Source organism: Ruditapes philippinarum, unplaced genomic scaffold (assembly GCF_026571515.1).
Source record: "Ruditapes philippinarum isolate M1 unplaced genomic scaffold, ASM2657151v2 ctg2839_1_1_1_1, whole genome shotgun sequence".
Taxonomy (NCBI): domain Eukaryota; kingdom Metazoa; phylum Mollusca; class Bivalvia; order Venerida; family Veneridae; genus Ruditapes; species Ruditapes philippinarum.
Genome location: NW_026861016.1, coordinates 15,275 through 87,363, shown reverse-complemented (window position 1 = coordinate 87,363; position 72,089 = coordinate 15,275). Strand labels below are relative to the sequence as shown.

Sequence of the window (72,089 nt, the reverse complement as noted above, 5' to 3'; positions counted from 1 at the left end):
CCCAATCAGTTTATCTGTTAAAGTCTGGTAGCAGGTGCTTGTGATGTCATCAGTCAACTTGTCTTTAGTCGTATGACAATAAACAAATAACGTCTACATGGCGTATCCCAAAGATTTGCAAAAATAACCCATATGTCATCGCGTTTTCAAATCTATACATTAGTAATAACAATATACATGTATAGAGGATATTGAATGAGTGTAGGTTCAATACTGAATTTACTTAACGAATCGACTAAAATCATATTATGCGAGTCTTTGGTGAGCAAAATATTTTTTCATTCAACGTGTTCAATAAATTCAGTAATGAATCTACACGAATATGATAATTAATCTATCACATAACTAAAATAAAGACTGTGTAAAGTGAAAAAAAGAATCATTTTTAATTGACGCGCCTATAGTGTAATACTAGAATTTAGCGCGTCTTTACACTGTGTTTACTTAACGTAAATGGCGTCACGTAAAAACATATGCACGGTTGTGCAATACCATTTTTACGGAGTTGCAAAATCGGCATGGGTTCGTGATAAAGTCACTGATCACATAAACCGCGGCACAGGTGTGTAATAAAGCCATTTAATAGAACAGAACAGAACATAATTTTATTTAGGATTTGTACATAGTACATCATCACTGCAATATAAATACACACATTGTAAATATGTCACGTTTCTATTTAACAAACAATAAAGGATTTAATATATAATATTGAATTCCATGTAAAGTTGGAGAATGAACAATTCTGGATTAAAAATTAAGAGGTTATTATCATCACTTGTAATATGATTTCCTAAGCAGAGTATAAACATATTTGATACAACAAATCAATTGAAATTAGAGTATAAATTTGTAACAAATATAGAATTTAAGTGTTAGTACTAACAAAAGTGTTCCTGATTTTAATCGATTCTCTCAGATATTTAGCTAGATTCATTAGTATAATTTTATTATTAGAAGAAATCAGCTCAATAAAAGTTACACATTGATGGTCTTTTGTAATAATATTGTTTCACATATTTTTTCCTTATGTCTACATAGCTGACTGTCTTTCGACTGACAAACGCGCGCACACTTTGCGACAAATATCTCTTACGCTCTGATGTCATTCCCACGGGCGTAATAACCCTTGGACGGGCACATGAACTGAACCGGAATCCGGGTTCTTTCAAGACTTGGATCAAATGTTCCTCGCCTTCAGGTGTTTTTCTCGCCATTACCACTCCCGGTGTGTCCGACTGGAACCGGAAATGCTGAAATTTTCTATCAATAGAAAAATGATAAATATCCGTTACGACAAATGCAACAAACTTATTTCCTAATATGCATCTATAAATAAAAAAATAAAGATTTTTCAGAGCTTATTTAGAATTATTTAAGTTAAAAGAACGGTAGAGCTTGGAAAGCTCTTACATAGCATGACCGTTAACTTGGTCACGCGGCAGAAAAAAATTGTTTAAAGAATTTTATTTACGTTAAAGTGTATTAAGATGGAGGATATATGCGACGAATTCGTCTGCATAATATTTTGTTCCGAACATTTTACATGTATCCTGTTTCATAATACTATAAATGTGGAGGACATTCTATGTGACAACTCTTTCTTTTCAATTTTCATTGTGTAAAGTATTTTATTAGATATTGCTTATAACTTTTTAAGAAACCATTGAGTAAAATCAAAGAGAAAAAAATACTAGTAAACGATTAATAGAAACAACACACTCTTAAATTTTCATGTATAAGATATTTTCTCTTTCTATGGTTCAGGAACGTAGAGTCTGGAATTGTGAGTTAACAACATTTTTATTTGAATGAGATTAAACCTAGTTTACCTTATACCAATAATTGGTTTGAAAAATCTCTCTAGAAAGGGTTTTTCCATTGCCGCCATGACCACTGAGGTAACATACAGCACTGTTGGTTGTAGATGATTTCTCTGTTACATCGGCCAGCTGTTGAAGAGTTTCTACATCATGCCTCCGGAAATTTAATTTTTAGATGTGCAAATCCCGCATCAACTAAACACCTCGCATGTCCTTAAAAGAAAATTTAAATCATTTTTAATATGGAAAAGCCTTACCTATTGGCGATTTAAAAGGAAAAACATAAATAATTATGCTTTTGAACAAAACTACGGTGTTCATGTTACATATATATTTTGTCCTTGGGGGAAAAAACAGATAAGATTGTCAAAATTTGTTTAGATTGCCCCAGTTACTAGAAGTTAAAAAAGAATCTAAGTAATTAAGATTTTCTTGAATCAGTACCTGGTACTTGCATATGCATACTCGATCTTTTCATTCTGTCCTGTCATAACGCGCCACATAAAATATCCAATAGTGTAACGGTTTTATTTTTGCCCTGAAAAATAAGGCATGCTAGTTAAAATATAGTTCAATTAATTTGTATGGAGCAATAGCAATTGAGTTATACACAATAAGTATTTTAATTGTGGAAAAAATAGTAAGACTGATATTTTTAACTATGTACAGACATGCATTTAATTGCATTACTTGTATTGATACTGCAGTACCTAGTGCATATTTATTTTGCAAATACTGCATAAGTACTGTCACACACAAGATATGCTGCCACTTGTACTGGTACTGAATAACTGCTCAAAATTTGGTACTGGTACTGCATTTGGCACTACTTTGGATTTCATTATAAATTGGAAAAGAACATTTTTATAACATATATTGTTCTATTTAATGGAAAGTTTATACTTTTACATTACGGACATTTTGTTGTGACAGTCTGTATGCAAACTAAGTACTGGTATTTCTCCTGATATTACATAAGTTGAAACTGGTTCTGGTATTAATTTTAAAAAGTATATATATCGCAAGTATTAATATAATTTTATATCTGATCGTTAAGATGGTAGTTAAGGTGATATAATTAACCGCATTGTAAATATTATGTTGAAAATAAAAATAATTACCTGGGCAATTATCCGAGTGTATCGACAAGGCAGGGATCTGAACAAGACTGTTTGTACAGCTGATGCATGTCTTTTTTGGTTGTGTCAGACGTCAGATACACTGGTGGGATGTTGTCTAGGCAACGAGGGGCTGCAGGTTGAGGGAGACCTCTTTCTTCTGCATAATTTCGGATGAAATAAACAACGCGTATGACATCATCATACGTAATAGAATGCTTTGGTTTTTTACCTGCGTTGCCATGCTGCCTTGGAGTTACGCCGTGATGACTGACACTGATCACATAAACCGCGGCACAGGTGTGTAATAAAGCCATTTAATAAATACGCTGTCACACTGGTGTAATAACGCTTTGACGTTACGTCAATAATTTTGCGCTATATATAATCATAGCGTTCAAGAGCTATAATGTATTAAGCGTTACACTAAAGGCGTGACAATGAATAATGACTCTATTTAACAGTTTTTCTTATTTTGTATATGTGATAAAGATAATATTATATTCATTTTGATTCAATACTTAATATATTAAACTCATGAATAAAACAATACCATGCATATCATTTTATTCAACTCGTTCAATAAATTAGTATTAAACCTACACTCATACAATATCCTCTGAATATTACATGCAACATTTTTTACTACATGAAGTATATACATATTAAACTTTTTTGTAATTGATTCATTGCTCCCTTGTGAATGGTCATTTGCATTTTTGCCCTTTTCTTTCAGTTATTTATAATTACTAATTTCACAACTGGGTCCAACATGGTTTTTTTGCATGTAAAATTTGTATTTTTTGTAAAATTACCTGAGTGCCTGAAGGCCGCATTGCAAATTTGACATCTAAAGTTCGATTAACCAGTGTGAATTTTCATATGTGAAGTAAGATTAGATTTATAGTGAAAATGTTTATCACATAGATCACATTTAAAAAATTTCAAGCCATTGTGGATAATCATATGTGAATTCAAATTACTTTTTGTAAGAATGTGTTATCTCACTTTTCACATGTATAATTTTTCTCACCGGTGTGAATTAACAAATGCGTTTTAAGTGATTCTTTTCGAGTAAATGTTTTATCACATATTGTACATTGAAAGTCTTTTTGGGCAGTATGAATTGTCAATGCCTTTTAAGACCACACTTTTGCGCGAATTTTTTTCGCATATTTCACACTTATTATTTTATGATTCCTGAGTGAATGTTCATATGCCTTTGAAGATGAACTATTTGAGTGCACATGTCACATTTACGCTTTTTTTGTACCAGTGTGAATGGCCATATGTACTTTGAGAGTACAACCACGGGCAAATGCTTTGTCACATATTTCACACACATAGTTCTTTTCACCAGTATGAATTCGCAAATGTCTTTTAAGATTACTGCTATACGCGAATGAGACATAACAAATTTCACATGTAAAATTCTTTTCTCCTGTATGAATTCTAAAATGATTTTTAAGGTCACGTTTAACATAAAATGATTTTTCACAATTTTCACATTTATTATTTTTCTCACCAGTGTGAATTAAAGTATGATCTTTCAGTTGACTATAACAAGTAAAGGACTTATCACATAGATCACATTTAAAATCTTTCAAGCCAGTGTGGATAATCATATGTGAATTCAAATGACCTTTTTGTAGGAATGTTTTTTCACACTTTTCACATGGATAATTTTTCTCACCGGTGTGAATTAACATATGCATTTTAAGTGATTTTTTCCGAGCAAATGTGTTATTACATATTGTACATTTGAAGTCTTTTTGGCCAGTGTGAATTGTCAAATGCATTTTAAGTCCACACTTTCGAGCGAATGTTTTCTCACATATTTCACACTTATACTTTTTTATTCCTGTGTGAATGTTCATATGCCTTTGAAGATTAACTTTTTTAGTGAATGATTTACTGCATACGTCACACTTATAGCTTTTTGTACCAGTGTGAACGACCATATGTAATTTGAGACCACTTCCACGGGCAAATGCTTTGTCACATATTTCACACACATAGTTCTTTTCACCAGTATGAATTCGCAAATGTTCTTTAAGAGTACTGCTACACGTGAATGAGACATCACAAATTTTACATGTGAAATTCCTCTCTCCTGTATGTATTCTAAAATGATTATTAAGTGCATATTTAAAATAAAATGACTTTTCACAATTTTCACATTTATAATTTTTCTCACCAGTATGAATTCGAGTATGAGCTTTCAGATTACAATAACTAGAGAAGGATTTATCACACACATCACATCTATAGTTTTTCTCACCAGTGTGAATTATCATGTGTGATGTAAGTTGACATAAGAAAGAAAATACTTTATAGCATATTTCACATCTATGTTTCTCCCCTTCGTTATGGCTAGTCATTTTGCGCTGATACTGCTTCCCGGAGATAATCCAAGTATTCCCTTAACTTCTCTGTTTCTCTGCGTTTTTTGTGTTTTTGTTGTTGTTGTTGTTGTTGTTGTTGTTGTTTGTGTTTTTTTTTCACATGGAAGGCATTAACCTGAGTACAAATATAGAATATATTTATTGTTTAAGGATATTGCTTTCCACTTATTATTTAATGGAATGGAATTCAACTGTAATTAACATATTTCTTATCATTTAGCTTCGTTCATATAAACGCTACTTCCATTGTTCTATTCTGTATAATAATATAATTTCTAATGTTTAACATGTTTTCCTTTGTCATATATAATTATCATTTTTAAGGTAGTCTAACTGTAATGTTTTCCCGCCAATAACAATCTAATATCGGCCAGTATGGAAGCAAATCGGTTATTTCCGAAACTCTATTTTTTTTAATCTTGGCCATTTGCTCATTTAAAATCACTCGTCCTTTATCGCTATGTACTAAATTCCGGTCATAAATGGCTAAAAATTATTGAATACCGAAGATTATGATAATAACGTTTACGGAAATGACCGATTTGCTACGATATTGGCCGATATAAGAACTGTTTTGGCAAGAAAGCATTACAGAAATGCTAGTAGTCCGAAAATTTAGCAAAATTAATAATGAGCTTTATGCAAAATTCTCATAAATAATAAATCTCGTTTATCCTGCCAAATTTTTTGCAAAAAAGGCCCATTATGCCTAAGAAATGCTTTTATTCATATTTCTAGAAAAACTTTCTTTTTTTTTTTTTGATATACTTAAATAGGCTCCAAAAAGTTTCTGATAGGCTAATTACCTGAACCATGTTTCATCTGCAGAACTTTTGCAGTTGGTACCGTTTAAGTGATTTAGTATTTTGTATGGAAGTCAAAATACCACTTTGTTTACATTTTACTTCTTTTGTGGCACATTATTTTGCATTTATCACTTATTTCTTGAGGAAACAAGCATCTCACTTGCTCAGAAATCATTTTTAAATGTTAAAAAATTCATGTTTGCTCTTTTTTAAGAAGTAAAAAATTATACATTTCTGAGGCATAATGTACCTTTAAAGGAAATCAACATAAATGCAACTGGATACATATATATATAAATATGATATGATGTAGAACGAGATAAAGAAAACTGAAGCTGATCAATTTTAATAAAATAATTTAGTAAAGTATATTTACTTGATAGTTTGCTTGCATCCCAGGTTATCAATTGAAAATATTTCTTCCAAGATATTTGCGACGCGCACTAAGGTTTCAGCTTGTGACATGTACATAGTGATGTTTCGACTTACTAAGCCTAACCTTTTATACAGTTAGCATGCATTAATTATCGACTCAATTGTTTCCTGTTTAGTAATGAAAAGAGTAAATAATTGTATATAATTAGGGTATATCCATTGTCACCCGGATGTAATCAATTAAGTTGATAATTGAGTTATTTTAATACATTGACATATCCTAAGAGATAAAAAAAATGATAACATCTTTGTTAATTGTATGTAATTTGCAAGTGCAATGAATGTGTTGATCATGGTAGTTTTGATGTAAATATTTTTGTCTGTTATGAAAAGAACAGAAAAATAGCAAACTTACCTTAAAAAATATAGTGTCTAGCGCAACGTATTGTTTAGTATGTTTACTTGCAAAAGGCGTTCCTGAATTAAAGGGCCGTAACTCGTCATGATTGTTTTATTATTATTGTCTTTTCTGAAAACATTTTATGTACTCTCTGTGCAATAACATACAACGTGTAGTCACGTGATTCTTACTAAGAAACAGGGAGAAATAGTTTATGACTAAATAAAATGATAAAATAATATAGTTATCACATATTGTACATTTAAAGTCTTTTTGACCAGTGTGAATTTTCAAATGCCTTTTAAGTCCACACTTTCGAGCGAATGTTTTCTCACATATTTCACACTTATACTTTTTGATTCCTGTGTGAGTGTTCATGTGCGTTTGAAGACCACTTCTTTGAGTGAATGATTTACTGCATACGTCACACTTATAGCTTTTTGTACCAGTGTGAACGACCATATGTAATTTGAGACCACTTCCACGGGTAAATGCTTTATCACATATTTCACACACATAGTTCTTTTCACCAGTATGAATTGACACATAGTTCTTTTCACCAGTATGAATTCGCAAATGACTTTTAAGACTACTGCTATATGTGAATGAGACATCACAAATTTTACATATGAAATTCTTTTCTCCTGTATGAATTCTAAAATGTCTTTTAAGTTCATAATTAAAATAAAATGATTTTTCACAATTTTCACATTTATAATTTTTCTCACCAGTGTGAATTAGAGTATGAGCTTTCAGTTTACTATAACTAGGGAAGGACTTATCACACACATCACATCTATAGTTTTTCTCACCAGTGTGAATTTTCATGTGTGATGTAAGTTGACTTACGAAAAAAAATACTTTATAGCATATTTCACATCTATGTTTCCCTCTTTCCTTATGGCTAGTCATTTTTGCGCTGATACTGCTTCCCGGAAATAATCCAAGTATTCCTTTAACTTCTCTCTGTTTCTCTGCGGTTTTTTTTTTTGTTGTTTTTTTTTTTTTTTGTTTTTTTCACATGGAGGACATTAACCTGGTTTCAAATATAGAATATATTTATTAATTTTAGGATATTGCTTTCCACTTACAATTTAATAGAATGGAATTGAACTGTTTTTAACATATTTCTTATCATTTAGCTTTATTCATATGAACTCTATTTCCATTGTTCAATTCTGTACAACAATTACATAATTACTAATGTTTAACATGTTTTCCTTTGTCATAATATATATTTATCCTTAGTTAAGGTAATCTTACTGTAATGTTTTTCCGCCAAAAATTCTATCCCTTCAAATCGTCCCCGACGGATACAATATGATCACAACCATTATCTCTACAAAATATATAGAATGAACAACAGAACATTTTAGTTATGAAATAAAGTTAAATGTGTTGCAAGCGACTTGGTTGTAGCTGACTGTACATGAAATGAACCAACATATATATGTACAAATAAACCCTCATTTGCAAATAACATAAATTAATTTAATTCGTTTCATAAATTACATGTAAATAACTTCAGTCAAAATACAAGACACATTACTAGAAAAGATGGAACACGTACATCTATTGTCTAAAATCCTTAACAAAACTTATAATAAAAATCTTAATTTACTTCTTCGGACATGTTGACAGTCGGTTAACCAAGCGCTGAATGAATTTGCAACGCTATTGCTGAATTTGGCCCGAATAGCGCCCTCATATGATCCGACGGGAACAAAACCAGGGGAAATAATTTTCTTCTAATGCACTTTGTTTAAACGAAGACAATTTTATATATCTGCCAGTATCGAAGCAAATATGTTATTTCCGAAACGTTGTTTTTTTTTTTCAAAATCTTGGAAATTTGCTTATTTAAAATCACTCGTCCATTAGCGCTTTGTAGTACATACCGGTTAAAAAATGGCTAAATATTATTGGATATCGACGATTGTGAAAAATAACGTTTCGGAAATGGCCGATTTATTACGATATTGGCCGATATTGTTTTGGCGAGAACGTATAACAAGAATGCTAATAGCCGGAAAATTTAGCAAAATTAATAATGAAATTTATATAAAATTCTCATAAATAAATAAATACAAAATTTATATTGCCAAATTATGCCTCAGAAATGTTTTTATTTATATTTCTCAAAAGTTTTTTTTAAAAGGCTCAAAAAAAACTCATTGGCTAAATACTGAACCAATTTTTTTTTTCATCTGCAGCTTTTTTGCAGTTGGTACAGTTAAAGTGATTTAGTATTTTTGAATGGAAGTCAAAATACTACTTTGTTAACATTTTTCTACTTTTGTGACACATTATTTTACTTTTATCGCTAATTTCCTAAGGAAACAAGTATCTTATTTGCTCAGAAATCATTTTTTAAATGTTAAAAAATTCATGTTTGCTCTTTCTTAAGAAGTAAAAATTTATACATTTCTGAGGCATAATGTACCTTTAAAGAAAATCAACATAAATACAAGTGGATACATGTATATAAAAATGTAATATGATGTAGAACGAGATAAAGAATACTGAGCTGATCAATTTTAATAAAGTAATTTATATATATTTACTTGATAGTTTGCTTGTATTCCAGGTTATCAATTGAAAATATTTCTGATATATTTGAGTCAAGATATTTTTGACGCGCAATACTTGAGGCTGCAACTTGTGACAAAGTGATGTTTCGACTTACTAAGCCTATCTTTTTATACATTATATATATAAATATTTGTTCTTAAAAGAAAATCATTATGCATATTTATTTATATTTTTTTGTAAATGAATTTCATCATTTTTCGGCTGCACAAGTATTGCACTCAATCCTTTGCAGATTTTTTCCCCATTTTGAGTGATTTTATTTCATCCTTGTAAAGACATTAAAATTAAATTAAAAAGTTTATCTCATAAAGTATATAAATGCAACACCTATAGCATAATACTATTTAACATTGCATCGAGAGCGCATAAAATATTTTCAGAAAATATAATTATTTACATTCAAACTACCAGGATCAACACATTCATGACACTTGCTAATTACAATCAATTAACAAAGATGTTATCATTTTATCTCTTAGGATGATATGTCAAATTATTAATTAAACACAATTATCAATTATCAACTTAATTGATGACTTCCGAATGTCAGTGAATAGACCCTATTTATATATATTTACTCTTTTCATAACTAAACAGGAAACAATTGAAGAGTCGATAATTAATGCATGCTAACTGTATTAAAAGTTCGGCTTAGTAAGTCGAAATATCACTTTGTAACAAGTTGCAGCATTAAGAAGTGCGCCTCCGAAATATCTTGAATCAAATATATAAGAAATATTTTCAATTTATAACCTGGAATGCAAGTAAACTATCAAGTAAATATACTTTACTAAATTACTTCATTAAAATTGAAGTTCTGCACCATATAACATTTTAATATGCATGTATCCAGTTGTATTTATGTTGATTTTCTTTAAAGGTACATTATGCTTCAGAAATGTATAAATTTTTACTTCTTTAGAAAAAGCAAACATGAATTTTATAACATCTAAATGATGATTTCTGAGCAAGCAATATGCTACATAGCGATAAAGGATGAGTGATTTTAAATAATCCCCTGGCCAAGATTTTGAAAAAATAACGTTCGAGAAATATCCGGTTTGCTACAATATTAGCCGATGTTAGATTTTTTTTGGCGGAAAAACATTACAGTAAGACTACCTAAACTGAGGATAAATATATATGGCAAAGGAAAACATGTTAAACTTTAGTAATTGTGTAACTGTTGTACAGAATAGAACAACCGAGATTATATGAATGAAGCTTACTGATAAAATAATATGTTAATTTAAGTTGAATTCCATTCCATTAAATCGTTAATGGAAATAAATATCCTAAAATTAATAAATATATTCTATATTTGAAATCAGGTTAATGCCATCCATGTGAAAAAAGCACAGAAACAGATAAGTTAAGGATATACTTGGATTAAAAGGTTTATTATCTCCGGGAAGCAGTATCAGCGCAAAATGACTAGCCATAAAGAAGGAGGAAAACATAGATGCGAAATATGCTATAAAGTATTTTCTTTCGTATGTCAACTTACATCACACATGAAAATTCACACCGGTGAGAAAAACTATAGATGTGATGTGTGTGATAAGTCCTTCTCTAGTTATAGTGGTCTGAAAGCTCATGCTCGAATTCACACTGGTGAGAAAAATTATAAATGTGAAAATTGTGAAAAATCATTTTATTTTAATTATGAACTTATAAAACATTTTAGAATTCATACAGGAGAAAAGAATTTCATATGTAAAATTTGTGATGTCTCATTCACATATAGTAGTCAACTTAAAAGACATTTGCGAATTCACACTGGTGAAAAGAACTATGTGTGTAAAATATGTGACAAAGCATTTACCCGTGGAAGTAGTCTCAAAGAACATATGGCCATTCACACTGGTATAAAAAGCTATACGTGTGACGTATGCAGTAAATCATTCACTCACAGAAGAAGTCTTCGAACGCATATGGACATTCACTCAGGCATCAAAAAGTATAAGTGTGAAATATGTGAGAAAACATTCACTCAAAAGTGTGGACTTAAAAGGCATTTGAAAATTCACACTGGCCAAAAAGACTTTCAATGTACAATATGTGATAACACATTTACTAGAAAAGAATCACTTGAAATGCATATGTTAATTCACACTGGTGAGAAAAACTATACATGTGAAAAGTGTGATAAAACATTCTTACAAAAAAGTACTTTGAATTCACACATGATTATCCACACTGGCTTGAAAATTTTTAAATGTGATCTATGTGATAAACATTTTCATTATAAATCTAATCTTACCTCACATATGAAAAGTCACACTGGTTAATCGAACTATAGATGTCAAATTTGCAATGCGACCTTCAGGCACTCGGGTTATTTACAAAGGCACATGCAAAAGAACCAAAGTTGGACACAGTTGTGAAATTAGTAATAAATAACTTAAAGATTGGAGGTAAAATGCAAAGGGAGCAACGAATCAGTCACAAAAAGTTGTATATGTAATAGACTACATGTAGAACAAAATGTTGTTTACCAGAGGCTCACATAACATGATTTAGCCTCCTCGTTCAATAATTTTAGTATTGCACCTACACTTATTCAATATCCTCTATATATTGTATTTACTAATGTATTGATCTGAAAACGCGATGACATTTGGGTTATTTTTTATTTTTGTAAATCTTTGGGACAAGCCATGTAGATGTTATTGTAAATTTTGTTAATCTTTGTTTGTTTATTGTCATACGACTAAAGACAAGTTGACTGATGACATCACAAGCACCTGCTAACAGAATTTAGCAGATATACTGATTGGCAAAAAAGCCAATATCGATATAGATTTTATAGCAGCAGTAATTTTTAATTCTGATAACTTTCTTTATTTGTGGAACAATTTTTGAGAGTCTTATATTATTTGAAAGTTCTTTAAATTCATTTTTGTTTAAAAATAAGTGAATTTTAACTGTATCTTTCATGTGTTGCCATTTGAAGTGATGTATCCGTCCCAAAGGGTAATGATGTTTGCCCAGTTTCCCACATTGAAGTTGCACGGTCGTGCAATACCATTTTTTACGGAGTCGCAAAAGCGCGACGGCGCTATTTAATAATTCACATTCACGCACTCAACTGACAGGTTTAAAATCAAAATACTCGTGGTAATGCCCACAACTTGTATGTCTGTTTAATTTTCAAATACTGTGATGTATGTTTGAATTTTCATTTTATTTACTTGTCATAAAGCATTTGTATATGTGAAAAATATATATGTTTTATGTTATGTTTGTTTATTATCAATATTATGTAAGTAAATATATGGTGTTTGCAAGCAAATTGTTTTGTAAACAATGGACATTGTATTTTGTACAAATCGTAATAAAGTTTTGTTCTGTGTCATTCTGTTTTTATATCGTCTTAAAACTGAAAATATAGATGTTTTTAAAATTTCCTTCACATTTGACGGCATGTATGTATGTATGTATGTATGTATGTATGTATGTATGTTTGTATCTATGTATCCAAGGGGCAGGACGTGAAGTGGTTGCACACTTGGTTCAAGCGAGCGAATTGGTTGCAAACTTGACAAAATGGCGAAAACGGCGTGATTTTTTGAAACGGGTGAACGAATTTTTGCCAGGCAAGTGGGTTTCTTTGTTATTTTGAAGTTCATTAGTATGTCTATTCCATAATGCAATATATATGCCACACTCGGTTAAAGGTTTCAGCACCATAGATTCTGTTTTGGCGAAGTTATTGAAGATATAAACTGATCATGTAGATATTTTGAAATTTGACATGTGACTGTTCTGGCCGGTTTTTCTCCTAATTTATTCGAATTTGTAAGTTTTGAACTGCATTTAACAATAACAAAATATGTTTCTGTCAATGCTGTACAAACGGTTTAGTTCGCAAGTCCGAAGATAACGTTCAATACACAAAAATATCTTGTTCAAGCACATTTTGGTTGCAGACTTATACTTCACGCATTTTTGGTTGCAAACTTTTTCTTATTCTATTGAAATCCAAAGTAAAAGTTTGCAAAAGGAGTGTTGAAGGTTATATCTATTAACCTATTTTCATTGGCAATTATTGCCATTCATGTTCTGTTACTTCTTTTTGTTATAAATGTTATTTATACTTTCTTCTTTTACAACAATTATGCACTTTATGTTTCAAATTACATGGTTCTCTGTTCAATACTATAATCATCAGTAAAAGCCTGCAAACAAAAAAATAGCATATAGAAAAATATTTATTGATACTTCAATTCTAAAATATGTCATCATATGTAAAATGAAAATGAAAACTACATACAAAACAAACGTATGTGAGAGTACTGTTGTATTTAAGTGAATTATTTTCATCATATACATTAGGACATGTGCACACATACGATGTTATGCGGCAAAATTTCCAAAGTTTATCAAAACCACAAGAAATGTTAATTTGTTTCGTATGTAATATTCAGCAGTTGCTTTAGACATAAAGTTGTAAATGTACTTAAAATATTTTTACAAACCAAAAGTTAAAATGACGTACATGCTTGTTTACAATATTTCGGATTTGATGTACATCATGTGTCAATTGGTATTCTAAAGATGATTTTGATTATTAGATCATAATATAAATATAAATGATATACGATTGGTTATTTACATTGACTGATACGTGACAAAACTACTTAAAGTCATTGTTCGAGTTAGGGAATTTGGAGAATGTTTCGATTGGTCAATTATAAGGAACAATTTAAAGAAACATGTGGATAATGCCCTTGTGTCAATGTAAATATAGTTTTTATCTACTATATAATCAAATTTATTTCAAATCTCAAAAAAGAACAATAATGAAAGCTGTTTGTTGCTATTTTTTTTCTTCTTTTCCTTTACAGTTAGTCATGCCAAAAAAAGTCCTTAGACTTTGTAAGAAGAAAAGAGTATATCGAGGAGAAAAAATGATGAAGATAAACACAACTGAACTTCAAATTAGCATATTGTGTTATATATCTATTTGTAAGACCCTGTGTTATATATCTGCACGCATGCACAATTTGTATATATATTTCTTATTAGATGAACGGGTATAATTGCCTTAATATTGCTAATTATTAAAAAAAAAAAAAGATAAGTTATTCCTCGCTAAAAATATGCATGCCACATTATTGACACAAAAGTTTGCAACCAAAAATGCTTGAAGTATAAGTCTGCAACCAAAATGTGCTTGAACAAGATATTTTTGTGTATTGAACGTTATCTTCGGACTTGCGAACTAAACCGTTTGTACAGCATTGACAGAAACATATTTTGTTATTGTTAAATGCAGTTCAAAACTTACAAATTCGAATAAATTAGGAGAAAAACCGGCCAGAACAGTCACATGTCAAATTTTAAATTATCTACATGATCAGTTTATATCTTCAATAACTTCGTCAAAACAGAATCTAGGATGCTGAAACCTTTAACCGAGTGTGGCATATATATTGCATTATGGAAAAGGCATACTAATGAACTTCAAAATAACAAAGAAACCCACTTGCCTGGCAAAAATTCGTTCACCCGTTTCAAAAAATCACGCCGTTTTCGCCATTTTGTCAAGTTTGCAACCAATTCGCTCGCTTGAACCAAGTGTGCAACCACTTCACGTCCTGCCCCTTGGTATCTATGTATGTATGTATGTAAGGGCATTTAAAGCAGATTTCGCTGTCGAGTACGGACGCCGGACATGTCACCAGTCTTGACCTTAAAGGTTGAATTCGTGTAGTTGAAATCATGAACTCATGAAGTTGAAATCATAAACTCACGAAGTTGAAATCGTGAATTCGGGAAGTTGTAATATCCCCACCGGTCTTTCGTAATTAATGTATAAAACTGCTGTAAGTGTGCATCTACTGAAACATTACAGGTAAATTTAGTGTGAATTGAGACCCAAACAAAATCAAACTTCTACAGAAAAAAGGACACAATTTCCAGACAAGTACGAACCAAAGAGCAATTAAAATCATAAATACTAGTTTATGGTGCCATTTAAATTAAATTCAACTGTTTATTGCAGAAAGCAATGTAAATACAATGACTATACCACAATACTATTAAACATTTCATCGAGAGCACGTAGAGTACATAGAATTTGTTACATGCATCTTTATATATACTCATATTCCTCTTTATTAAACTGACAGAACTGGCTTGACTTCCATAACTTTATATGTCACTTTTATTTTGATGTTCGCTGAAGTCTTTTCAGCTAACAGAACTGTTATTTTTACATTTAAACAAGCCCCTGGAAAAAAATAACGAAGCGAGTCGCTTCTAGCTTTTTTAAAAGCTAACCTTGTACCAAGTTAAAATTTAAATTAAATTTGCTTCCTTGAATTTTTTGTGCCATCGGAGGTGTGAATTAACTTGACTCGAACCCATGATCCCTTGGTGGAGTATGCATACTCCTTGATTGATTGCATAAGAAAAATCCAAACAATAAACTGTCAGCTCCTTATTTTAGAATTTGAAAGTTTTATTTGTTTTCTTTGAATTCCTTATCAGTTACAAATTATTTCCTATTTTTTCAATCATTTATTTGTTTTCTTTGAATTCCTTATCAGTTACATTTATTTATCATTTTATTGATAAGCTGTCCGTGCTCTGCCTTGTGCTTTGTCCTGATTTTGTTTGGGGTCCGCCTGTGCTCCTTGCAACTGGTTCTTGTCGCTGGGTCGTGTGGCGGCTGCGAGCATTGAATGTCGCCTTTCCTTGTTGATCTTGTTTAACATATATTAAATGCTTACTTTCAATATGAAAATATCAACAAATTATATTGTATATACAAACAGCAGGAATAAGGTAGGAGCAGTGCCCTTGGGAATACTTAACAAATATAAACAATACATAGAAAGAAGCGAATAAAGACGATGGTGATGTTATGAAGTTATGTTTTATTAACATTATTGAATAAAGCAAAATAAATACAGAGATAATGAGGATCAAACAAGTTTAAGTTTAATGATCAGTAGTTTTACAAAGTTTAAATTTAATTCAATTTGCTTTCTAGAATTTTTATAGAAATTCCACTCGGAGGTGTGAGTTAACTTGACTCGAACCCACGACACTAAGTTGAGTAAGCATAATCCTTTATTTAATTGCATAAGAAAAATCTAAATAGCAATTAAAATCATGAATACTAGCTTATGGTGAAATTAAAATTAAATTCAAATGTTTCTTGCATAAAGCAATGTGAATACAATACCTATAACACAATACAATTTAGCATTTTATCACATGGAACACAGAGAGTTCAGAAAAGACAATAATAATGTACCATTCATGACGAGTTACAGCCCTTTAATACAAGAACGCCATTTGTAGGTAAACATACCCTTACACAATAAACGTTGCACCATAAACTATATGTTTTTAAGGTAAGTTTGTTATTTTTCTGTTGTAAATAATAATGCGAGTATTCCTTTGATGTAATTTTAATGAAATGTATAAATAGTTTCTACTACAATGTTTTAATAGACATTATTTGTAATGCTATATGATCTTTATAACAATCATAGAAATCACTTTGCCTAGTGGGAATTTTGAACAGCCATTTTGGGAATTAAAACATAAGAAATTGGGAATTTTAATGTATATTTTCTATTGGGAACAGTACCTTTTCAGGGTAGTAGTTATACACAGAAAAAAAACTGTATATATAGGCTGTTATCCGTAACGCTACCGGAGAGGATAGTAGAAAGTAAATCGGGTTGCAGGATATTTGTTGGATAATTGTTTTGAGGTAAATAAAACAAAAGCATAGAAAAAACGAGCATAGTATAATAGAATAGATGTGCATCGAGACTTCCGGGGGTTAAAATAGATATACCCTATTTATGTATATTTACTCTTTTCATAACTAAACAGGAAACAATTGAAGAGTCGATAATTAGTGCATGCTAACTGTATAAAAAGTCGGGCTTAGTAAGTCAAAACATCACTATGTAGCGCGCGTCTTAAATATCTTGACTCAAGTATATCAGAAATATTTTTAATTAATAACCTGGAATGCAAGCATACTATCAAGTAAATATAAAGTTTATTAAATTACTTCATTCAAATTTCTCAGCTTCTGTTTTCTTGATCTCGTTCTACACCATATTACATTTTAATATACATGTATCCAGTTGCATTAATGTTGATTTTCTTTATAGGTACATTATGCCTGAGAAATGTATAAATTTTTTCCTCTTTAGAAAGGGCAACATGAATTTCATAATACGAGTAAATCTAAATAATGATTTCTGAGCAAGTAAGATGCTTGTAACTTCAAGTAATTAGCGATAAATGCAAAAAAAAAATGTGTCACAAAAGTAGAAAAATGTTAACAAAGAAAGTATCAAAATACTAAATCAGTCTAACTATACCAATTGAAACAAGGCAGCAGATAAAAAAAATGGTTCAGGTAAATTAGCCAATCAGTAACTTTTTGGAACCTATTAAAGTACACAAAAAAATCCTTCGAGAAATATAAATAAGAGCATTTCTGAGCCATAATGGGCCTTTAATCTTTTTTGTAAACAATTTGGCAAAATAAATGTTTTATTTTATTATTTATGAAAATTATACAAAATTCATTATTTATTTCGGTAAATTCCGACAATTAGCATTCTTAAGGTTGTCTTGCTGAAATGCTATCCCGCCAAAACATTTCTGACATCGGGCAATATCGTAATAAATCGATCATTTCTCGAACGTTATTTTTCACAATCTTCGGTATTCAATAATATTTAGTCGTTTATAACCGGAATGTAGTGCATAGCAATAAAAGATGAGTGATTGTAAATAATGTAATGCCCACGATTTTGTAAATAATAACGTTCCGGAAATACGATATTGGCCGATGTTAGAATTTTTTGGCGGATAGAATACCTTCACTAAGGATAAATATATATGGCAAAGGAAAGAATGTTGAACTTTTGTTATTATGTAACTGTTGTACAGAATAGAACAATCAAAATATGGTTTATATGTAAGAAGATTAATGATAAAAATATGTAAATAACAGTTGAATTCCCTTCCATTAAATTGTAAGTGGAAATCAATTTCCTAAAATTAATAAAAATGTTCTATATTTGAAATCAGGTTATTGCCATCCATGTGAAAAAAGCAGAGAAAACAGAGAAGTTTAAGGAATACTTGGATTAAAAGGTTTACTTATCTCCGGGAAGTCAGCGCAAAATGACTAGTCATTACGAAGGAGGGAAATATAGATGTGAAATATGCTATGAAGTATATTCTTTTCGTAAGTCAACTTACATCACACATGAAAAATCACACTAGTGAGAAAAACAATAGATGTGATATATGTGATAAGTCCTTTACCCGTTATAGTAATCTGAAAGCTCATACTATAATTCACACTGGTGAGAGAAATTATAAATGTGAAAATTGTGAAAAATCATTTTATTCTAAATGTGACCTTAAAAAACATTTTAGAATACATACAGGAGAGAAGAATTTCACTTGTAAAATTTGTGATGTCTCATTCACGTATAGCAGTAATCTTAAAAGACATTTGCAAATTCATACTGGTGAAAAGAACTATGTGTGTGAAATATGTGACAAAGCATTTGCCCGTGGTAGTAGTGTCAAAGAACATATGGTCGTTCACACTGGTACAAAAAAACTATAAGTGTGACGTATGTAGTAAATCATTCACTCAAAGAGGTGGTCTTCAAACGCATATGAACATTCACACAGGAATAAAAAAATTTAAGTGTGAAATATGTGACAAAACATTTACCCGTGGCAGTGGTCTCAAAGTACACATGGCCATACACACTGGTACAAAAAGCCATAAGTGTGACATGTTCAGCAACTCATACACTGAAATAGTTCATCTTCAAAGGCATATGAACATTCACACAGGAATCAAAAAGTATAAGTGTGAAATATGTGAGAAAACATTCGCGCAAAAGTGTGGACTTAAAAGGCATTTGACAATTCACACTGGCCAAAAAGACTTTCAATGTACAATATGTGATAACACATTTACTAGAAAAGAACACCTTAAAACGCATATGTTTTATTCACACTGGTGAGAAAAACTATAAATGTGAAAAGTGTGATAAAACATTCTTACAAAAAGGTACATTGAATTCACATATGATTATCCATACTGGCTTGAAAATGTTTAAATGTGATCTCTGTGATAAGTCCTTTACTCGTTATAGTAATCTGAAAGATCATACTCTAATTCACACTGGTGAGAAAAATTATAAATGTGAATATTGTGAAAAATCATTTTATGTTAAACGTGACCTTAAAACTCATTTTAGAATTCATACAGGAGAAAAGAATTTCCCATGTAAAATTTGTGATGTCTCATTCACGCATAGCAGTACTCTTAAAAGACATTTGCGAATTCATACTGGTGAAAAGAACTATGTGTGTAAAATATGTGACAAAGCATTTGCCCGTTGTTGTACTCTCAAAGTACATATGGCCATTCACACTGGTACAAAAAAGCTATAAGTGTGACATGTGCAGTAACTGATTCACTCAAAACGTTCATCTTCAAAATCATATGAACATTCACTTAGGAATCAAAAAGTATAAGTGTGAAATATGTGAGTAAACATTCACTCAAAAGTGTGGACTTAAAAGGCATTTGACAATTCACACTGGCTAAAAAGACTTGAAATGTACAATATGTGATAACACATTTGCTTGAAAAGAATCACTTCAAAAGCATATGTTAATTCACACTGGTGAGAAAAATTATACATGTGATTTCTGTGATAAACATTTTCATTATAAATCTAAATTTACTTCACATATGGCAATTCACACTGGTAAATCGAACTAATTATTTATTATCGTTTTATTATTTTCTTTCAATTGCATACATGTATTTGTAATTTTTTTTATTCTTTCTTCTTTTTTTATAGGGTTTAATTAAAATTATGATAAGCCATGTATTATGTAAACATATTGCTTTTGTTAAAGGAGAGGACTACTTTGAGCTATTGTAGCTCTCGGTCCAATTCCTTTCTGCTTAAATTGTAAATTATTAACATGAATATTTTATCTGAATAAAAATATGTTTAAACCAAATCGAACTAAATATGTCAAATTTGCAAAGCGACCTTCAGGCACTCGGTTTATTTACAAAGGCACATGCAAAAGAACCAAAGTTGGACACAGTTGTGAAATTAGTAGTAAATAACTTAAAGATTGGAGGTAAAATGCACAGGGAGCAACGAATCAGTCACAAAAAGTTGTATATGTAATAGACTACATATAGAACAAAATGTTGCTTACCAGAGGCTCACATAACATGATTTTAGCCTCCTCGTTCAATAATATAATTTTAGTATTGAACCTGCACTCATTCAATATCCTCTATATTTATATATTGTATTTACTAATGTATTGATCTGAAAACGCGATGACAATTGGGTCATTTTTTATTTTTGCAAATCTTTGGGACAAGCCATGTAGATGTTATTGTAAATTTTGTTAATCTTTGTTTGTTTATTGTCATACAACTAAAGACAAGTTGACTGGTGACATCACAAGCACATGTTAACAGAATTTAGCAGATATACTGATTGGCAAAAAAGCCAATATCGATATAGATTTTATAGCAGCAGTAATTTTTAATTCTGATAACTTTCTTTATTTGTGGAACAATTTTTGAGAGTCTTATATTATTTGAAAGTTCTTTAAATTCATTTTTTTTTAAAAATAAGTGAATTTTTAACTGTATCTTTCATGTGTTTGCCATTTGAAGTGATGTATCCGTCCCAAAGGGTAATGATGTTTGCCCAGTTTCCCACATTGAAGTTGCACGGTCGTGCAATACCATTTTTTACGGAGTCGCAAAAGCGCGACGGCGCTATTTAATAATTACATTCACGCACTCAACTGACAGGTTTAAAATCAAAATACTCGCTCTGGTAATGCCCACAACTTGTATGTCTGTTTAATTTTCAAATACTGTGATGTATGTTTGAATTTTCATTTTATTTACTTGTCATAAAGCATTTGTATATGTGAAAAAAATATATGTTTTATGTTATGTTTGTTTATTATCAATATAATGTAAGTAAATATATGGTGTTTGCAAGCAAATTGTTTTGTAAACAATGGACATTGTATTTTGTACAAATCGTAATAAAGTTTTGTTCTGTGTCATTCTGTTTTTTATATCGTCTTAAAACTGAAAATATAGATGTTTTTAAAATTTCCTTCACATTTGACGGCATGTATGTATGTATGTATGTATGTATGTATGTATGTATGTTTAATAAGGGCATTTAAAGCAGATTTCGCTGTCGAGTACGGACGCCGGACATGTCACCAGTCTTGACCTTAAAGGTTGAATTCGTGTAGTTGAAATCATGAACTCATGAAGTTGAAATCATGAACTCATGAAGTTGAAATCGTGAATTCGGGAAGTTGTAATATCCCCACCGGTCTTTCGTAATTAATGTATAAAACTGCTGTAAGTGTGCATCTATTGAAACATTACAGGTAAATTTAGTGTGAATTGAGACCCAAACAAAATCAAACTTCTACAGAAAAAAGGACACAATTTCCAGATAAGTACGAACCAAAGAGCAATTAAAATCATAGATACTAGCCTCTGGTGCCATTTAAATTAAATTCAACTGTTTATTGCAGAAAGCAATGTAAAATACAATGACTATACCACAATACTATTAAACATTTCATCGAGAGCACGTATAGAGTACATAGAATTTGTTTACATGCATCTTCATATATACTCATATTCCTCTTTGTTAAACTGACAGAACTGGCTTGACTTCCATAACTTTATATGTCACTTTTATTTTTGATGTTCGCTGAAGTCTTTTCAGCTTACAGAACTGTTATTTTACATTTAAACACGCCCCTCGAAAAAAATAACGAAGCGAGGTCGCTACTAGCTTTTTTAAAAGCTAACCTTGTACCAAGTTAAAATTTAAATTAAATTTGCTTCCTTGAATTTTTTGTGCCATCGGAGGTGTGAATTAACTTGACTCGAACCCATGATCCCTTGGTGGAGTATGCATACTCCTTGATTGATTGCATAAGAAAAATCCAAACAATAAACTGTCAGCTCCTTATTTTAGAAATTTGAAATTTTTATTTGTTTTTCTTTGAATTCCTTATCAGTTACAAATTATTTCCTATTTTTTCAATCATTTATTTGTTTTCTTTGAATTCCTTATCAGTTACATTTATTTATCATTTTATTGATAAGCTGTCCGTGCTCTGCCTTGTGCTTTGTCCTGATTTTGTTTGGGGTCCGTCTGTGCTCCTTGCCACTGGTTCTTGTTGCTGGGTTTGTGTGGCGGCTGCGATCATTTGAACGTCGCCTTTCCTTGTTGATCTTGTTTAACATATATTTAAATGCTTTCTTTCAATATGCAAATATCAACAAGTATATTGTATATACAAACAGCAGGAATAAGGTAGGAGCAATGCCCTTGGGAATACTTAACAAATATAAAAAATACATAGAAAGAAGCGAATAAAGACGATGGTGATGTTAGGAAGTTATGTTTTATTAACATTATTGAATAAAGCAAAATAAATACAGAGATAATGAGGATCAAACAAGTTTAAGTTTAATGATCAGTAGTTTTACAAAGTTTAAATTTTAATTCAATTTGCTTTCTAGAATTTTTATAGAAATTCACTCGGAGGTGTGAGTTAACTTGACTCGAACCCACGACACTAAGTTGAGTAAGCATACTCCTTAATTGTTAGACCATCGCTTCTCTAAAAGATTAATTGCATAAGAAAAATCTAAATAGCAATTCAAATCATGAATACTAGCTTATGGTGAAATTAAAATTAAATTCAAATGTTTCTTGCATAAAGCAATGTGAATACAATACCTATAGCACAATACAATTTAACAATTCGTCAATGGAACACAGAGAGTTGAGAAAAAACAATAATAATGTAACATTCATGACGAGTTACGGCCCCTTTTTAATACAAGAACGCCATTTGTAGGTAAACATACCCTTACACAATAAACGTTGCACCATAAACTATATGTTTTTTTAAGGTAAGTTTGTTATTTTTCTTGTTGTAAATAATAATGCGAGTATTCCTTTGATGTAATTTTAATGAAATGTATAAATAGTTTCTACTACAATGTTTTAATAGACATTATTTGTAATGCTATATGAAATTATCTCATAAACACAAACAAGATACAAATTCATGTTCAAGAAGATTTATTGTAAATATAGACACGCACAGAAAAATTTCTGAAATAATCAATAATATCAAGATTGACCAGTATTTAATACAAGAATGAATGATACTGAGACAAACATCAAATTATGTTTAATACATAAAAGCCGCCGTTCAATAACAATTCAGAACCAACTGGACCATATATAATATCAATTAATCTTCAAAAATTCAAATGAACATATATGAAACATATTAATCAAAGCAACTCTATTTCAAATACATGCAAGCTAAAACATATGCATAAAAAAAAAAAAAAAAAAAACTTAATAAGCTAAACATTTCAAAAATTAAGGGTGGGGCGGGAGTGGTTGAAAAAAATTTCAAAAAATTTTCACTGAACAGAGACGTGTCTATCAAAACTGTAAGGAAAAAACCGCGAGAAGACTATATAAAGCTATACGCGTAGTGATATACAAATCAGTGAAGCAGAAAAATATTAGCCAATGAAAAATTATGTAACATTCGATAATTAGAAGATTTTGTAAGTAAACAAAATGCTATAAATTATCTCATAAACACAAACAAGATACAAATTCATGTTCAAGAAGATTTATTGTAAATATAGACACGCACAGAAAAATTTCTGAAATAATCAATAATATCAAGATGACCAGTATTTAATACAAGAATGAATGATACTGAGACAAACATCAAATTATGTTTAATACATAAAAGCCGCCAACTCCCGCCAAAATAAACAAAATAAAGCAACAAAAAATAATAAATAAAGCAAAAAGCAAACAAAAAGCAAACAAACAAAAAGGCAAAGCAACCAAGCAGAAACTGAAAATAAAATTTCACTTACATATCTTCTATTACACAAGATCAGTCATAAATACACATGTAATCTTCCTTTACACAAGATTCATACAGGCAAAACTGCAAATTATGAAAAAAAAAAGAAATTATAACAAGGAAAAAGATACATATATACGTACACATTCGAATTAACATACAAATATATCACATACATACATTGCACATATATAAATATACATTCAAATTTACATACAATATATCACATATACACATTGCTCATATATACATAATACATGTACATTCAAATTTACATCCAAATATAAAAATATACACATTGCACATATATAACATATTAAAGTTAATATACAAATGAACCACATCTACACATTGCACAAGAAAAACTAAATAAAGAAAAGCATCAGAAACTGTCACCACAAAGTTTCAGTTCTCATAAGTAGCGTCACATACCACTACTATATGTCACTAATCTTCAAAGGAATAAGATACTTCCTTTAAGAAGAAAGACAAACAGTCTGATGTTTCTAGTCTTTATTAAACAGTGCAATGATTTATCATGATGTGAAAAGACTATCATCAACATAATAAAAATTTCTTATCAATAAAAACAAACCTAATGTTTAAGAAGATGAAAGCCACTGTATTAATAAAAAATAAACGAAGGCGACGAGTACCTTCAATGTTAAGATGCAAACCACCATCACGAACTGCAAAATAAATCCCTCAGAGGCTTACCAAATTTAAAGAAGGGACGAAATGAACAAATGAATTGAACTTTACGTTCCAAACATTTCTGTTTCAAAAAGAAAATTAATTCTCTTAACCTTTGAACCAGTTAAAAACATGATCAACTGGTCTAGGTAAAATACTCGAGATGATAATATGAGGTAGAAGACTTTGCTCTAATAACTGAAATCAAATTATTAAACAAACTTAAAATCTCCTCTTCAGAAAAACGGTTGATATCATTTGTACCAACATGTTAAATTGTAAAGGGTTTGGAGACTAAAACAGGATCATTTTCAATCTTGGAAGTTAATCTGGAGATTATTATACCAAAGAAATGGATGAACCTTCGTCAAACGAATATCTGTCACATGTTTGGCCTATTGAGTCAGACAAGATGTAGACTTGAGGACCTGTAATAATAATAATTGACCATCATAAAAATTGTTGAAACATATTTCTCATAATTTTAGCTTTATCTGACCAGTTTAATTCTAAATAACATTTATACGAATCCGACTTCCAATCCCCCAATTAATTGAATATGCTCAGGGGGAATGTCTGACTTAAAGGCCAATGTAGTAAACCCTCGACGAAAAGGAATGTGTTGAAAAATTCGAAGGATTAAGACCTATATTTTCAATACAAGATTTTAATTTGCGCTGAAACATATGATATGTGATACAAGTTCCATTAGGAAGTGTGAACAAGGCTCCTTTGAAATGATTAATTTTCAAACTTCATAACCTCTTCAAATGCTGAAACAGGACATAACCGGTGATCTCTAAATTTGAGGAGAGGACTGACTACCTCCCTTTCACCAAATTGAATAGTTTTAGTCCAGTGGAAGGAAACCAAAATATACTCTCCAAAATATTGAACATTTTCTAATTTCAAAATATTTGCCATACTCAATATCAGATTTTGAAGTAGGAACTAAATTCGAACTTTCCTAGCAACTAAGAAAAAGGCAAATAAAATAAACACAAAATACTTTATTTGCTTGATCTGAAAAATCTAAATTATCAAAAATTTTTAAAAGAATATCTATAGTAATCGTTCTGCCTTTTTTAACTGCATGTGGATTTAATCTGGATAAACCCCGCAAAGTTAAATTTAATAAATAATTATTGATATGATCCACAAGCTAAAACCTAAACAAAAATGTAAAGTTCTAACTCCACTAATATAATTTCTAATACTGTGACTGACTTGAAGGATCTACTTAAAAACTGTGCATACAACTGAAGAGTATTGGTTGAAAGCTGGTAAATAAGAAAAATTGAAAAATAAAACAAAACAAAATAAAACTTTCCCATTGAAATACGTAAAATTTCTATTAGTTCCACAAGCAAAGGCAGAAGATGTTGAAATCTTTAAATCTTGCTTTTAATTAGCTTAAATTCCATATCTGAAAGGTAAAATTAAAATTACCAGTCATATAGAAATTCAAAATTACTGTTTTCAACAAAATATTCCCCTGTAAACTTTCATTTTTAACTCGACTATAAAAATTCATTTTTTAAAAGAATCATTTTTAAATGCCATCTGGAAAAGACAATCAGCCAACCTATTCTCCTCACTGTTCAAATGAACTGCTTTAATTTGAATTTCATTAATTGATGTTTATAAAGCAAATTTCCCTCAAACATTGTTGTAAGAAAACATTTTCTAGCCTTTCCAGAATTAATAACTATACAAACTGCTAAGTTATCACAATAAATGACAATCTTTCTTTTACTCATAAATGAAGCCCATAACTTTAAACAAACAACTAAAGTCAGCATTTCTAGACAAGTAATACTCAATTGTTTTTTCTAATATAATTTTAGGGGAATTCACTATGAAAGAAACTTCTCCTGACAGATACCCCCACAACCAGATAAGCAGCTATCTGAACTAAAAACATAATCTATCTCAGACCCCATTCTCCATAATCAATTAAAGAAACACATTATATAATGGTAAAAATCTGTCCCACCATAGTAAAATCTTTCTTGACCTCTGAGGGAATAGTGAAAACCTTGTCATTATCACTATAACAATCTCTTAACCCAGTTAAGCAGTCTATTAACAAAAATACGGCTAGACCTGACACAAGCCCCTATAAAATTAAGTTTACCAAGTAACTTTTTGTACCTCCTTTAAAAGAAGCTGAATCTTTGTTTAACCAAGATTTTATTAATAATTTAATCTCTGTAAGCCTATCCTTTGTAATTTCCATAACCATATTTTTTTGTATCAAATGCAATACCTAAAAATATCATATAGTCAGAAGGAGGACTAGCTTTTTCAACCGCCCTCGTCAATCCCACTTTTAATAAATAACTGCCTAAGAAGTGTGAAAGCAAACATAGACATTTCGTTCCTTTCAACACCTGCAAAATCATCTAGATAATTCAATACGGCTAACCCACAATTGTGCATCATAAGAGAAAAGGCATTAGTGACCCTTTGACAAATGTGAGCAGAAGACCTTAATCCCATAGGTAAAACAGTGTCGAAAAATAAATGTTTCTCCATTTAAACCCTACTAAGTTATAACTGGAAGGACAAATACTTATTTGTCTGTAAGCCCGATGCAAATCTAATTTGTACATTAAACAAACCAGGACCTTTAGTCTTTATTAAAGCAATAAAATCATCTATTTTAGGATATATCAATTCAACCTTTTTTCCTAAATAAAATTCTTTAGAAACAAATTGGTTAATGCTGTTGCCATTCTTTGGAAAACTAAGATCCAGAATAACTCTACGTTCACCCCTGGTGTTGATTTGGGAACTGAATTTAAAGGGGAAAAAACCATACCCTCTTCAAAAAGGACATTTATTAAACGGACCTATAATAGCATCGTAAGAAGCTTCCTTTTTGAGATATTTTTTCAATATCATAAGGAAAAGCTCTCGCGCCTGAATGGTTTTTTATATTTCTAGGTGTTAATAACCTTGATTCTTGACTAATATCGTCAAAACTCTAATTCAATAGGAAAAACCATATCTAAGTAGATCACACACTAATAAATCACTGTAACCATTTAACATGGTTTTCATAAATTCCTATATCAATCTAGTGTTAACTGGAATTTGACAACCTTCATAATTATACAATTTTGATGATTTTACATATTTATGAATTTCAATTTTTTCAGTGGAAGTGGTAACCCAACTCTTGTTTAAAAATTTTATGCACACTGAACATTTTCTTGTATGCTGACAAAAACACTTTTGTTTGATTTTTATTTGGTAGGTTCAAAAACACAAAATTTGGGTAAAAATAAGTTCACTGCATCATTTTCTTTTTTATCTATGGAACAAGATATGAAATTTTCTTTGTTCTGTCAAGAAGCATGTGGACATGCAGTTGAACATTCAGGGTGATTTAATTCTTTTTTATCAGTTTGCCAACAAGTAGCGCAAATGTGCTTTGCGAAACGAGTTTTTGCCTTTGATAAATCAGTTACATGGGAAGATTTTTTGTGAACATTTGTTTCTTTGGTATTTAGAACAAAACCAAACTCTAGTGTCATCTGATGAAGGAAAGTTTTCCTGTGAAAAATTAAAATTTGATCTGGGTCTGAACTGACCTGATTTCCCCTGTAACATTTCTAGTTTTAATCCTATACCTAGATAAAACAGTGGATTCAACATACAGGAAATCATCTCCCCAGACAATGTGACCTAATTCAATCTCACGTAAAACTGCTGCGTATAAAGACTTGATTTGCAACGAATTCGTAAGAACTACTTAAATACATTAATTTTTTCAACAACTCTAATCTACCTTTTCTTTCTTTATTGGTTGTTATATCAGAAGAAATAATCTCAAGTTCTCCAGCAATAAACAGATTGAACTCAATATTATCAAAAGTGAACATTTTTTACTCACAAAATCAAACCTTAAATTTTGAATGTGGATATCTTTGTTCATTCAACAACATTAATCACTTGATTTTGCATTTATACCAGATCTTTTATTATGGTTATGCTTTTTATTTTTCTTCAAATAATTTTTGGTGCACTTGTTATCTTCAATGATGTCTTCATCTTCCGATGTGGATACAAGTTGAGATTCATATGAGATCAGAACTGTCAGAGTTTGAAGATTCGTTCAATCCTAATTTCAACAATTCTTTTTTTTGCTTTTTTCTTCAAAAAGAAGACATTTGTCGCAATGAGTCAATAGTCAAAGAGTTAATACCTGTTTTTTCTGATGAAATCTCAGTGGACGATGGGTTACCGAAGCTTGCTGCCAATTTGGGCTTCGATTTTCCGACGCTATCGTTGATTTTGGTCGAACTATCGCAACCATCCGAACTCCCTTCACCTAACGAATGTTGTAAAGTTTCGATATAACTCTCCCTTTCCTGCACCTGCTTTCTCAATATCTCCAACTCCCGCCGTTCTTGTAAACGAGATTGGACCTTGTCCAATTCCTGCAACCTATGCATCAATTTCAGTTTTTCTGTTTTTCCCGACTCTTCGTCAAGATCGCTAGGAGGCTATAACCGTGTGTCGATAATAAATTATCCGTCGTGGAATTTACATTTGTTGTCATTTTTTCCCGCTGAGGTTCCCGATGGGGTTTTGAACTGATGAAATTTCAGTTCCTGTATTTTTACCAGCAGATTGGTGTTTAACCTTGATAGTTTCAGGTTTGACAATTGAAGGAGAACTAGTTCCATCTTCAATGTAACACTTTGTAATTCATGACTTTATCTTTATTTCTGTCAGATTTACGATCTGCCATATTTAACAAAATAAAATAACAAAATGTTCTTCAAAAAACACAGAATAAAGTGTTCCTCTAAAAGACACTTCACATCGGCACAAATATAGTTCCTTCAAATGTTTACATTTTAAAATTCAAATTTTCAAAACTAAAATCAAAATGAAGATCAAATCCAAGATGGCCACAGTAAAGACCGATGAAAAAATTTCAAATTTTCACTGAACAAAGAACGTGTCTATCAAAACTGTAAGGAAAAACCGCGAGAAGACTATATAAAGCTATACGCGTAGTGATATACAAATCAGTGAAGCAGAAAAATATTAGCCAATGAAAAATTATGTAACATTCAATAATTAGAAGATTTTGTAAGTAAACAAAATGCTATATCTTTATAACAATCATAGAAATCACTTTGCCTAGTGGGAATTTTGAACAGCCATTTTGGGAATTAAAACATAAGAAATTGGGAATTTTAATGTATATTTTCTATTGGGAACAGTACCTTTTCAGGGTAGTAGTTATACACAGAAAAAAACACTGTATATATAGGCTGTTATCCGTAACGCTACCGGAGAGGATAGTAGAAAGTAAATCGGGTTGCAGGATATTTGTTGGATAATTGTTTTGAGGTAAATAAAACAAAAGCATAGAAAAACGAGCATAGTATAATAGAATAGATGTGCATCGAGACTTCCGGGGGTTAAAATAGATATACCCTATTTATGTATATTTACTCTTTTCATAAATAAACAGGAAAAAATTGAAGAGTCGATAATTAGTGCATGCTAACTGTATAAAAAAGTCGGGCTTAGTAAGTCAAAACATCACTATGTAGCGCGCGTCTTAAATATCTTGACTCAAGTATATCAGAAATATTTTCAATTAATAACCTGGAATGCAAGCATACTATCAAGTAAATATAGTTTATTAAATTACTTCATTCAAATTTCTCAGCTTCTGTTTTCTTGATCTCGTTCTACACCATATTACATTTTAATATACATGTATCCAGTTGCATTAATGTTGATTTTCTTTATAGGTACATTATGCCTGAGAAATGTATAAAAAAAATCTTCTTTAGAAAGGGCAAACATGAATTTCATAATACGAGTAAATCTAAATAATGATTTCTGAGCAAGTAAGATGCTTGTAACTTCAAGTAATTAGCGATAAATGCAAAAAAAAATGTGTCACAATTTTTTTAAGTAGAAAAATGTTAACAAAGAAAGTATCAAAATACTAAATCAGTCTAACTATACCAATTGAAACAAGGCAGCAGATAAAAAAAATGGTTCAGGTAATTAGCCAATCAGTAACTTTTTGGAACCTATTAAAGTATACAAAAAAAATCCTTCGAGAAATATAAATAAGAGCATTTCTGAGCCATAATGGGCCTTTAATTTTTTTTGTAAACAATTTGGCAAAATAAATGTTTTATTTTATTATTTATGAAAATTATACAAAATTCATTATTTATTTCGGTAAATTCCGGCAATTAGCATTCTTAAGGTTGTCTTGCTGTAAATGCTATCCCGCCAAAACATTTCTGACATCGGCCAATATCGTAATAAATCGATCATTTCCAGAACGTTATTTTTCACAATCTTCGGTATTCAATAATATTTAGTCGTTTATAACCGGAAAGTAGTGCATAGCAATAAAAGATGAGTGATTGTAAATAATGTAATGCCCAAGATTTTGTAAATAATAACGTTCCGGAAATACGATATTGGCCGATGTTAGAATTTTTTGGCGGATAGAATACCTTCACTAAGGATAAATATATATGGCAAAGGAAAGAATGTTGAACTTTTGTTATTATGTAACTGTTGTACAGAATAGAACAATCAAAATATGGTTTATATGTAAGAAGATAAATGATAAAAATATGTAAATAACAGTTGAATTCCCTTCCATTAAATTGTAAGTGGAAATCAATTTCCTAAAATTAATAAAAATGTTCTATATTTGAAATCAGGTTATTGCCATCCATGTGAAAAAAGCAGAGAAACAGAGAAGTTTAAGGAATACTTGGATTAAAAGGTTTACTTATCTCCGGGAAGTCAGCGCAAAATGACTAGTCATTACGAAGGAGGAAATATAGATGTGAAATATGCTATGAAGTATATTCTTTCGTAAGTCAACTTACATCACACATGAAAAATCACACTAGTGAGAAAAACAATAGATGTGATATATGTGATAAGTCCTTTACCCGTTATAGTAATCTGAAAGCTCATACTCTAATTCACACTGGTGAGAGAAATTATAAATGTGAAAATTGTGAAAAATCATTTTATTCTAAATGTGACCTTAAAAAACATTTTAGAATACATACAGGAGAGAAGAATTTCACTTGTAAAATTTGTGATGTCTCATTCACGTATAGCAGTAATCTTAAAAGACATTTGCAAATTCATACTGGTGAAAAGAACTATGTGTGTGAAATATGTGACAAAGCATTTGCCCGTGGTAGTAGTGTCAAAGAACATATGGTCGTTCACACTGGTACAAAAAACTATAAGTGTGACGTATGTAGTAAATCATTCACTCAAAGAGGTGGTCTTCAAACGCATATGAACATTCACACAGGAATAAAAAAATTTAAGTGTGAAATATGTGACAAAACATTTACCCGTGGCAGTGGTCTCAAAGTACACATGGCCATTCACACTGGTACAAAAAGCCATAAGTGTGACATGTTCAGCAACTCATACACTGAAATAGTTCATCTTCAAAGGCATATGAACATTCACACAGGAATAAAAAAGTATAAGTGTGAAATATGTGAGAAAACATTCGCTCAAAAGTGTGGACTTAAAAGGCATTTGACAATTCACACTGGCCAAAAAGACTTTCAATGTACAATATGTGATAACACATTTACTAGAAAAGAACACCTTAAAACGCATATGTTTATTCACACTGGTGAGAAAAACTATAAATGTGAAAAGTGTGATAAAACATTCTTACAAAAAGGTACATTGAATTCACATATGATTATCCATACTGGCTTGAAAATGTTTAAATGTGATCTTTGTGATAAGTCCTTTACTCGTTATAGTAATCTGAAAGATCATACTCTAATTCACACTGGTGAGAAAAATTATAAATGTGAATATTGTGAAAAATCATTTTATGTTAAACGTGACCTTAAAACTCATTTTAGAATTCATACAGGAGAAAAGAATTTCCCATGTAAAATTTGTGATGTCTCATTCACGCATAGCAGTACTCTTAAAAGACATTTGCGAATTCATACTGGTGAAAAGAACTATGTGTGTAAAATATGTGACAAAGCATTTGCCCGTGGTTGTACTCTCAAAGTACATATGGCCATTCACACTGGTACAAAAAAGCTATAAGTGTGACATGTGCAGTAACTGATTCACTCAAAACGTTCATCTTCAAAATCATATGAACATTCACTTAGGAATCAAAAAGTATAAGTGTGAAATATGTGAGTAAACATTCACTCAAAAGTGTGGACTTAAAAGGCATTTGACAATTCACACTGGCTAAAAAGACTTGAAATGTACAATATGTGATAACACATTTGCTTGAAAAGAATCACTTCAAAAGCATATGTTAATTCACACTGGTGAGAAAAATTATACATGTGATTTCTGTGATAAACATTTTCATTATAAATCTAAATTTACTTCACATATGGCAATTCACACTGGTAAATCGAACTAATTATTTATTATCGTTTTATTATTTTCTTTCAATTGCATACATGTATTTGTAATTTTTTTTATTCTTTCTTCTTTTTTTATAGGGTTTAATTAAAATTATGATAAGCCATGTATTATGTAAACATATTGCTTTTGTTAAAGGAGAGGACTACTTTGAGCTATTGTAGCTCTCGGTCCAATTCCTTTCTGCTTAAATTGTAAATTATTAACATGAATATTTTATCTGAATAAAAATATGTTTAAACCAAATCGAACTAAATATGTCAAATTTGCAAAGCGACCTTCAGGCACTCGGTTTATTTACAAAGGCACATGCAAAAGAACCAAAGTTGGACACAGTTGTGAAATTAGTAATAAATAACTTAAAGATTGGAGGTAAAATGCACAGGGAGCAACGAATCAGTCACAAAAAGTTGTATATGTAATAGACTACATGTAGAACAAAATGTTGCTTACCAGAGGCTCATATAACATGATTTAGCCTCCTCGTTCAATAATTTTAGTATTGCACCTACACTTATTCAATATCCTCTATATACTGTATTTACTAATGTATTGATCTGAAAACGCGATGACATTTGAGTTATTTTTTATTTTTACAAACTTTTGGGACAAGCCAGGTAGATATGTTAATGTAAATTTTGCTCATCTCTGTTTATTGTCATACGACTAAAGACAAGTTGACTGATGACATCACAAGCACATGCTAACAGAATTTAGCAGATATACTGATTGGCAAAAAAGCCAATATTGATAAACATTCTATAGCAGCAGAAAAATTAAATTCTGATAACTTTCTTTATTTGTGGATCAATTTTTGAGAGTCTTATATTATTTGAAAGTTCTTTAAATTCATTTTTTTTTAAATAAGTGAATTTTTACTGTATCTTTCATGTGTTGCCATTTGAAGTGATGTATCCGGCCCAAAGGGTAATGATATTTGCCCAGTTTCCCACATTGTAGTTGCACGGTCGTGCAATACCATTTTTTACGGAGTCGCAAAAGCGCGACGTTGCTATTTAATAATTCACATTCACGCACTCAACTGACAGGTTTAAAATCAAAATACTCGTGGTAATGCACATAACTTGTATGTCTGTTTAATTTTCAAATACTGTGATGTATGTTTGAATTTTCATTTTATTTACTTGTCATAAAGCATTTGTATATGTGAAAAAAATATATGTTTTATGTTATGTTTGTTTATTATCAATATAATGTAAGTAAATATATGGTGTTTGCAAGCAAATTGTTTTGTAAACAATGGACATTGTATTTTGTACAAATCGTAATAAAGTTTTGTTCTGTGTCATTCTGTTTTTATATCGTCTTAAAACTGAAAATATAGATGTTTTTAAAATTTCCTTCACATTTGACGGCATGTATGTATGTATGTATGTATGTATGTATGTATGTTTAATAAGCATTTAAAGCAGATTTCGCTGTCGAGTACGGACGCCGGACATGTCACCAGTCTTGACCTTAAAGGTTGAATTCGTGTAGTTGAAATCATGAACTCATGAAGTTGAAATCATGAACTCATGAAGTTGAAATCGTGAATTCGGGAAGTTGTAATATCCCCACCGGTCTTTCGTAATTAATGTATAAAACTGCTGTAAGTGTGCATCTACTGAAACATTACAGGTAAATTTAGTGTGAATTGAGACCCAAACAAAATCAAACTTCTACAGAAAAAAGGACACAATTTCCAGATAAGTACGAACCAAAGAGCAATTAAAATCATAGATACTAGCCTCTGGTGCCATTTAAATTAAATTCAACTGTTTATTGCAGAAAGCAATGTAAATACAATGACTATACCACAATACTATTAAACATTTCATCGAGAGCACATAGAGTACATAGAATTTGTTTACATGCATCTTCATATATACTCATATTCCTCTTTGTTAAACTGACAGAACTGGCTTGACTTCCATAACTTTATATGTCACTTTTATTTTGATGTTCGCTGAAATCTTTTCAGCTAACAGAACTGTTATTTTTACATTTAAACACATCCCTCGAAAAAATAACGAAGCGAGTCGCTACTAGCTTTTTTAAAAGCTAACCTTGTACCAAGTTAAAATTTAAATTAAATTTGCTTCCTTGAATTTTTTGTGCCATCGGAGGTGTGAATTAACTTGACTCGAACCCATGATCCCTTGGTGGAGTATGCATACTCCTTGATTGATTGCATAAGAAAAATCCAAACAATAAACTGTCAGCTCCTTATTTTAGAATTTGAAATTTTTATTTGTTTTCTTTGAATTCCTTATCAGTTACAAATTATTTCCTATTTTTTCAATCATTTATTTGTTTTCTTTGAATTCCTTATCAGTTACATTTATTTATCATTTTATTGATAAGCTGTCCGTGCTCTGCCTTGTGCTTTGTCCTGATTTTGTTTGGGGTCCGCCTGTGCTCCTTGCCACTGGTTCTTGTTGCTGGGTCGTGTGGCGGCTGCGAGCATTGAATGTCGCCTTTCCTTGTTGATCTTGTTTAACATATATTAAATGCTTTCTTTCAATATGAAAATATCAACAAAATATATTGTATATACAAACAGCAGGAATAAGGTAGGAGCAGTGCCCTTGGGAATACTTAACAAATATAAACAATACATAGAAAGAAGCGAATAAAGACGATGGTGATGTTATAAAGTTATGTTTTATTAACATTATTGAATAAAGCAAAATAAATACAGAGATATTGAGGATCAAACAAGTTTAAGTTTAATGATCAGTAGTTTTACAAAGTTTAAATTTTAATTCAATTTGCTTTCTAGAATTTTTATAGAAATTCCACTCGGAGGTGTGAGTTAACTTGACTCGAACCCACGACACTAAGTTGAGTAAGCATACTCCTTAATTGTTAGACCATCGCTTCTCTAAAAGATTAATTGCATAAGAAAAATCTAATTAGCAATTAAAATCATGAATACTAGCTTATGGTGAAATTAAAATTAAATTCAAATGTTTCTTGCATAAAGCAATGTGAATACAATACCTATAACACAATACAATTTAACATTTCATCACATGGAACACAGAGAGTTCAGAAAAGACAATAATAATGTAACATTCATGACGAGTTACGGCCCTTTAATACAAGAACGCCATTTGTAGGTAAACATACCCTTACACAATAAACGTTGCACCATAAACTATATGTTTTTAAGGTAAGTTTGTTATTTTTCTGTTGTAAATAATAATGCGAGTATTCCTTTGATGTAATTTTAATGAAATGTATAAATAGTTTCTACTACAATGTTTTAATAGACATTATTTGTAATGCTATATGATCTTTATAACAATCATAGAAATCACTTTGCCTAGTGGGAATTTTGAACAGCCATTTTGGGAATTAAAACATAAGAAATTGGGAATTTTAATGTATATTTTCTATTGGGAACAGTACCTTTTCAGGGTAGTAGTTATACACAGAAAAAAACACTGTATATATAGGCTGTTATCCGTAACGCTACCGGAGAGGATAGTAGAAAGTAAATCGGGTTGCAGGATATTTGTTGGATAATTGTTTTGAGGTAAATAAAACAAAAGCATAGAAAAAACGAGCATAGTATAATAGAATAGATGTGCATCGAGACTTCCGGGGGTTAAAATAGATATACCCTATTTATGTATATTTACTCTTTTCATAACTAAACAGGAAACAATTGAAGAGTCGATAATTAGTGCATGCTAACTGTATAAAAAGTCGGGCTTAGTAAGTCAAAACATCACTATGTAGCGCGCGTCTTAAATATCTTGACTCAAGTATATCAGAAATATTTTCAATTAATAACCTGGAATGCAAGCATACTATCAAGTAAATATAGTTTATTAAATTACTTCATTCAAATTTCTCAGCTTCTGTTTTCTTGATCTCGTTCTACACCATATTACATTTTAATATACATGTATCCAGTTGCATTAATGTTGATTTTCTTTATAGGTACATTATGCCTGAGAAATGTATAAATTTTTTCCTCTTTAGAAAGGGCAACATGAATTTCATAATACGAGTAAATCTAAATAATGATTTCTGAGCAAGTAAGATGCTTGTAACTTCAAGTAATTAGCGATAAATGCAAAAAAAAAATGTGTCACAAAAGTAGAAAAATGTTAACAAAGAAAGTATCAAAATACTAAATCAGTCTAACTATACCAATTGAAACAAGGCAGCAGATAAAAAAATGGTTCAGGTAATTAGCCAATCAGTAACTTTTTGGAACCTATTAAAGTATACAAAAAAATCCTTCGAGAAATATAAATAAGAGCATTTCTGAGCCATAATGGGCCTTTAATTTTTTTTGTAAACAATTTGGCAAAATAAATGTTTTATTTTATTATTTATGAAAATTATACAAAATTCATTATTTATTTCGGTAAATTCCGGCAATTAGCATTCTTAAGGTTGTCTTGCTGTAATGCTATCCCGCCAAAACATTTCTGACATCGGCCAATATCGTAATAAATCGATCATTTCCAGAACGTTATTTTTCACAATCTTCGGTATTCAATAATATTTAGTCGTTTATAACCGGAAAGTAGTGCATAGCAATAAAAGATGAGTGATTGTAAATAATGTAATGCCCAAGATTTTGTAAATAATAACGTTCCGGAAATACGATATTGGCCGATGTTAGAATTTTTTGGCGGATAGAATACCTTCACTAAGGATAAATATATATGGCAAAGGAAAGAATGTTGAACTTTTGTTATTATGTAACTGTTGTACAGAATAGAACAATCAAAATATGGTTTATATGTAAGAAGATAAATGATAAAAATATGTAAATAACAGTTGAATTCCCTTCCATTAAATTGTAAGTGGAAATCAATTTCCTAAAATTAATAAAAATGTTCTATATTTGAAATCAGGTTATTGCCATCCATGTGAAAAAAGCAGAGAAACAGAGAAGTTTAAGGAATACTTGGATTAAAAGGTTTACTTATCTCCGGGAAGTCAGCGCAAAATGACTAGTCATTACGAAGGAGGGAAATATAGATGTGAAATATGCTATGAAGTATATTCTTTCGTAAGTCAACTTACATCACACATGAAAAATCACACTAGTGAGAAAAACAATAGATGTGATATATGTGATAAGTCCTTTACCCGTTATAGTAATCTGAAAGCTCATACTATAATTCACACTGGTGAGAGAAATTATAAATGTGAAAATTGTGAAAAATCATTTTATTCTAAATGTGACCTTAAAAAACATTTTCGAATACATACAGGAGAGAAGAATTTCACATGTAAAATTTGTGATGTCTCATTCACGTATAGCAGTAATCTTAAAAGACATTTGCAAATTCATACTGGTGAAAAGAACTATGTGTGTGAAATATGTGACAAAGCATTTGCCCGTGGTAGTAGTGTCAAAGAACATATGGTCGTTCACACTGGGACAAAAAACTATAAGTGTGACGTATGTAGTAAATCATTCACTCAAAGAGGTGGTCTTCAAACGCATATGAACATTCACACAGGAATAAAAAAATTTAAGTGTGAAATATGTGACAAAACATTTACCCGTGGCAGTGGTCTCAAAGTACACATGGCCATACACACTGGTACAAAAAGCCATAAGTGTGACATGTTCAGCAACTCATACACTGAAATAGTTCATCTTCAAAGGCATATGAACATTCACACAGGAATCAAAAAGTATAAGTGTGAAATATGTGAGAAAACATTCGCGCAAAAGTGTGGACTTAAAAGGCATTTGACAATTCACACTGGCCAAAAAGACTTTCAATGTACAATATGTGATAACACATTTACTAGAAAAGAACACCTTAAAACGCATATGTTTATTCACACTGGTGAGAAAAACTATAAATGTGAAAAGTGTGATAAAACATTCTTACAAAAAGGTACATTGAATTCACATATGATTATCCATACTGGCTTGAAAATGTTTAAATGTGATCTCTGTGATAAGTCCTTTACTCGTTATAGTAATCTGAAAGATCATACTCTAATTCACACTGGTGAGAAAAATTATAAATGTGAAAATTTGTGAAAAATCATTTTATGTTAAACGTGACCTTAAAAACTCATTTTAGAATTCATACAGGAGAAAAGAATTTCCCATGTAAAATTTGTGATGTCTCATTCACGCATAGCAGTACTCTTAAAAGACATTTGCGAATTCATACTGGTGAAAAGAACTATGTGTGTAAAATATGTGACAAAGCATTTGCCCGTGGTTGTACTCTCAAAGTACATATGGCCATTCACACTGGTACAAAAAAGCTATAAGTGTGACATGTGCAGTAACTGTTTCACTCAAAACGTTCATCTTCAAAATCATATGAACATTCACTTAGGAATCAAAAAGTATAAGTGTGAAATATGTGAGTAAACATTCACTCAAAATGGTGCACTTAAAAGGCATTTGACAATTCACACTGGCCAAAAAGACTTTACATGTACAATATGTGATAACACATTTGCTAGAAAACAATCACTTAAAAGGCATATGATAATTCACACTGCCTTGAACAATTTTAAATGTGATCTATGTGATAAACATTTTCATTATAAATCTAATCTTACGTCACATATGAAAAGTCACACTGGTAAATCGAACTATAGATGTCAAATTTGTAATGCGGCCTTCAGGCACTCGGGTAATTTAAAAAGGCACATGCAAAAGAACCATGTTGGACACAGTTGTGAAATTAGTAATAAATGACTCATATATAGGAGGGAAAAAGCAAATGACATAGGAGCAATGAATCAGTCACAAAACGTTGTATATGTATATACTACATGAAGTACAAAATTTTGCATGTTATATATAGAGGATATTGCATGAATATAAGTTAAATACTAAATCTATTGAACGAGTTGGATAAAATCATATTATACGAGCCGGTGGCGAGCATAGTATTGTTTTTTCTTCAACGATTTCAATAAATTTAGTATTGAAACTACGTGAATATATAATATTCTTTTTGTTTTATATATAAAATAAGGACGATTAACTGTTAAAAAGAGTCATTATTCAGTGTCGCACCTATAGTGTAACGCTAACATTGGGGCGCTGTGAGTGTTTGTGCCTGTGCGTGTGCGCGTGCGCGTGTGTATGGGTGGGAGGGTGGTTGTGTGTGTGTGTGTTATTTATACTGGGCGCCGGCTTTTGCCATATGCCACAGACTAAAAGCCTGCAACAGAGGACTTAGTTCGCCTTCAACGTTGCTGATCGTAGAGCCGCAACGTAGGTCTTCTTATGCCGCCTTTCGTCGTAGATCTTCACTAGGACCCAGTTCTTCAATCTTGAACGCAGTTGACAATATAGAGGAAAGGCACCTCATCCGGGAGCAGCAGCTCTTTGTAGGACCACATCCTTCGCCGTTGGTTAGGTCACACAAGCTTTGTGACCTAACTAGGTCAACCATCTGGTGTGACCTATGCCCTCCGAGCGATGTGCACACCGCGAAGGGAAGTCGGAGGATTTGAGCGCTTTATCGCTATGTTTTTATATATAGCGCAAAATTAATGACGTCACGTGTTATTACACTAGTGTAATATCGTTTTTATATATACACCAGCGCCGAGGTTTATGAGACAAGTGACGTGCTGATTTTGCGACTAGGTAAAAGTGATATTGCAGGACCGTGACGTGACGTCATTAACGTTACGTAAACATAGTGTAAAGACGCGCTTAGTTCTAGTTTTACACTACTGTATAGGCATCTCACTGAAAAATGATTATTTTTGCACTTTACACAGTTTTTATTTAGTTATGTGATAAATACAATAATAATTATATTCGTGTATGTTTATTACTGAATTTATTGATAACGTTGAACGAAATAATATTTGGCTTACCAGAGGCTCACATAACACGATTTTATTAAATTTAGTATTGAACCTACACTCATTCTCTATATATTGTATTTACTGATGTATTGATCTGAAAACGCATTTGGGTTATTTTTTATTTTTGCAAATCTTTGGGACACGCCATGTAGATGTTATTGTAAATTGTGTTAACCTTTGTTTGTTTATTGTCATTCGACTAAAGATGACATCACAAGCACCTACTACCAGACTTTAGCAGATATACTGATTGGCAAAAAATCCATTATGATATACATTTTATAGCAGCAGAATTTTTTTAATTCTGATAAAAACAAATTATTTGTGGATCGATTTTTGAGAGTCTTATATTATTTAAAAGTTCTTTAAATTCATTTTATTTTTGAAAAAATATGTTGATTTTAATTGTATCTTTAATGTGTGATGTATTCGTCCCAAAGGGTAATGACATTTGCCGAGATGTCGACAATGAAGTTGCACGGTCGTGCAATACCATTTTTTACGGAGTCGCAAAAGCGCGACATCTATTTGATAATTCACATTAACGCACTCAACTGACAGGCATGTTTAAAATCAAAATAATCGTGATAATGCACACGACTTATATGTCTGTTTAATTTTGAAATACTGTGGTACATGTTTGAATTTTTTATTTTATTTGTCATAAAGCAGTTTTATATGTGAACATAATTATATATTTATGTTATGTTTGTTTATTATCAGTATTCATTCACGTAAATATATAATGTAAGTAAACAAATTGTTACGTAAATGATTTTTATTGCATTTTGTACAAATCGTAATAAAGTTTTGTTCAATGTCTTTCTGTTATTATAGCGTCTTAAAACTGAAAACATAAATGTTTTGAAACTTTGTTCACATTAATTTTGACGGCATGAAATTGAACAACTTTATTTTATAAAACAAAAGTGCACCAAAAACATGATTGGGTTTTACGTGATATCAACACAGGTCATATGGCGAAGTTCCACCTACACTGGTGGAAGAAGACCTCGGGTGCCCTTACGTGCATTATTTCAGGAACAAACAGGCACCTGAGTAGAATCACCGACGTTCCCTGAGCTAGCTGGATAGCTTCCTCAAATGAAAGAATCCGAAGTCGCTGTCGGGATTCGAACCCACAGCGGTGAGGGGCAAGTGGTTTTTAATTATTTTCTCTGGTACAATGTAATACACATCTTACATTCCCTAAGACAGTTATTTAAATGAGATAAAACTAATGTTTGTCCTTCTGAAAGAAGAAAAATTTCATTCGTTTCTCAGGCATAATGTGCCTTTAAAGTAACATTATGCCATGTAAATGGTATAGGTAACTGTCTATACAAATATATTGTATCGGTAGTGTAAATTATTTTAAAAAAGAAGGACAGTCTTTTGGCATTTTTCATCCGCAACATTTATTATTATGAATCGTTGGTCAATGACCATTATGATAGTAAATCTTCTGAAAAAATAAAGTTTATTCAGCTTAACCTAAAAGTGAAAAAAAAATGAGCAAAATGTCTCTCATGCTTAGTAATTCTTTTCGGGCTCATGCTTTTAGCGAATGTTATCAAATATAAAGAAGTCAAGCATATGTTTGCTTTTAGATAAATCCTGCTTCCGTTTAAAACATACTTTGGCTAAATCATTAATACCCACTGTCCTGTCCGGTATAACCATTTTCCTTTCAACAATATTTATTAAACACTCAAACATTTGCTTCCAAACACTTTGTCTATTTAAATGTTTGTGTCCATTTCATTGGCGGCTGTTATAATTTTATGAAAAAGTAAAAGTCCATTGTTTACAGTTTTGAAAGTGCTTTTGCCTTCAAACGTAATGTTTTTCGCAAAATCTTCCCTGACAGTGTCCGTGGGATTTCGTCAACAAATTCGACCCCTCCCCTCAACCGCATATGCGGTGATACCTTATCTGAAATTAAAAAAAATATATGAACAAACTACGATAAATAATGAAAATAATAATAAAATATGCAAATTAAATAGATTTTTAGAATATGAAAGCAAATCACAAATGAAATTATTTAGCAAAATACACTGATTTTCACTGCAGACCAATGTTTTTTGGTTTTGTATTCGTAGATCTACTTGTTTTTTTTTTTGTTTTTTTTTTTTTTTTTTTTTTTAATATAATATCATTATCGCATGGTGCCGTGACATTTCTTTGATGTTCCTAGTTTAGTTTAAACAAGTTTATTGTATATATATATATACATACATACATACATACATAAATACATTAATGTAAATAAACAAAAGGGTTTGGCCAAAAGTTATAACAACATTATCGGGGGCCCTCCCCTGAATATTTCTTTGATGTTCCTCAACTGTTAAAGGCCAGTAACATGCTTTTTTCTGAAATGATAGTCAAAAGTCAAGACGTGTCAAAACAATAAAACAAACATCAAAATATAATTCTACTTGAAACGTATAGAAACGTGTACACCAATGCGCGCTTACTAAACATACCGTTTACGTATTTGACGATTTCTGCTTCTGTAATACGCTTTCCAGCCTTTTTTACGACATAAGCTCTAGGAAGTTCTCCCGCTTCCTCATCCGGGACCCCAATAACGCCTACGTCAGCAATTGCGTCATGATGTAGTAAAATATCTTCTAAGGTAGCCGGGGCAACTTGAAGACCTTTATATTTGATCAACTCTTTCAGTCTGTCTACAACGTACATATAGCCGTCTTCGTCCTCCTTCCCGATGTCACCTGATACCGAAAAAAAAACATTTGAGCCGCGTCACGACAAAACTAAAATATTGGGTTTGCGACCAGCATGGATCCAGACCAGCCTGCGCATCCGCGCAGTCTGTTCAGGATCCATGCTGTTCGCTATCAGTTTCTCTACTTGTAATAGGGTTTGTAAGCGAACAGCATGTATTCTGATCAGACTGAGCGGATGCGTAGGCTGGTGTGGATCCATGCTGGTCGCAAACGCATTACGTTGTTTTTTATCATGACGCGGCTCATTTATAAGTTATGATACTGTCTTACGCGACCTTCCAGGGAACTTTCATAAGAAGGCCACATAAGACAGGGAGTCTCTTAATACAGGTTTATTTGTTCATAATGCTTGGATGTTTGATAGTATAGACTCCCTGTCTTCCTCTTATGTGTAGTTATTCAGTCAAGTTTTGAAGTATGATATAAAGACAGTTTTGACGAAATGATTATAAGGGACAACTTTCTTCTAAATTCAGCCAGTACACAGAAATTATTTGAGAGTCTTACAATTTGTAAGGTCAAAAAGACAAGTGTATATAGTAAACGGAAATTCAAGGTTTTTTTGTGTTTTTTTTTTCTCGATAAAAACAGGATTTATTTCATCCTGCAATATGAAAGTTATCATATTTCGTGGCTACCACAACTTATGAAATTTTCGATGAATTTATACAAATAAACTTAAATACCCTCTATCTGTTCTCTTTTTATTCCGTGGACACAAAGACAAAGGTTTTTTTTCACAAACTAGTACTGGTGTAACTCTCCGATGGCTAGGAAACTACTCGCCTATAGATATGACTGAAATACTGTTTGGAAAAGGCGTAAAATGAGACAAACAAACCTGTTCTTGCCCATCCGTCTGCGGTGAAAAAGTTTTTATTCTCTTCCGGTAAATTGAGATAGCCGAGACAAAGCTGGGGTCCCCTGACCCAAATTTCACCTTCTTCGTTGATCCCAAGCGTTTTACCAGTTTCAACATCAACAATCTAATAGAAAAAACATGGTTTTTCATTTCATAAATGTGTTCAGACTTGTACAAAATATAATTGGTTCATTTTACAACTTTATCTGTGTAATTTAATTATGACACATTCAATAATTATAGAGAAATGGACAAACGCCTAAGATATTTTAAAGTCTTGTAGGTCAAGTTCTGTTTTACGAATATAATATAAAATATGTTGAATGTTTTTTCTAAGTAACAAGCTTTTTGAACAGTTGTGTTAAAGGAACTCCACTGAGGTCAAAAGGCCCGAAAACATAAAATTTATTGTTGGTTTTACGAAGGATCCTAAAATGGAAAAATCTGCAAATTTAAAGGACAATAAAGAATTTTATTGAGAATGTAATTGAAAATCGATAATGAGTGCATTTTTCAGACCGATTTGAGTGAAAAGCGTTGCAACGTTTTTCTCTTCTTTTTTTCTCTTTTTTTTGGGTGGGGGTGGGTGGGTGGGGTCATTTTGCACAATAAAAAGTATTATTCTGAGAAAACATGGTAAAGACCTTTATCAAATGGGACACAACTATTTTAAAATATCAACTCGGTCATGTCAAAACAAACAAAAACTCATTGGTGTCCCTTTAATTAACTAAGCTAAATTCAAGCAATAACAAATAATTTATGATGAAATATCAGAATGAAAGTTGCTCCTTCCACGGAAGTCAGATCAAGAAAAATGCTTTGATTTCTATCCTGTTACATCAATCGGGAATTTAATATTTTAGAAAAAAAAATGTCTGAAAGTAAAAGATGTAAGAAAATATAAGTTCACATACCTTCATTTCCACTAGAGGTAGGCGTCTCCCAACTGACTTGTATCTAAAGTCTTCCTTTCCATTCGCATGCGTCACTCCAACCTCGGTCATTCCATATCCTAAAAAAAGAACCATTTACACGTGTCTTTTTCATAATTTTGATAGCATAATATTACGGTGTCCCGTTAGGGCCAATGCGACACACTCATAGCTCGAAACAACGAAAACACGATACTACATTGATGAAAATTTTAAAAAAACGAACCACGATGGTAAAAAGTCGAAGATAGGATGATGAAAAGTCGAAAGTACAATACGAAAAATTAAAATAACAAATTCACGATGGTGAAAACACAATATAATTTCGTGTTTTTACCATCGTACTTTCGACCTTTCACCAACGTTGTTTCGTTGTTTCGACTTTTACTAAAACTTACTTCTAATCTGCACGGAAATATACACAGACAGACTTTATTTTAGTTCGATTGTGTAAAGCTTTATGCATTTAGACGCAGTTTCAAATCCGTCCCTGGAACCAATAAGTACTAAGCGATTGGTGGAAGGAAACAACGACTTGCCCCTGATGGGGTTTGAACCCACACGGCTAGCGATCCTTAGCTAGATTACTAACGTAAGATTACCGACGCGTTAACCACTGTGCCATTCCACGCCTATCTTACTGTCAAATATTTCTAATATATTGTGTATCTATATGGGTCATTTTCCTATTTGATTTTAAGCAATAATTATGATGATTAAAAAATATCCATAAAAATGATTTAAAATGATGACACAATATCAATTATATAACTCGGCAATTCCTAAAATGGGAACTTTCGCAAAAAAAATCGGGTGGAATAATATTATTGTAGTTTTTCACCTTGTATAATACAGGGCAGTTTTAACTTTCTCTTCACCATATCTTCTATCTCCTGACTCAGTGGCGCCGCCCCACAAACCACAGATTGAATGGAGGATAAATTATAATCGGATACCTTCGGATACTTTGAGAACATCACCATAACTGGCGGTACGACTTGTAACATGTTTGGCTGGAAAAGAACAATATTTATAACTTATTGCACTATGGTTTATACGAGGGCTGATTGGCATCAGCGTGTGACAACGTGGCATCGGCGTGCTTCAAGTGTAGGATAGTGTAGTGTTTTGATTTTGCATGTAAACTTAATTGTTCAATATATCTCAATGATTTATTTGGCTTTTTGTCAGTCGAGAGTAAAGGTATCTCGTGGTGTAATCTATTTTGTAGTTTTTCTTTTAAAGATTTAATACAATTCCACGAATTCACCAATCAGCCCTCGTACTAGGAATACATTTTGAATTTTGCATGAAAATTAATTTCAGGCCGTTAACAGCAACCGAAGCAAAGGATGGTTCAGGACATAAGTCAGCGAGTAAACTTTTAGAAACTTTAACAAGACACCAAAACTACATAAATTTTGGAAATAAAAATAAAAACATTTCTAAAGCATAATGGGCCTTTAAGGGAATATTGTATTAGATACGACAATGTAAAAATCTATTGGTCAATATGTGAATGAAATTTGAGCCGCGTCACGAAAAACCAACATAGTGCGTTTGCGACCAGCATGGATCCAGACCAGCCTGCGCATCCGCGCAGTCTGATCAGGATCCATGCTGTCCGCTTACCAACTCTATTACAAGTAGAGAAACTGATAGCAAACATCATGGATCCTGATCAGACTGCGCGGGTGCGCAGGCTGGTTTGGATCCATGCTGGTCGCAAACGCTTTATATTGGTTTTGTCGTGACGCGGCTCATTTATGCTGATACAAAACATGTATTTGAGTTAAATCGGTAAGCTTTATCTAAAATCGATTTGTAAACAAACGGATTCATTGCACAATAATTATAATATTTTACCAGATGTAGCAACTGGAACTTTGAAGACAAAGTTACAATGCGTAAGTTACCTTATATTTCTGTATCAGCCGAAGGTAGTCGTCGGGCACGAAACGTGACATGATGACGATTTTCGCGCCGATCACGTGACACAGAAGTGTGACAGTGTAGAGACCATACATGTGAAACAGCGGCAGAAACATTATATAACAGTCGTCTGCTTTTGCCAAACCTACAGCCCTGTATATATATAATATATAAAATAGACAAATCGTACAATTTCGTAAATATTCGGAACATTCCGTCACTTCACGTGTATAACCGAAATTTGAAAAGAGTATATGTGAACAGAAATGATATTGAAACATGGAGAAATAACTGTTTCCAGAGAAAAAAATGTATGATACAGAAGCGTACGGTGTCCCGTCAAGGCACACAAATAATTTGAAACAACGAAAACACGAAATAACGATGGTGAACAGTCGAAATAACGAAACCACGATGATAAAAGTCAAAGGAGTCAAGGTACGATGATGAAAAGTCAAAAGAACGATGTTGAAAAGTCGAAATAACAAAAGCACAATGGTGAAAAGTCGATATATTTTCGTGTGAGTTGCGATGGCCCTGAAGGACACCGTAGAAACGTACAACTATTTATTGAAAAATATGCCTAATAACAATATTGTCACTTTCCTAAACAATTTATACTATTGATGATATTATATATATTTGAAAATATTTCCAAAACGAAATGCACATTATTATTGCCTGTGCAACTACATATATTATATTATATTTTTAACTTTGTTCATTTTTATGTAAAGTATTTGGTATACAACGACAGTATTTGCTTAATTACTTTTGTTGTAAAGTATTTCTATTATGATAGAATAATATTTGTTTTATTACTTATGTTGTAAAGTATTTGCTATAAAACCAAAATATTTGCTTTATTACTTTTTTTGTAAAGTATTTACTATAAAAACATGATATTTGCTTTATTACTTTTGTTGTAGTGTATTTGCTATAATAGCATAATGTTTGCTTTATTACTGTTGTTGTAAAGTATTTGCTATAATAAAAGCATAATATTTGCTTTATTACTTTTGTTGTAAAGTATTTGCTATAATTTGCTATAAAAGAATAATTTGCTTTTGTTGTAAAGTATTTGCTATAAAACCATGATATTTGCTTTATTACTTTTGTTGTTATGTATTTGCTATAATAGCATAATATTTGCTTTATTACTTTTGTTGTAAAGTATTTGCTACAATAGCATAATGTGAAAGCATCACAGCTTTGGGGAATCCCGTAGTTCCTGATGACGACATATACGCCACGACGTCATTTTTAGCGTCACACGCGGGCGATGTATACCGTCCGTCACTGTTTTGAATTAGAGACTCGAACGTCACGTGACCTTGTGATTTCCCGAAAACAATAACCTAAAGATGAAAAAGAAAAAATATAATGAAGATATTGCTATTGGCCAATTAATGTAGAATGGATAATGCATATAAAAAGGTAGCAAAAAGGCATTTGAAATTATTTTAAATATTATTTAGATTTTTAGCAATTAGCGTGTACATCAAGTTTAAATCTAGTTCTTAATATATTAAAAAAAAGGTTGCAAGATGAAAGCGGTGTAATCATTTGATCATAGAAGAGACAAAATTTGGACATGATACTATTTGAAGAGGAGACCTCACATTCGTGCATGTTCAATGTATAAACAAATCAATTTTCTTTCTTTTTGTTTATTTTTCCTAGAAAAAAACGACTGCGGCATGTTAGAATACCCATTTCATGTTCAAGGGATGTTATGCGTGTATGTGGCATCGTTATGCACGCAAAGTTAAAACAAAATTTCATCTGAATCTCAGAGGGACTTTTAGATAATTGTATTATTTAAACAAAAAATCACCTTCACATTTGTGCCACGAACGGCTTCTTCGACTTTAGACAGGTGTTCCGGGACGGTCATAATAAACTTGGTATTGCACTGTTTGATCACCCTTTTTATGTCATCTAGAAATAAACCAATTGTTTTACATGGTTATAGTCATGTAGAAATAATTGGAAACTACATGTATATGCTTGAAACATACTTAAAGTTTACAGTGCCATAAAAAGTAGTAATAGGACATAATGCGATTTTTACTTTCAAGATTTTTCCAGGAAATATTTTCATGGTTTTAAACTCCTCTTAGGAATTATTATGCGAAAATTTTCAGATGAAAAAAAAAGATACTTAGTTAATCTGATTTGTTTACAGTATAAAGTTGTTTTTTTGATATAAGAAAAAAATGATTACTTAGTCAAATGTAAATCATATGCTCCCTTCTTTCCTGTTTTCGTAAATGTAATACATGTAATATATTTTCTTTCCTTTTACAGACATTTTAATTTTTGTAGTACACTTACGAACCGGAAGTTACCACCCATACTGGGTAACGCCCGCTATATATAATCGGTGCAAACATTATATAATTTAGGCACCGTTTAATATCGCAATGTAAGCACTTTCAAATATGTATTGCGGCCGTTTTTAATCAGATTTTATGCAATAATCTACCTTTAAATGTCGCGAAATAAATGTTAAAATTAAACTTAATTAAGATAGCATGTTAGAGAGAGTAGTTTGTATGACCCTTTGTTGACCTTGTGTTGGACTTATCTTGCTCGATAACTAAACAGTCGACATTTTAAAGCAATGGCCCGAAGAGTGCTTATACTTGCCATTCATTTAAGTTACATGGAGATCATGATGTACGTAGTTTTAATGGTCCATTAAGAAAAACAATTATAACGCTTAATTTAATGTAGGGTTTAATTCTTAAAGTAAAAAATGTAGGATGCCAGTCGAAATGTAGCTGCTCTCTAATGTTTTAACAGTGGCATAGTTTTCGGTGTATTTATGATACATATATTTTTGGCTCGTGCTAGAAATGGCGGGAAAATGACAAACGAAATATATAACATTATCTTATGTTTTGTGGATAAATTAACGATACTAAACCTCGTGTATATAGTGGATTAACCGGTTGGAAAGTTGCTGTAATCAGTGCAGTGGCGTAAAAAGCCACCATGTAGTCCGTATGGTTTGGTGACAAAATGCATATGACGTCGCCTTTACGAACGCCCAATTTCTGGAGTCCGGACGCCGCACGTTCAGTCAAGTGTATCAATTCTCCATAGCTTATATTCCTGTCGGTGTTAGCGTCAACCTAGGTGATAAAAGTGTATGATATACAAGAAAAAGCGATGATGCATAGGATATTTCAAAACAATATCTAGCTTGTATATGTCCTTTTTAGTGCATGAAAAATATGTTCATAACTATAGTTTATTTATTTTTAAAAATAAACATCTGCTAGTGTAATATTTTATGGTATAATTGTTGAGTACAATACAAAATTCTATTGGACGAGTACATAGCTGTCAAACCTGTATTGTACTGGTCGCTAGCTGGGTCTTATATAGCTTTTACAGCTGTGTACGAGTCTAATATTATCAGTATTGTACCCAACAATGCATAATGACATCTTTATTTCACAGCACTAAAGTTTTGACATTTTGACAAAACATGGTCACTCCTCGTAAAATGGCGGTAGCTTTTTTGGTGTTTGATCTTGAATTTAAGCGCCTTTTGACTGTGTAAATTACTTTTTTTGTTCACTTCACAATATTTTACTTTCAAATACATTTTGAAACTTTTCATGAAAATTTGCATGAATCTGGAGGCATGCTGCTTTAAAACAGACTGACATACATATAAAGAAAGATATCGAAAATTACGAAAATGATGACCATAATAAAACATAGTTTTTAATTCCACGCAAACGTTGTTTCAGGCTAAGATATTTAGTAAAAAAAATAATCATTTTTTATTCGGTTAAACGAATTATTGATCGCCTTTGATTTAGGGAATATCATATATATATAGTCGGCGCTTCCGTGCTAATTTATGATCTTTGACCCTGTCCAGGTATCTCATGACTTAATGATACAAGATTTCTACCATTGTAACTATTTAAAGTGTTTTATAGTGTCCGTTAAACCAAATAAATTATAAATATATGAATATTTATAAGATTTTTGCCATGTGTTATCGTAAGTTATAAAAAAGAACCTTCTCGAGTTTTCGACCTTATTAAATAGATACATATACACTGAAATAAAAAGGTGACCTGTAACAGAAACCAACAAAATAGAGATTTTTTATTGGGTTTTACGTCGCACCAACACAGTACAGGTGATATCGCGACGTTCCAGCTTCACTGGTGGAGGATAACCTCAGGCGCCCCTCTGTGTGTTAATTCAGGCACGAACAGGCACCTGAGTAGAACCACCGACGTTCAATAAACTGGTTGGATAGTTATCTTACATAGACGAATCCAAAGTCGATGGTGCGGCTCGAACCCACAGAGGTGATAGTCAAGTGGTTTGAAGTCAAAGACCTTTAAACCTAATTTTAAAGATTTTAAAGATACAACTTACCATTGCGATAGATTTCCTGTCATGTTTTCTCATACTATCTAACACGAATTTCCCTAAATTCATGCATGGTATATCCTCAAGTTTTAATTGCGGTAGTCCCATATTTTATTTTTATTCTACAAAGCACGAAAATTTAAAGAAACTAATCCTAATTTGTTAACCTGAATATTAAAAAGTTAAATTCACTACCCGTGATAGCTATGCTATATAAAGATATATATTCTCGGTGAGTTAATTTGGCCTAGATATAGAACATTTGTGATTACGAGACATAATTTTCATAAACCCACTTCCCGAGATAACTACACTATATTTGCTTTAGTTTTATATAGACTCCCGTGTCAGCGAGATCTCTTTAAAGGCCCATTATGCCTAGGATATGCTATCATTTTCATTTCTCAAAAAAAAAAAAAATTTTGTTACCAGTTCTGCTACAGTTTCAAAAAATAGCTAATTCGGTATATAAACTTTCTTTTACTTCTTTTGTAAAATTACCAATTGGTATAATTAAAGTGAATTAGTTTTTTGTATGGAAATCAAAATACAACTTTGTTTACATTTTGCGACCTTTATGACACATTACTGCACCTTCTGTGCTACTTTCTTCAGTTGTTAAACATCTAAGATGCACTTAGTTCATTATTAAAACATTTTAAACAAATATTTGACACTTCTAAATATTTGAATAAAAATGGATTTATGAGGCAAAATGTGCCTTTAAAGCAGCATACCTCCAAGTTCATTTTGAAAATGTAATAAAAAATAAAAATATTGTCATATTAACAAATAAAGTAATTTATACATTTCAAACCGCACTTTAAATCCAATTATATTACCAAATAAAGGTCTAAATATTCAAAAATAGCCCTAAGTGCGTTAGTCACGCAGTAAAAATATGGTGATAAATACTGCAAAATCAGTCATTCGTTGATAAAAGCTTGTAAATCATTGTTTAAATTATGAATATTTTTAATTTTCTTAACATTTTCGTGCATTTTTCTCAAAGTTGATTTTCTTGAATTACTTTTGCTCATCTGGAGGCATGCAGCTTTAACCTTATTTTATAGTTTAATTTGGTCATGATAACTTAAAGAAATAAGGTCGATTATGCCTAAGAAATTCTTTTGTTTATATATATCTTATTTTTTGGTGTACAGAAATTACTCATTTGATATTTTCTGAACCATCTTTTGCTTCTATTGCCCATGGTAAGTAGTTTGTTTTTCATAGTGGTTTAGTAATTAGTATGGAAGTGAAAATACTTCTTTTATTATTTTTGCTACTTTTACAATCTGATTAAAATCAGCAACTCATTAACGCTACTTATTTATAAGTTGATCAACGTTGTTCCGTTTGGACTATCGTGATTTTTTTTATTTATTCCCTACCCGCGATGCACGATGGTACGATGGTGAAAACGCGATGGTACGATGACACGATGATGAAAACACTATGGTGAAATTGCGATGTCGCGATGGTGAAAACGCAGTGTTATAATTATCGCGTTTTCATCATCGTACCATCATGCATCGCGTACATACTAAATAAAAATTCACGATTGTCTATAGATCTGTTCTTTACTCTGATTGGCCACTTATTTCCCATTAAATGATACTCTCGCCAGGCGGTAAGCATTTAACATGCTCTAAAAGCATTATTTTAACGTTATAAAACATATATATGCTTTTCAAAAAAGAAGGAGAAATATTTATATCTGATGATAAGATGTGCCTTTAATCTTATGCGTATTGAGTCCTAGATAAAAACATACATTCAATATAACCATGTGGCCTATTTCCATGTGGAGTTCTAGTTTAACAGTGTGCTTTTGATAAGATGTTACGTCATACGGTGCAATTTTAACACAAGTCAAGACACTTTTTTGAATTTTTAAATGATCTATTTTAAAAGGCGAACGGAAGCATTGGAAACCATGTAAAGTAATACTAGTAAATATCATACTGTGACCCTTACTTACGGCCATATTCTTCCTAATCGCTAATCGAATTTCACCAATTTAAAGGTACATTATGCCTCAGAAATCCTTTTTTTTTAATTCTTTAGAATTGCCAATCATGTGTTTAATGATGTTTTTGGTAATATATTAAGAGTATGTAAGATGTTAAACAACTGAAATTGCGCTCAACATGTAGTAATGTGTCGCAAAGGTAGCAAAATGTAAACAAAGTAGTATTCTAATTCACTGTACTTATATCAATTGCAAACATATAACAAAATCAGCAAATTTTAAATATATATCATGAATCTGGCAAATAGACGGTGGCACAGAGGTGTCTGCTTTTATTTATCTCGTGCGCACGATATACTATGTTGTGGTCACGTTTTACTATGTCGTGGTCACGAGATAATTAAGTGGTGCGCATGATATACTATATGTCGTGGTCACGACTTAGTAACTCGTGGCCACGACATAGTATTTCGTGGCCACGATATTATAGTATATCGTGTGCACACTTAATTATCCCGTGGCCACGACTTAGTAACTCCTGACCACGACAAAGTATCTCGTGCGCACCACTTAATTATCTGGTGGCCACGACTTAGTAACTCGTGGCCATGACATAGTATCTTGTGCGCACAAGATGAATAAAACGCACAAATGTCACCTTTGTGCTATAGTACAAATGAGGGTTTGTTTTCCTTTGGAAAATTTTTTTGAGGAATAAAAATGATAGCGTTTCTAAAGTATATAATAAGCCTTTAGGTAAATATTTATAGACGTTCAGAGCATACTGTCGACATCTGTCTTTGATGTACGGAACATTTTTGGATAATGTTCACAATCAGAACATCCTCGGCTATAATCAATGATAACTTATCCGATGACTGACGGAAAGGGCCGAAAAGTTGCGATTGTAATGTTCACGGTGTTGCAACACCGTAAAACGCCCTTACTGCAAAATGTTCGTATATGGACGTTTTGCATTGTATATCGTTACCTTTCTGGACGTTTTTGTGAGACAAAAAACAAGTTTCCATTCCACCGCATAACGCGGACATTTTCAATATTTTAGTTTATAATCTTCCCAAATATACTGTCATTTTAGATAACAATTGTTTGACGGCAAACATTATTTCTTATCAATCTGAACGTAATAACTGTATTTATTATACCGCACGTAAACATTTTTCTATATAACTTGATGTGACGTCTCATGGTGTTACAATCGTAACAACTCGGCAATCTCCGTCAAGTTCGAAACCCTAGGGGAGGGAAATCTATATTTACTTTAGAAAACATAATGTTCTAGTTCTCTCCCTTGTATAAAGGAAATTTTGGTATGATAAAAACCATTGATGAACGACTTTATAGTTTTTAAATATTAGTTCGGTACAAGAAAAAAAGAACACATATCTGTTATGGCAATTGTACCCGTCGAGGGTGTTATTTGAGTTCAAGGCTTGCTATCTGGCATGTGTTATTTTTATATTCTTGTCATTTGTGTATTCAGCTACTACTGCAATGTTGACATTCATTGAGTATATACATGTACTTGTTTGACCCGTTAGGAATTGTTTATTACAGGACCGTATCTGTGATGAGATTACATTTGTCTTGTAACCTGAGAGTCTGTACCTTTTCTACAATACCCGCTGAACCAACGGCATTGCACGTGGCACGTGCTCAATTTGTCACACATATCTGTAAACCCCAGCCTTTTGCAGTGGCTATTCTGAATTGAAACCGGACAAACAGATAGGTGACTATGGTTTAAGACAAATGTGGCATTTTTTACGAAAGACAGACTTAATATGCACTAAGAACACGGATTCGAGCTTATGGCAGGCGGGCCTTTTCAGTCCCTAATTGTTTTGGCCAGCAAAATGTCACACACTGCTGTTAAAATTAGCCTTAATACTGTTGCATAAGCTATTTCGAAAAGATATCGGACAATCGAGAATCGTTGCCAGTCGTTAAAACACCATTTGTCTAATTCCGTTGCGGATTAGAAAGTTAATTACATTTTTGGAGGTTTTTCTAGCAATTACGACAAATTGGTCGTTTCTTTTTGGGGTTTTTTTTTTGACCGGTCATTTTATCTGTTTTTAATGTAAAGTGTAGAAACACCATTTTCTTTTGCCATTCGTTCAAAGAACATTTGTATGATACCATCGCGTATAAGTTTATAAAAACACAACTTCCCGGTGCAAGCCTTATTAACAGATTTCCTCGTGGCATGGTCGTTCTTTGGGCCAGCTATTTATTCTGTCTATATATAAAGTGTATTTTTTTATATAAAACATTTCCTGTTGTCACTTTAACACAATTTTACTAATCCTGTTGAGGATTATAGATTCCATTAGTATGGAGTTTCTTCTTAACAACTATATTAAGCTCAGAGCAAACGGCCTCCAAATTTCCGCGTGGCATGGCCAAATATTGGTTTGGCGATTTGTTCTTTCTGTTAATAAAGTGTTAAAAAATATCATAAAAAACTACATCATTTTTTTGTTGTCAATCGTTTGATAACCATTTGACTGATACTGTTTTGGACTACAAATTCCATATCTTCTTTACAGCAATATAAGGCACAAAGCTCTGGTCAAAGGAAAATGGAATTCAGCTCTAGTAATAGAAAGCCGTTATATACGAAAGATTTGTAGGGACATTTCATCTTCATGAATTCCTGATTTCATCTTCATTTGTAGGGCCATGTCAACTTCATGAATTTCCGATTTCATCTTCATTAATTCCAGATTTCAAATTCACTAATTCAATTTTTTTCCACTGCACGAATTCACTTTTTCAACTGCACGAATTCACTATTTCAACTTCTCGTATAAGCTTTTATAACTTCATGAATTTACGATTTCAGCTTTACGACTTCTTATTAGTGTATTCACGATAACAACGAATTCACGATTTCAACTTCATGAATTCACAATTTTACTTCGTGTATTCACGGTGATTTTAACTTTACTAATTCACGAATTCAACTTCAATATTTTAACACCTCTAATTCAACTTCATGAATTCACGATTTTAAACTTTGTGTTTTGACGATTTCAACTTCACGATAACAAATTCACAATAACAACTTCATGAATCACGATTTCAACTTCATGAATCACGATAACAACTTCTTGAATCACGACTTCAACTTTATTGAAATCGTGAATTCACGATGTCGAATTAATAAAGTTGAAATCGTGAAGTTATGAACCTGAAATCGTGAATTCACGAAAATGAAATCGGATATTCATGAAGTTGAAATATCAGTACCGGTCTTTCTTAATTATAAGGTCTTAAAGCTTTAGGAGGATTAAAATAGTTATTTGTATTAAAACCTAGCTAGAAGTCACGAAATTCAAATTAGATATATATTTCATAATTATGCTTTTGAAGCTTATTGGATCTTCAGATTTTATTTTTAAATTCTTATTAATACATGTATTTTTATTTCCACTAATTTGGCTTTAAATTAAGTATAACAAAGTTATTATCTGTTTACTTCTCCTATGAGTAAGAAACTTTAATTTGTTGCAATTAGGAGTTACTAAATTCTAATAAGACATTTTTATCTCTAATATTTAGGAGTAATTAGGATAACACCTAATTAAGAGTCAGAATAATTAAGTCTTGTTAGCTCCTAACTAAAAGTAAAAAAAAAATCTAGTTAGGCTATTAAGACTCCTTATAAAGTGTTATTTAGTTTTAATTTAGAGATTTTCGACCATGCGACCACATACATGCATCGAGGACATGTTATAAGGAAAGTGACCGTGCGACCACATACACGCATCACTGAATTCCCCTTCTCATATGAGAAAGGGGACAAAGTTGTCCGCCCTTAGAAAGGGCAAACATTCCCCTTCTCTTACAAGAAGGGGACCAAAAGTTGTCCTCCCTTTTTGACAAAGGGCAGACATTCCCCTTCTCTTGCGAGAAAGGGACAAAGAGTTGTCCGCCCTTTTGAAAAAGGGCAGACTAAAAATATGCCTTTTCCTTATTGCTATAAGGTGGCTAATTTTCACAGATCTGTCTAGATTTAGTTTATATACCACAATAATAATGCAAACCAAACGGGTTTTTAGTGTTCGTCTTTTTAAGTTCGCTTTGAAAATTTAAAAAGATAATATTTAATTTATTGGAAAATTTTGAGTTTACAGTTTTTTTCTACTTTTCATTCTATGTATATAGTAGAATTTTTTAATAAAATGTAAAACATTAAGGTTTCTAAACGTTTCATATGCAGTAAATATGGGAGATAAACCTTCACACTTTGTTTGCAAATATTAACCTGGGGGCATTTTTGTATACGCATTAAATTTCTATGTTTGACTTATCCTACTGGTAATAGAAGAGGTAATATGAAGGGCTGCAAGATAAAAAAATAGATTTAAATTGAGCTGTCAACAATTCTAACACTGTTAAGACATATTTGAAAGCGTAATCATTACCTGCTGTAATTGTAAAATGCACTTTTCAATCTTCCATTATTTAAGCTTCTTAATTTTTTTTGTCTATAAATCTGGGAATATCAAGATAAAAAATTCTTAAGTTCGTCAGCAAGGAGCACAGACGTGAAGTCTGGCTTTCATGTATCTCTATACTGGTAATTTCATCTCTGTTCCAGCAGAGTAAAAGTGCAGTGTTGTTAGCAATTGTCATATTTACACCATTGCTTTTGATTCTAAACGCATTCAAAGTTTAAACAAAGTCTGTTATACAGTTTTCAATATGCCTTTATGTTAAGTAACTGTAGCATATGCCTTTAAACTTTCATTTGTTATATTTTCTCAAGATGGAACAATTATCATTGCGATATGTGCGTCGAAAAAACAACACTTTTTAATGACACACAGTAAACGTGATTTCAAATAAAATGAACTCCATCAATTCCATGCTATTTCATATTACATGAAAATATAAAGAATAGTCCTATGTCTGTTAATTAAGATCAGATAGATATTACTTACATAAGTGGGAATCTTTTCCCAATGTTATTTTGTAGTTAAAGTGCCATTTGGTCGTAGTTAATCTTGTTTTGTCCTGTAGCTGCTTGTCAATAAAAAGCTGCACCCTTCGCATTAACATCTTCTCTGTCATGAGAAAAATATTACAAATGATATTTTAAAGCAAAGGTATGACATGAATAAAAATATATAATAAAAGAGTGACCGTGTTTTTTTGTCACAATGTTTGCCACTTTTAGAGCATTTCTGCCTAAAACGGAAACATTTTTGCTTTGACTGGGAAAGACACACTTGGTTGATGTTTTACATACGTGAACTAAAGTGATGATAGCATCAATTAAATTTGTAAAACTGTAATTTGATTGTGGCAAAATAATAATATATATACTTAGTAGAATACATTTAATACCGATAAAACCGCATGTAAACATTCTTAAAAAAAGCAGACACAAAAGAATCTGATTCTGAGATTGAATTTTAATGAATCTTTCTGGTGCATTAGATCCATTTTGAGCTACGACATCTGCTTTACTAAATGAAAAAAATATATATAATTGTGTTTTTCACAAGAACACCAATTTCTGTTGTCAACCATTAAAATTCCATTTACCTGATTTCGTTGCAGCTCAGAAATTCAATTAGTTAGGGGGTTCTTCTTTACAAGGAATTTGGCCTCCAAATTTCCGCTTAGCATGATCGTTCTTTGGACAGGCGTTTGATTTTTTCTCTTTATAAAGTGTAAAATATTTCATATAACAACATTTTCAGTTGTCAGCCGTTATACCTTATTTGTCTGATTTTCTTGCGGATAAGTAATTCCTGTAGCAACAGGAGGCACTGAGCTTTAGCCGAAAACATTTGGCCTCGAGAAGACCGCATGACATTTTTTTTTCTTTTTGATTGGTGATTTGCTCTTTCTGTATATAAAAAGTATGAATTTTATTTATTCATTTAAAAAAAAACCCACTATTTTCTGGTGCAAACCGTTAAATCACAATGTGTCTGATTTTGTTTTGCATTGGTCCTTATATAAGTTAGGAGGTTCTCTCTTATAGCAATATAAGACACACAGCTCTAACCCATGGACAATAGCCTCCTGAGGCACGCAAGGCATGATCGTTTCTTAGATAGGTTATTTGCTCTTTCTGTATCTTTGAAGTATGAAATTTCTTTCTTTAAAAAAAAACAAAAAACATTTTCTGGTGCCAATCGTACAAACACCTTTCGTCCGATTTCGTTTCGGATTGGCCTTTGCAATAATTTTGATGTTCTCCTTTACAGCAATTTAAGGCCTGCATGGTCGTTTTAAGGATCGGCGTTTTTTTTTCTTTCTGTATTCTCTAAGATCTACTGAAAATGTCGCAAGCATTTTCGTAGAGATTCGACCCTTCTCAAACTATGGTCTATTTCTTTTTCAAATGGAAACGAAACAGTGGCCTCACAACTTCATGAAAATGTGATTTAGATGTTGTATTTAAATACAAGAATTTACGCCTTGAACAGGAGTGATTCATGATAAAATGAAAACTACGAACTTAAAAACGTTGTTACGCAGTAGTTTGTATTACTTTTGAGTTGTTCTTCATTGCAATATTAAGCCCAGATGTCTAACGCAAGGAGAAATGACAGCAATGAAACCGCTGTTTGCATTAGCGATTTGCTCTTTAATTATATAAAGTGTTATGGACTTTCGTGGAAAAAACATCATTATTTGGAGCAAACTGTTGAAACACCATTTGTGTGATTTGGTTGCAGATTAGCGATTGTATTAGTTTGGGGCTTCATCTTTTCAACAATATAGAGCACTAGGCTCGAACGCAAGAAAAACTGTCGTTATTTCTATCGTTGACTCGTTCTTCCTGTATTTCAAGTGAAAAAATGTCCCTAAAAACACCATTTTTCTGGTGCCAACCGTTCAAACACCATTTGTGGAATCCCGTTACGGATTAGATATTGCATTCTCCTTTACAACTTTATCAGGCCCAAGGAATATGCTCAACAGTAAGACCGCATGACATTGTCGGATGGGTGAATTGCTCTTTCTGTATATAAAAAGTATTTTTTTTTAAATACACCAACTTCTAGTGCCAACTGTTAAAACACCATTTGTCAGATTTCGTTGTAAATTGTTCTTGGAGATTCTTAATTTACAGCACAAAGTTGTAGCATGGAATCGTCGTTTTTTATTTGCTTTTTCTGTTTTCATCTCAATTTTTTGACAGCTTTAACGTAGTCGTGTCATGTAGTTAATCAGGACTTAAATTGAATTCAATTATTATTTCTTTTATTTATATATAAACATTTTTTTTTTGGTTGTAAGTTTATTTAGGTAGCTTTAAAGCTGCAAGCCTCCAGATGAGCCAAAATATGTAGAAAAAAATCAAACTTGTGATACCGCGTTTTTTGTTATAAAAGTAAAAAGATTAAGATAAGTGTAATAATTTCTATGTTTTGTGCGATAAATTTCCAATTTTGAAGTATTTTTTTCAGGAAATTCCTACTGCGTTACTATTGCAGTAAAGCTTTTTGTGCTTATTTTTCACCTCTTTTTTGATAATTTTACATTGGTTGTGCCATTTGCAATGTGTAACAAAGGTTGTTAGTGTCATTTTGCAATGTGTAAATTAATTTCTATGTTCACTTCACAATATTTTACTTGTATACATTTTCGTGAAAATAAGCAGGAATATGGAGGCATGCTGCTTTAATACATAATGTAGAACTTTCCTACATCAAGAGGGCGAGATATACAACCTGGCTATGAACATAAGGCTTATAGTACATGAAGTTTAGTTATTTCAAGCAATATCAAGCTCCTCTTCTTAAAATATATAACTATAAAATGACCTTAAGAGAAAAGGTCATTCCCAACTATTTTGGGAAAAGCATAAAAAAGCCCGGACATAAATTTGGAAAATCATTCGACATTTTGGTAAATTTGAAATACATGTAGTTAAAAATCTACCATAATATGACTTTTTAGTTTATTTAACATGTGTATGGTCATATAACCTGTCACATCTTTAAAGAAACAGTTCAAATTATCTAAAAAATTCAACAGCTTGAATTTTTTTGATTGTTGTGATTTTTTTTTACTTTCTTTGAAATTAGGAAAAAATACGATTTCTGTATTGGGAATGTTGCCTTATTTCGTCCACTGAAAATAAGGTGAAAATGTCCTGCAGAGAGCATCAAATTTTGTTTCATTTCTCAAATACAATAATTACAAACACATTTTGTTTCTTATAAACATGTATTTTATTGTCATGTGACCTATAAATTTCAATTTCACATGATAGAGACATTCATAATACAGAAACATGTAATGAATAATAAAACATACAACAAAAGAATGTAATGTAATGTTATGAAATGTAATGCAATTTTATTTAATGAATCAATCAACAAACAAGATTCTTAAAACAATCTGTTACTAAACTCATCTCATTGAAATCTATAAGATTTCTCTTAATCACCCATGTACAACCAACATATTTTACTACATGTATAATTATGGAATTCTCAATTCATTCAGACATCCCAAAAAGCTTTGAATAATTTAAAAAGAACTTTTTTCCCCTAAATATTTTGATTTTGAAGGTGGACACCCATTTATTCTACCTGCCTTTACAATAATGTTATGCTGTTGTATATAGCCTTATTTCATTTTGGTCATGCACAGCTACTTGTGTTTTCTTCACTGAATACAGGTGTTTCTTTCGCTTAATCCAGATGCCCCCCCCCCTAAATACAGGTGTTTCCTTCACTAAATACAGAGGCCCCCCCCCCCCAAAAAAAAAATAAATACAGGTGTTTTTTTCACTAAATACAGATGCCCCCCCTAAATACAGGTGTTTACTTCACTGAATACAGATGTTATCTTTACTGACCACACTAAACACAGATTTTTCCTTCACTGAATACAGGTGTATTCTTCACTAATCACACTAGAAACAGATATTTTCTTCACTAAATACAGGCATTTTCTTCACTGTCAATAAGGAAATTAATTCATTAGATAACATATAAAGATTATATACACTTAGTTTTTAGAACAAACACCACTTAAAATAAATTGATAAATGTAGCTTAGCATTCCAAACCATAAAATTTCATCATTATGCCATATGTATTTGATTTTTTTCCTTCACACCCTATGGCAGCATTTGCTTTATTTTAACCGACCTATTTCTATACCGTGTTATGCTGGTGTATATTAACTATCATTTATTTTCCTGTCTTCCACTAAAACCTGTGTGAAAGTGTACATTTTTATATGCAGTCAATGTCCATGGATTTGAACGCGCCCACACCAAGACAATTCCCGAGAATTTTCATTTCACATCTATATAGGATTCTGAGCAGTACATCTAGTTTTGCATTTCATTTTGCTGTCTTTCACTAAACCGGTGTGAAAGAGTACATAGTTAGTTGCTGTAAATATGTCCATGGATAAGTATATAAATTGTTCCAAATTGTTCTCCCAAGAATTTTAATCTCACATCTACATGGGGTAACTGAGCAGTACATCTTGTTTCGCCAACTCCAACAACATAGGGTCGTCGAAAAACTTGTTAATGCTCACGTCTTCACTCAAACCCTGCAAATATACAAGTCATACATCAATACAACAGTTTATAAAGTACACTAAAAATCTACAATATGAACTTAATAGCATTTCCAATTTCTTTACTGTGAAAAAGATTATTCCTTTCACATGTTAAGCTGGAATTTTGGAATTGTGGATGGGCCTTTTCCATTTTTGTTTGGTTCGGTTTTACAGCTCACCAACGCAATTTAGGTCATATGATACCAAAACAAACAAGAGCTGTCCGTAAGACAGCGCGCTCGACTTTTTTATTGCTTGCCAATAAAAAAAGTTTTTGCAGTAAAAGGCAATACAAGAATCTCTGTATTTTTAAAGTGAACAATGGCCATGAGCATTAAGATATTTAGTGAAGAATTATTTTACTGAATTGTGTGATGTGAAATAGCATTAAAAGTTTCAAAGCAATATCTCAAAGGGTTAAGGCAATAAGTGGATTTTACCCATATTCAATGTATTTTCTAAGTCAAAAAGGGGCATAATTCTGTCAAAAACCTTGACAGAGTTATGTCCTCTTGTCTGTTAATGAAGGTCGTGATGGTAAACAAGTATGGTCAGTTTCAAAGCAATACCTCCAATGGTTTTGAAATAAAGTGAGGTGGTACAAAAAACTTAACCAAGCTCAATACACTTTCTAAGTCAAAAAAGGGCCATAATTCTGTCAAAAACCTTGACAGAGTTATGTACTCTTGTCTGTAGATGGAGGTTATGATGGTGAACAAGTATGGTAAGTTTCAAAGCCATACTTGTAATACTTCTGAAATAAAGTGGGGTGGTACGAAAAACTTAACCAAGGTGTGACGCCAACGCCGACGCCGACGCCGGGGCGAGTAGGATAGCTCCCCTTTTCATAGAAAAGTCGAGCTAAAAAGGTGATTTTGGGTGTTAAAAACTTAAAGCAATACCACATGTACCAGTGGTCAAAATCAGCTCCAGCTTCCAATTTTGGTACTTTCTAATATGAAATAAGAAAAAGCCAATAAACGGGGAAATCAGTTAAAAAAATCATTCATTATTCCGTTTTAAAGGTGTGATCCAGTATTTTATGCACCGCTTCAGTTTTCACTCAGAACAATCAACGATTATTATTGATCCGAAAAGTTCCACTTGTCCTGTTATCGGAATACTATTACCACTGAGTTACATAGAAAATGGCAGCGCCCAACTAAAACTGACACTGAAAATTTCATTGATAGTTATAGAATTCTTTATATTCTTTAATTGTTTTTGATTTGATTTGACTTTTGAATATACATGTGTAGTCTGTAGCCGGGCAAACCAAAGCCCGGGTGCGCAGCCTTTGACTTTCTGTAATTACATATTTTAGGGAATGGTTATCAAGATGAAAATTTGAAATTTGTCAGCCAGCAGTATTAAGCCTGGTAAGATGGCACATACTACAAGCTAAACAAAAACTTACTTTTCTCCTCCTAGTTTTCACCATGAACTCTCTGGCTAGATGGGTAGCAGGCTGGGCCTCCAGGGGCCGGATATGAATGCTCTTATCCAGGGGATCACCAGGTACTATCTGCCAATGATGAAACACGGACAGACAGAAAGCCTGACCCTGTGTGTGCGTTCTCAGATCTGTCTCAAACCCAAACGAGTCTATAGCCGGCAGGAAAGCTTTGATTGTGTATAGTGGGGAACCAGGCACTGGGGAATCTTGGGTCACGTGACCTCTGAAATACAATACAAATAACTTTATTTGCAAATAAAACATTATTACAATGCTTATAGCAAAAACATATACAGGTATACGTATTTTATGAAAATGAGATCACAAATGATATCTCTCTATGATTTGGGTATTAACTTACTTTTATCACACAGAACTAGTGAAAAATCAACCAAAATTTTACGTGTAAACATGTCTGGAAAACTACTTAAATGCCAAACCCCCTTTAGAATATGCATTACCCCTTGTCTAAATTATGTGACCCCCTTCCAACCCTCTCTGGTAAACAATCCTGGAACACTGCATGTTTAATTTGTAAAGTGTCTACAGTAATACCAATGGTATTAACTCTAACAATTATTCTTCAGTAGAATACAGTGTATGATATCTATAATATTGCCATGGATGTTCCTTAATCTACTGAAGTTTTCCATAAAACTGCAGGAAACAGAAGAAAAGTAAAAGAAATAATAATACATGTTGCCTACCTTCTCCTTGCTAGGACAGTATACACAGCAGACACGCAGTCAGCAGGGGCCAAAACTTCTACAAAATAATAGGGCTCCATCATCCTAGGTGTCGCCTGAAATGAAAGAGAAATCCTATTCACTCATACCCTAATATTAATGCCTATACATCAGCATTTTCCTATTGAACAGCTCAGTCCTAACTAAAATCATGTTATGTTTAATCTTTATCACAGACGTTCTATACTCAAGCTGGATAACTTTCTCACATGTAGAATCCAATGACACTTGCTACAGCAGTTAGAGGCAAGTGGTTCAAAGTCAATGACCTTAACTACTTGGCCCCGAAAGCTCTGTACTCAGTTAGTACTTACTTTTAAATTTTTTGCTTAAAAAGTTGAATATCTTGAACATTACATTTCAGATGCAAATGTTTAGCCTGGTAGGGTTAATAAATGTAAAGCTTTAATCACAATCAAGCTAAAATAATGTTTAAACTATACTCATACACAAAGACTACTGTTAAAACCACCTTAAGGACACTTTGTCTACTTCTTTTATGAAAATATTCAATATACTTCAAAAATTTCTCACACAAACAAGTCTTAAATTCTGCAAAAACTTCTTTCCTGAACTAAATTTAATATCTAATAATGATTAATATAACATTAATGAAAGATTTGTTTATTTGGTTTGGTCTTATGGTGCACCAACACAATTTAGTTTATATGGCGCTGAAACAGGAAAGATGATTTTAGCTCACCATGGAAATTCAAAACTTAAAGTAACAACAAAGGTCAAATCCACCTCACCTGCTGGAGCTAATAGATAAATAGACTCAAATGAAAGATATGATTGAGGAAAACAAATATTTACCATGAGGAAAGCTGAGTACGCTACTCTCCTAGCTGTAGGTATAATTTGTCCTCCGCCTCGATGTATTGGCTCCTGAGCGATCACTGCATCCAGAATCTTAAACTTTACATTACGTATTGCTGAAATACAAAAACAGGCAAAAACTCTTAACAATGTTTGTTGGCTTGAATTTAGAATTCTTTTTGCACCAATTGAAAACTTAAAACATTTCTACCTTATCATAAGTGTTTATATCTAAATAGCCACTGACATATTTATGATAAGCTGAGATTTTAAGGGTAAGACTGTTTGATAGGGATAGGGTTGGTTTTTTTGTGATTTTTTTTAGTTGGATTTTACCTTGCACCTACATGTACACAGAATAGGTCATATGGCGACTTTCCAGCTTTACTGGTGGTCGAACACCTCATTATTCCAGGCACAAATGGCACCTGAGTAGAAACATCTATGTTCTGTAAGCTGGCTTGATAGTAAGTAAGTAACAACTTTATTTAATGAGGCAACACGGTTGGGCAAGCTTTCTCACATGAAAGAATCCAAAGAATCCAATATCTCTTTTACTCAAAATATGTTTTATCATAATAAGAAACTTACGTTCGTCACAGAGGGGACCTTCTCTTGTTGCCCATTGGAACCCCTGAACTATACTGTCCTTTACTGCACCTAGCAAACTTTTGTCAACCTGAAGTTTATAACAACGCATAACATTTAACACAATCATATCTTTAAAATCTATATTTGTTGCAAAATATCATAATTTAATTTTACTATTACTGCTACTCAGTAAAATCTACATACACAAATTGTAATACACCTCTGACTCCAACCCTCTGGTGAATAGTTGGGACTTTGGCTTTTAGATCATGTAAGTTAAAATGTTCACTAAATGTCCTTGGAAAAACTGTGTGTTGAAAATACTCACTATTATTTTTTCTTTGCCCAGTCAGCTGTTTGGCAGAAACATGACATATTTTTCAAATCATTCACAATCATTCTCTTTCATGATTGCATATACCCTGAGTCAATAGATGTACAACACATGTTAAAGGGCATTTCCACTGGTGAAAACGCAAGAATGAGCATAAAATCATTCAAGCGCCTTGTCCAGCATATACTAAAATACGGTATTTAGTGTGGTGCTTCAACTTTTTTTTAGCCTCACTCAAAAGACACAGTCATTTTCAAAAATCTTTACCTCAGAAGGTAGGGTATCATCTACGAGAATGTTAGGTCCGGTGGCATCCGGTCCGAACGCCCATATAGATCTGGCTGCCAGCAAATCCCAGTCGTATTTCGTCTGGAAGAATTCTCCGAGACGTTTCCTTGGCCATGTAATCTGTACGACCTCGTTCTCAATGTCTTCCGCTAGACCTTTCTCCAGTGGTTCCGCAATCATCGTTAACTTGTTCCTATTAAGAATTACATTATATTATGAAATCATATCTGAAAGGGACTATTAATAGATATCAATAGTAACACTTTCAAACCTATTTTCTTATAACAGGGTTCTCCTTTCTTGAATTCAATATTGTTGATAATTGGTTTATATTTGGTTTACAAGGTTTCAATATCAAGCATGCAATGGAATAGGAATATAGTATGTGTATCCATGAAGGAGAAGAGGTTGTCCTGCTTTGTAATGTCAAAATAGGCATATCAATATGTTTGTTTGTATTCTGTAAATTGAGATTATTTGGCAACTTCTCAGCTTAAATATGTGGTGAAGAACTTCAGATGCTTATCTTTGCATCACTAAGACCCTTCATTATACCAAATATGGCTGAATAGTTCCTACCATTTAGTTTCTTATACCATACCTTCTCCTTAAATGAAGAAAATCATAATACCCCTCTTATCTCTGTTTTACTAAAAGCTTGTGTGAATAAACTTGTTCCAGGAAAAATTATTTAATCAAACACATTTTAAGTTGAAAAACAAAGTCACTTACTTTTTATTTGGTGTTTCAGCAAAACATTTCAATGATGATGTTTCGACCACGGTCTCGCAGAACGACACAACTGGATCGGCTACTTTAATATCTGAAAATGTTATAACATGTATATATCTGTAACGTTATGTGTAAATCTTACACCAGAATAAGAATTTTAAAGTGTATAAAGCTATATCTAATGAAATATTTATTAATTTAAAAACTGTTGACTTTTAGAATTACAAGATAATGTACACTGCACTCATATGGATAGTTACAGATCTGTTTCAGGGAGATAAAGGTCACTTTCTAAAAGACACTTTGTCAGTTGTTACAATAAATCAAAATGCATATTAATTTTTTTACCTTCCGGTAAGTACTTAAGGTATTAGGACCCTAATGGGCACTATCAGGAACTAAAGAATTGACATCATAGGTCAGATGTATACCTTAAAGTACACCTGTATGCAAAATTTAAACAAAGTTTACCGTACGGAAATCAAGTTATGACCACTTTTCTGAACTCAAGCTAGGATGTTATGAGGGCCCTTTTTAGAAATGAGGAACCTTTAAATAATCTGCAATAACATTCTAATGAAAAATGTTTTCCCATGAATTTTTTGGTAAGAAACAAAATGTAAAATTCATCTAACAATCCTCAAAAACAAAATTATTGTTTCTACTTAAAATTTATGAATATGCATAAAAATGTTACCCTACACCACCCATTTTTACCACATGTCTGACCATTTTTCTACTTAGGGAGCCTAATTCAAAAAATTCTTAAAATTTACCCAAATGAGTGCCTGTTTTCAAAGTTTCCCTAAATTTTTAAAAAAGTGTATTGGTTGATCTTGCAAAATATGAAATACTTTTACCGTCTAGTTTTGATTATATTACACTTTGAAAATATCAGGTACCATATTTATTACTAGATTTAGCATAATTTAGCCAATAAATACCTATATAAATTAAAAATTCAAAATTCAACACTTTTTTCTTCCCATATGGGACTTGAGAGATACATAAATAATGTTAAAAGAAAAAAAGAAAGAAAAAAAAAGTTGACCCTTCTGGGGATTGAACCCATGGCCCTCATTTTCAATGTAGTTAACAGTAATTCTAGCCAATTTGAATACTCTTCAAAGCGGAGGTAATGCATTAGGGTGCTAATACCTTAAGGTAGCCCTGGTTTATATGTAATACAATTTTACCTATTTCAGAGTACATTTTTCTGAGATCATGCATCACGCAGTCCAGGTAGAGTTCTCCTGTACCGAGAATAATGTGTTCACCTGATTCTTCAACCTAAAATATACATAACACATCATTACTACAACTTTAATACCACATTAAATGTGGTACAAGAATAATAATATCTGTCATATGTTGTGGTTCGGATCAGAATATCCATCCCGAGGGGACCTGCCCATTAGGCTGTAACAGGCCTTGCCGAGCTACCCCCCATGGGGGAAGTACTTGTGGGACGGATTATACATGGTGCAAGTTGAAAATTTGGAAAAACTGTAATTCATAATCAGTTTCCTACAGAATCTAATAGTAAAAGATGATGAAATATGTCAGAAAAACCTGAACTTCAGGCATATGCCTGAAAACTTTCACCCATGCGGATATTCTGATTGGAACCACAAACACATTATGTCATATATTTTTTCTTGCATATTCTACCATATTCTATCATATTTTAATTTCTTTATCTTAATAAAACAATTTTCCATGGAAATAAATGTCATTTCATCCGTAGCTATTTTTTTGCAATAGCGTATGAATTTAAAAATTCATTCATAATGTCGAAATGACGTCATTCTAGGCACGTAGATTCAATCTTTAATACGTTGAAATGACATCATTTTAATGCAGTTCACTCACAAAATGGGCTAAAATGATGCAAACTGTATAGCACACAACTCAAACATGGGTAAAACTAACAGAAACAACAGTCTGATATGCAAGAATAATTTGAGACAGTATTTCAGTCATACATAGCTAAAGTATATTTAATGTATTTAATGTTTTGTAATGTGACACTGAAATCTTAATTGTACCATGATAAGTTTGCATCCTGGAGAGTTAATCACTTGCTCTTGAATTTATCATACACACTTTCCATCACACAAATAAACCTTTTTCCTCAAGCTATGAGAAATGGACTCTATAAAAGAATTTACTATCTTCTAGTGGTAATTATCATATTAAGTATATAATAACATAAACATGTTAAACATTTTACCTTTGTCGTAACAAGAGGATAACTCTTGTTGACTTTTCTCAATCCGTCTAACATTTTAGGTAACTCTGACGGGTTCACCGGCTCCACGGCTATCTTAATCACAGAACTTGTGTTAAATTTAAGTGGTCTAAATATATGTACCTGAAATTGAATGAATGTACATGTCACAAAAAAATATACATATTACAACTCAAGAAATGTCGTAGAAAAAATACTCCGAATGTGTATTGGTAATACTGAATACAGTGTCACCAAGTAGATTAAAATTGATGCCCTCTTTCCATTTGTAAAAAAAACCTGAAAATGCTGAATTTTTCAAGAATTATGCTCTAAATCTAAATTTTCTTTCTTCTGTTAAGTTATCAAATTAACAGCTATATCACACCAGTGCACCTATTGCGACTCCGTAAAAATGGTATTGCATGGCCATGATGGGACGTCATTTGCATTATATAAACAAAGTGTAAAGACGCGCTAAATATAAGCGTTACAATATAAGTGCATTGATGAAAAGTGATTCACATTATATATTGGGTATGTTATAAATATAATATTCTATTTGTGCAGGTTCATTACTGAATTTATTGAACTTGTTGAATAAAATAATTTTAAGCAAGCCTCTGGTGAGCATAATATTACTTCATTCAACAAGTTCAATAAATTTAGTACTGAATCTTCACCAATATAATATTTTATTTATCAAACATATTAAAAACAAGAACATTTTACAGTTAAAAAGAAGCATTTTACATCAACATGTCTAAAGTTTAACGCTAACATGAGTGCGCTTTAACACTATGTTTGGATATAGGGTTATAATACTTTGATGTGACAACATTTGAGTTATATACAAAGTGCAATATCTTCTTTATTAAATGGCTTTATTACACTCCTCCATTTGGTTTATTTGATAAAACAAATTTCATATTCTTTTTC

The 72,089-nt window shown here is 31.9% G+C and overlaps 6 protein-coding genes across 6 annotated transcripts in view; 3 read left to right on the top strand and 3 right to left on the bottom strand.

Annotated features, from left to right (window-relative positions):
* Positions 1-4,197: 4,197 nt before the first annotated feature.
* Positions 4,198-5,393, bottom strand: LOC132714228 (zinc finger protein 429-like). Its single transcript, XM_060697033.1, has 2 exons — positions 4,467-5,393; positions 4,198-4,262 (listed from the first exon to the last, which is right to left on the bottom strand). Exons 1-2 carry the CDS (start codon positions 5,320-5,322, stop codon positions 4,198-4,200), a joined length of 921 nt encoding a protein of 306 aa, XP_060553016.1. The 5' UTR covers positions 5,323-5,393.
* Positions 5,394-18,759: 13,366 nt separating this feature from the next.
* Positions 18,760-19,989, top strand: LOC132714227 (zinc finger protein 724-like). Its single transcript, XM_060697032.1, has 2 exons — positions 18,760-19,139; positions 19,514-19,989. Exons 1-2 carry the CDS (start codon positions 18,779-18,781, stop codon positions 19,987-19,989), a joined length of 837 nt encoding a protein of 278 aa, XP_060553015.1. The 5' UTR covers positions 18,760-18,778.
* A 12,135-nt stretch (positions 19,990-32,124) lies between these two features.
* LOC132714226 (zinc finger protein 600-like) lies at positions 32,125-34,915 on the top strand. Its single transcript, XM_060697030.1, has one exon. The coding sequence runs from the start codon at positions 32,125-32,127 to the stop codon at positions 33,331-33,333; it is 1,209 nt and encodes a 402-aa protein (XP_060553013.1). The 3' UTR covers positions 33,334-34,915.
* Positions 34,916-38,556: 3,641 nt separating this feature from the next.
* On the top strand, positions 38,557-40,501 carry LOC132714230 (zinc finger protein 600-like). Its single transcript, XM_060697034.1, has 2 exons — positions 38,557-39,671; positions 40,488-40,501. The coding sequence occupies exons 1-2, from the start codon at positions 38,648-38,650 to the stop codon at positions 40,499-40,501; spliced, it is 1,038 nt and encodes a 345-aa protein (XP_060553017.1). The 5' UTR covers positions 38,557-38,647.
* A 2,400-nt stretch (positions 40,502-42,901) lies between these two features.
* LOC132714225 (uncharacterized) lies at positions 42,902-52,640 on the bottom strand. The gene is made up of 10 exons (XM_060697029.1): positions 52,407-52,640; positions 50,926-51,133; positions 49,831-49,934; positions 49,155-49,351; positions 47,978-48,146; positions 46,903-47,074; positions 46,044-46,141; positions 45,106-45,250; positions 44,001-44,249; positions 42,902-43,443 (listed from the first exon to the last, which is right to left on the bottom strand). Exons 1-10 carry the CDS (start codon positions 52,506-52,508, stop codon positions 43,316-43,318), a joined length of 1,572 nt encoding a protein of 523 aa, XP_060553012.1. The 5' UTR covers positions 52,509-52,640; the 3' UTR covers positions 42,902-43,315.
* An 11,206-nt stretch (positions 52,641-63,846) lies between these two features.
* The window catches only part of LOC132714224 (116 kDa U5 small nuclear ribonucleoprotein component-like), a 21,781-nt gene continuing 13,538 nt past the window's right edge, over positions 63,847-72,089 (bottom strand). Inside the window, exons 18-26 of the mRNA XM_060697028.1 lie at positions 71,154-71,294; positions 70,117-70,210; positions 68,921-69,011; positions 68,168-68,381; positions 67,567-67,654; positions 66,973-67,091; positions 66,118-66,212; positions 65,372-65,633; positions 63,847-63,945 (exon numbers count right to left, since the gene is read on the bottom strand). Coding sequence (XP_060553011.1) covers positions 63,850-63,945; positions 65,372-65,633; positions 66,118-66,212; positions 66,973-67,091; positions 67,567-67,654; positions 68,168-68,381; positions 68,921-69,011; positions 70,117-70,210; positions 71,154-71,294 — 1,200 coding nt within the window. The 3' untranslated portion in view covers positions 63,847-63,849. The remainder of the gene's footprint in view (positions 63,946-65,371; positions 65,634-66,117; positions 66,213-66,972; positions 67,092-67,566; positions 67,655-68,167; positions 68,382-68,920; positions 69,012-70,116; positions 70,211-71,153; positions 71,295-72,089) is intronic.

Excerpts from the sequence above, each read along its gene's own strand:
- LOC132714228 (XM_060697033.1), bottom strand. The coding sequence starts at position 5,322 with ATGACTAGCCATAACGAAGGGGAGAAACATAGATGTGAAATATGCTAT. Across the intron at positions 4,263-4,466 it reads TCATACTTTAATTCACACTG|CATTTGCCCGTGGTTGTACT; the intron begins GTGAGAAAAATA and ends TATGTGACAAAG.
- LOC132714227 (XM_060697032.1), top strand. The coding sequence starts at position 18,779 with ATGAAAAATCACACTAGTGAGAAAAACAATAGATGTGATATATGTGAT. Across the intron at positions 19,140-19,513 it reads CGTTCACACTGGTACAAAAA|AAAAGAACACCTTAAAACGC; the intron begins AACTATAAGTGT and ends CACATTTACTAG.
- LOC132714226 (XM_060697030.1), top strand. The coding sequence starts at position 32,125 with ATGAAAAATCACACTAGTGAGAAAAACAATAGATGTGATATATGTGAT.
- LOC132714230 (XM_060697034.1), top strand. The coding sequence starts at position 38,648 with ATGACTAGTCATTACGAAGGAGGGAAATATAGATGTGAAATATGCTAT.
- LOC132714225 (XM_060697029.1), bottom strand. The coding sequence starts at position 52,508 with ATGGGACTACCGCAATTAAAACTTGAGGATATACCATGCATGAATTTA. Across the intron at positions 49,935-50,925 it reads TAATCCACTATATACACGAG|ATGACATAAAAAGGGTGATC; the intron begins GTTTAGTATCGT and ends GTTTATTTCTAG. Across the intron at positions 49,352-49,830 it reads TTCGTGGCACAAATGTGAAG|GTTATTGTTTTCGGGAAATC; the intron begins GTGATTTTTTGT and ends TTTCATCTTTAG.